Source organism: Papaver somniferum, unplaced genomic scaffold, assembly GCF_003573695.1.
Source record: "Papaver somniferum cultivar HN1 unplaced genomic scaffold, ASM357369v1 unplaced-scaffold_21, whole genome shotgun sequence".
Lineage (NCBI taxonomy): Eukaryota > Viridiplantae > Streptophyta > Magnoliopsida > Ranunculales > Papaveraceae > Papaver > Papaver somniferum.
In genome coordinates, this window is record NW_020631041.1 from 14,560,549 (window position 1) to 14,632,637 (window position 72,089).

At 36.3% G+C, this 72,089-nt stretch overlaps 2 protein-coding genes, 1 long non-coding RNA gene and 1 pseudogene across 8 annotated transcripts; 2 read left to right on the plus strand and 2 right to left on the minus strand.

Moving 5' to 3' along the window:
* Positions 1 to 2,857: 2,857 nt before the first annotated feature.
* LOC113339252 lies at positions 2,858 to 17,344 on the minus strand (annotated as a pseudogene).
* On the plus strand, positions 9,945 to 12,740 carry LOC113339253. Of its 2 annotated transcripts, none has more exons than XR_003355007.1 (5): positions 9,945 to 10,156; positions 10,349 to 10,463; positions 11,340 to 11,745; positions 11,877 to 12,002; positions 12,604 to 12,740. It is a non-coding gene; the product is annotated as an uncharacterized LOC113339253 (long non-coding RNA). The 2 variants fall into 2 exon arrangements; XR_003355008.1 differs by having other exon boundaries at positions 10,349 to 10,396.
* Positions 17,345 to 29,385: 12,041 nt separating the features above from the next.
* On the plus strand, positions 29,386 to 36,266 carry LOC113339985 (protein CTR9 homolog). Its single transcript, XM_026585202.1, has 23 exons — positions 29,386 to 29,647; positions 30,128 to 30,389; positions 30,585 to 30,685; positions 30,844 to 30,897; positions 31,008 to 31,124; positions 31,239 to 31,302; positions 31,433 to 31,647; positions 31,738 to 31,822; positions 32,067 to 32,167; positions 32,264 to 32,356; positions 32,511 to 32,579; positions 32,963 to 33,055; positions 33,151 to 33,405; positions 33,538 to 33,618; positions 33,711 to 33,869; positions 33,973 to 34,068; positions 34,153 to 34,254; positions 34,332 to 34,439; positions 34,528 to 34,752; positions 34,841 to 35,107; positions 35,227 to 35,298; positions 35,380 to 35,676; positions 35,854 to 36,266. The coding sequence occupies exons 1-23, from the start codon at positions 29,507 to 29,509 to the stop codon at positions 35,971 to 35,973; spliced, it is 3,177 nt and encodes a 1,058-aa protein (XP_026440987.1). The 5' UTR covers positions 29,386 to 29,506; the 3' UTR covers positions 35,974 to 36,266.
* Positions 36,267 to 39,187: 2,921 nt separating this feature from the next.
* Positions 39,188 to 49,088, minus strand: LOC113340321. 5 transcript variants are annotated; one of them, XM_026585525.1, is made up of 21 exons: positions 48,500 to 49,088; positions 48,253 to 48,314; positions 45,908 to 48,106; positions 45,111 to 45,473; positions 43,986 to 44,174; positions 43,778 to 43,861; positions 43,570 to 43,629; positions 43,322 to 43,366; positions 42,824 to 43,023; positions 42,194 to 42,625; positions 41,920 to 42,046; positions 41,603 to 41,800; positions 41,387 to 41,476; positions 41,173 to 41,235; positions 40,765 to 40,839; positions 40,605 to 40,655; positions 40,402 to 40,479; positions 40,148 to 40,282; positions 39,868 to 39,975; positions 39,634 to 39,699; positions 39,188 to 39,530 (listed from the first exon to the last, which is right to left on the minus strand). In XM_026585525.1, the coding sequence occupies exons 4-21, from the start codon at positions 45,420 to 45,422 to the stop codon at positions 39,462 to 39,464; spliced, it is 2,382 nt and encodes a 793-aa protein (XP_026441310.1). In that variant the 5' UTR covers positions 45,423 to 45,473; positions 45,908 to 48,106; positions 48,253 to 48,314; positions 48,500 to 49,088; the 3' UTR covers positions 39,188 to 39,461. The 5 variants fall into 5 exon arrangements, with proteins under 5 accessions (XP_026441310.1, XP_026441309.1, XP_026441312.1 ...); XM_026585524.1 differs by having other exon boundaries at positions 45,908 to 47,848; positions 47,928 to 48,106; positions 48,253 to 49,088; XM_026585527.1 differs by lacking the exon at positions 48,253 to 48,314 and having other exon boundaries at positions 48,609 to 49,088.
* Positions 49,089 to 72,089: the final 23,001 nt, after the last annotated feature.

Consider the following 72,089-nt stretch of genomic DNA (forward strand, 5'->3'; position numbering starts at 1 on the left):
ATGGATGAGAGACTATACAAGTGAAGACGGACTCTCAGAAGAAGAAGAAGATGTGTCATTCTTTGCGATGATGGCAACATCAACAGATCCAGTTTACTTTGAAGATGCTGTCAGAAGTGCGTCATGGAGGTCAGCCATGGATGCTGAAATTGCATCAATAGAGAAGAACAACACCTGGGAATTGGTCAATTTGCCTGCTGGTGCAAAGAAGGTAGGGGTGAAATGGGTCTATAAGACAAAACTCAATGAACATGGTGACGTAGAAAAACTCAAAGCGCGACTAGTGGCAAAGGGATACACTCAAGAGTTTGGTGTAGACTACACTGAAGTATTTGCACCAGTGGCTCGCTTGGAGACAGTGTGTTTGGTCATTTCTCTTGCGCTCAGAGAGAATAGGGCATATACCAACTTGATGTGAAGTCGGCCTTCCTGCACGGTGAACTCAGTGAAGAGATGTTTGTTGCTAAACCTCCTGGCTACCAGATAAAAGGTGAAGAAGAAAAAGTTTACAAGTTAAAGAAGGCCTTGTATGGACTTAAACAAGCTCCACGAGCTTGGTACAGTCGCATTGAGTCTTACTTTTACAAAGAAGGGTTTGTAAAGTGCCCATATGAACACACATTTTTCATCAAAGTGGGAGAAGCAGGTAATATTTTGATTGTGTGTGTTTACGTTGATGATCTTATATTCACTGGAAATGATGAAATACTTTTTGATGAGTTTAAGAGGTCTAAGATGCAAGAGTTCGACATGACTGATCTTGGCAAAATCAGTTATTTTCTTGGTATAGAAGTAATGCAGAAAGCTGATGGATATTTCATCTGTCAGAAGAAGTATACATAAGAAATACTTGAGAAATTTGGGATGGCTGGTTGCAACTCAGTCCTTAATCCAATTGTTCCAGGTTCTCAACTTCACAAAGATGAGCAAAGGATAAGGGTTGATAGCTGTCAATACAAACAATTGATTGGGAGTCTCATGTATCTCACAGCCACACGGCCTGATGTTATGTTAGTGGTAAGTCGTTTAAGCAGATTTATGGATTGTCCAACTGAACTTCATTACAATGCAACCAAGAGAGTTCTGCGATATTTGAAAGGGACAATAGATTATGGTGTTCTCTACAGGAAGAGAGAAGATGAGAACTTAGAAAGCTATACAGACAGTGACTATGAAAGTGATGTGGATGATCGCAAGAGCACCTCAGGTTATGCTTTTCTAATGAGTTCTGGAGCTGTGTCTTGGTTATCAAAGAAGCAGGCTATAGTTACATTATCTACAACTGAGGCAGAGTTTGTTGCAGCTGCTGAAACTGCGATACAAGCAGTATGGTTATGGAGAATGTTGGAGTATTTGAACCAGATGCAAAGTAGTAAGCATACAATTATTCTCTGTGATAATAGTTCAACTATTGCCTTGTCAAGAAATCCTGTTCTACATGGTCGGTGTAAGCATATAGATGTCAGGTTTCACTTTCTTCGTGATCTTACAAATGATGGTGTTATCAAACTAGTTCACTGCCCCAGTCAAGACCAAGTTGCAGATATAGTGACGAAGCCACTGAAGTTGAATTCCTTTGTAAGGCTTAGAGGCTTGATGGGAATGTGCTCAGAAGCAATACTAAACTGAACTCCAGGTTTCAGTTTAAGGGAGGAAATGTTAAGTTGTTAGCTGTTAGTCGTGCTTATTAGTCAAGTCAGTTAATCGAGTCTTTAGCAGTGAATAAACGCTATTGTTCAGGGTTTAGTTGTTGATTGATTCTGTCAGTAGTGTTACCAGTAGCTCCACTACTGAGTCGTGTCTGTCTTTGATCCTATTTTCTAGTTCTTGTAAGGCTATTTAAAAGCCAATCTCAGTTCTGCTATGAATAACAAGTAATACAGTTTTTTCAATATTTCTGGTCTCTAGAGTCCCCCTATTCTCTGATGGGTGCCGATAACAAATTGGATGCCCCTTAGTAATTTGGGTGCCCCTTATCCGTTGCTGGTGTCCCTTTAACAATTCTTCTGTGGTGTAAACATAACTTTTCTGGAGTTCCTCCAGCGTATTCCCGGGATGCCTTTAGCACATCTACTGGGTGCCTTTAGCAATTTTCTCCGGAGGTCCAAATGCCACTTTTCGAGCCAATTTTGCCGCAAAAACTTATTTCTCCCGAAACACCTACAAAAACATAGAATAATCAAATAATCACAAAATCGAGCATTAACAATACACATAATTCAGAACGAAATAGACACATAAATGCGTCTATCACAAATGGAAAAGTATCAAGTTCCAATGCTTAATAAAATTTGTCATGTTTCTCTCAAATGGTTATCCGTCATGGTGTCTTTTATGTAGCCCTCTTAGACTCTTAGTATCAAGTTTATATAGCTCTTTAGTTTCTTTTTGAGCGAACAATATACGTACGCGGTATACATGTGTTATAGTCAGTGGCGGAGCCATCCCACGGCAAAGGTGGGCAGTTTCTTACCCTGCTGGGCCGGTTCCCAAGCCTAATTTCCCCCAACTTTCATGAAAAATAAAAGTTCCAAGCCTTTTTATGCCTTATTGCCTACCCTTAAAATTTTTTGCCTCCCCCTAGCAAAATTTCTGACTCCGCCCCTGATTATAGTAGTACTTTTGGCCGCATTTTCACGTATAAATATCTTCCACTTCGAGGATATCCAACAGTTGTGGAAGGCTGGGAGCTCCAACAATGAGGAAAGCCAGCAAGTTCACATGGGAACATGGGAAACAAGCTTGATACGAAAAACAAACCCTACTGCTCTTACTTTATTATTATCAGTATTTCAATATAGCACTCCTCCTATGGTCTTTAGTGAACTAAATGCAGGGGACTGAGAGTTTAATCAGATCAATATAAGGTATTGCAAGTAAAGCAAGTAGCCATTATTGAAACTACACAAATCATAAGTGAAGGTAATAACATAATATTCAAAAGATGTTTCTGGCCAACATATCCAGCCAGTGTTACTGTTGCATCTGCCATCACCCTGGCTAAAGTTCCGGCTTCTGTCGAAAGTAATACACCGTTATATGTTCCTCGAGCTAGCCTTGAGGACATCATTCGCGATAAGAGCGATAAGTTCACACCTGAGTTTCATAAAGTTGTCAGAGATTTAGATGTTGAAAAGCGATAATTACTAACTGCATCCCTGGTGGGTCGGATTGAGTCTTTATAGCTTTTGGCTTTGGACCCAATCTAGGTGGGAAAATACAGAAACATGACTAAGATCAAGACAGATATTACCTTCGAGAACTTCAGCAGAAACGAACGTGATAAGTGCTAAGATGACGTACTGCGGAACGGAATATGTGTGTGTTACATGGAAGCTTAGAAAAATACCAATGCATACCATGATTTCAGATGTCAGCAAAATTTTCCTGCAGATAACCAAGACAAGAAAAATAACGAAGAGCAGGATATGACTTAGAATCCTAAATAAAAGACTTAGAAGAGCAGTTAGTAATCATCTCTTTTCAGCACATATTTTATACTAAAACTTGGATATAAATGTGGTTTAACCGTCGTCCCAAAATGGGATATGATATTATGTATGTTTTATACATCTCATGTTATGTACCTGTCCTCAAACATGTTTCTAATGTAGCTTCCGATGATAATGTTCACTGGAAGAACAGTTAATCCAAGACATGCAAGGAAGACTGCAACCGTGCTAGTAGTCCAATTGAAGTAATTCAGCGAGTAAAATCTCCATTGCGTATTTGAGCATGAAATAGATCAATAGTTGAACCTGAAAAATTATTGAACAACTGGAATTAGATCATCCATATGGAAATACTGATAATGGTATATGTCTATTTGACAAACAATATATCCTTCTATTTATGTCAGCTCAGTTTGTAGATTACTTACGGCATGAATTAATGAAACATTAGAAGTCGTGTGAGTTCAAACGTAACTTGGAATGAAATGCGAACCTTCACAAATGGTGTAAGCAACTTATATGCTGACCCAATTGAAGTAGCAGCAACATGCAATTCTTCACTAGTTTCGTCACTACCATCACCATCTTCGTTTTCATCTTTCTCTTTAGAACTTAAATGCAAAGGTTGCAACAGACCTTTTTCCAATTCACCATTTTCTAGTCTTGTTGTCGTTAAAAATATAAGTAAAATAGGCAATAAACATCATTATTATCGAAGCCTCTAATGATGTTTGTATTTACAAAGGAAGTGATAGAACATAGTAATGTGTCACACAAAATATAAGTAAAGTAGCAAAACACATCATTATTATCGACGCCTCTAATAATTTGTCATAATGACAAGAAAAACAATTATTATACTCACGGTCATCGCAGCCATAGAGAAAATAGAGTTCTTTTCCATCCAGTTTCTTATTGTATTGAATCAGTAGTCTCTAACTATTAGAGGAGGAATAGTTACCAGCATCGTCTTCCTGAGGCACAGCCTTAACTTCGGGCAAGGGAGCAGGCTCCACAAAGGAGATTCAGAGCCATACTATATAGAACAACCATGCCACTGACATAACCCATCCTGGTAAGGTATTTCCATTAAATGTTATCTTGCAAATTTTAAAATTGGTTCGAAGTAACTCCGAAAGAGCAGGACCACAAGCCATTCCAAGCGCGCTGGCACTAACAAACCCGGGAGAGGCATGCATTCTTATTCTATTAGGAACACAATCACTTATCACTACACCATTTTTTCCGGAATAGCAACAGTTTTATGCAATGGCAAAAGGGACATGCAATAGCAGAAAGCCGTTGGGAAACGTGGCGTTGCATACTTTTTGCAACTGCTCTTAGTTAGTTGCGAAATCTTTTTCGCAACGATTCTCGGTTCCAAATGTTTTTCCCGGATTTGCAACGTTTATGGTAGTTGCGAAAAGGTTTAGCAATTACTGACTGCTACTGCTATATTTTTGTCGCAACAGCTATGAACTGTTGCGAAGTTTAGAACCAAAAAAATTTAGAACGACTAAACTTAGCCGGAGAGGTTTTTGTTATTCTGGTTCTAAATTTAGCAACAGTTTTGACCGTTGCTAATTTTTGGCAACATAAAAAAAAAAGTCAAGTTGACTTAGTCAATAGTTCCCTGTAACATTTTCAGGCCAAATCTAGGCCAAACACTACCGAGAGACACATTGAGTGCGCTCTAAACAACAAAGTTTTCCATTTGAACAATTTATTCAGGCGAATAACATACAATCAATACCAAATAAAGTTCAGTTTTAGAAGAGATTTCTTAAGTTTCTGAAGAATGATATGCATAACCAAAAGATAGAAAATTTCAGTATATTTCTCAAGTTCAGTTATTAGTTCACATATGAGTTCAAATTCCAGAGATGATATAAGCTAGCATAGAGGAAAATTAGAACCTCTAAGGCATACACTAACTACTACCTGTCAGCAGGGGGTAAAAATTTCAGTATAATACATACCTGTCAGCAGGGGGTATGAATTTCACCATCTTTCCAGCACGTCCTGTTCTACCAGACCTATGAGAAAGATCTCCTAAGTGCTAGGAGATAGTTAGTGAAAAACATAGTCATTCTACTACCATCCATGAAATAGTTGGCACGATCTAGGACTTGCAGTTCATTCCACGGGTATAATGCACATATTAAAGTTTTTATATCTGACTCATTCACAAAGTTTTTATCTCTGTTGCTTCCTTTTCAGTACCTACACATGGAGGAAAGACTTGTTCAATTAACAAAAAAGATAAAGAAACGGTAAAAAGTGATTCATAAACAAAACCACAGTAAAAAGAGTTTGAGGATAGAACTTCCGCATGACCTGGTACTGATTGGTGTGTCACTGCCTATTCTATTTTCTTCCAGTCCAGATCATAAGGTTTAGGACTTCTCACTGACACCTGTGCCAAGTAAATGGACTTCCTTGCACACATCTCCAAACGATTAGGTGATTCAAAATACTAAATTGTAACTACCTGGTACAGATTGGTTTGTGTTGAACCTCATATTCATTCTCAAGTACTATGGAGGTGTAAAAGCCATATTTGTACTGTAACTTTTCGTACCTAGAAGAGACTTGCAAGGAAATAGGTGCTTATCAAGCGCATCACAGAGCATAAATTCTGAAACAAGCAACCTCTCGTCTCTTTCGCAACATCAACCAAGTAAGTTTGCCAATCTATGATTACAGAGCTGACAACCTGCTTTTTGCCTTCTCCTGAATAATAAGAAAAACCTTCAGGCACAAGGAATATTATAAAAACATCAAAACTTACCTACGGATGGTTAATATTGTAGATGATTGGATAAGTATCAAAATAGACACATTTACATATCCGGATGTCCACGATAGTAAAGCTAGGGTACAGGGGAAGCATGAATTACAGTTGGATACTTGATGTGACGTCATTGGTATCATAGGCTAAATTATTACTATGATACTATGAATTACAGTTGGCTACTTGATGCAAGTTAAATACATATATGATCTAGAGATGCTCAACACAACGTCATTTATTTCCAAACATATTAAACTAGGCGTGACTGCATGATCTCATTGGTGCGAATTGGTTATAAATTCAGCTAAGTTGGATAGTTTCCACTATAGCCTATAAGTAAATATACAAATAAGTTAATCTAGTAAGAGCTAGTTCAGGTAGTTCAGGTTGTTTGACTTCGATAGTGTCGTTTGAGAAACAATATAGATGTAAGAGTATTACCTGGGATTGGTTCCTTGTGACAGGTGCTCACCACCTAACAGAAATTTCCAAGGGATATCCAAGTCCATGGATAAAATTGCACAAGTGGTTGTTGACAACCCTGCTTAACATGTACGCAAACAAGGTAATAAGGGATTCAGTATTTTATGGAAACTATTTCTAACCTTGAATAAAGCTAGAATAGAATGTATCCCAAGACAATAAGCACTATAAAACCACAATGGAAAGAGTTCATGTAATTTAGATGCAAACCATGAAGATTCCATTAATACTGAAATCGACGTTCAATGGCAAATTCAATGAAATGTGAGGGTAAGTTAGATGTCAAGGCTATACTGCTGGCTGAGGAAGTGCTGCAGAATAATGGCTGCAACTTACAATTAAGGAATCCTGGGACTAGTTTGATTTATGAGTTCAAACTTAACCGACAAGTTTGACATGAGTGCAGTTCGGGTTTGTGTTATTTTTAGAGATAATAAAGATGTCAGAACATTACCTGGGACTGAGTCCTCGCGCAGGGCCCTCACAAGTAACTGGAGTTTCCAAGGGCGCTCCATCTATTGATACATATGTTAGTTGTCAAATCTGAATATGTAGGCAGGCAACTACGTCGGGGGCAGGGATTCTGCCAAGTTACAAAAACCATTTTCCAAGGTTAAAAAACAACAAATTCCCATAATTTAATGGAGTAGATTCACCTGTCACACATTGCATTCAATTAATACCCACATGGTTTAAAGTAAATCAAGTACAACACACCCCTGAGCACGGTGCAAGATTTGTGGTGAAACTAATCAAAATGATGAAGTGAGAATAGGAAAAATCGTAACAGATTTATCATAAGGAAAAATTGTGTGTTACTTGGAAAGAATGAATATTATTACCTAGGTGGCTGGTAGTTCAAGAGCAAAAGCACTTCCTCGTGGTCAATAAATCTCTAATTTCACATGATGGGTCTCTGCAACAAATCCATCACTGGTCTAAGTTTGTTAGAAACCAAATGAAAAGAATCACAGATAATATAGAGTTCCAAACATTAAAGCTTAACAATTAAGATGAAGGTTTAGATGACCTGATGTAAGGAGCCAAATATAAATTGAGTACACTGCGTATCCACTATCACCCGTATCCAATCAAGTGAAAATCCAACTCTATTCAGTTAATGACAAAAAAACACACAAAAATAACAAGCCGAAATCAAGTTTGAGTGGATGCAAACTCTAAAATAAAAGAATTCAATCATGAACCCTAGAAATTTTTTGGCACTTTTTTTTGAAAATTATATCTCAAAAGGAAGATCAAGATAAGATTAATACAGACATCAACTTTTATCATGAATCAGAAAAGAGAGACAAGATGAAATCGAAGCTATTAGGTTACAAATTAGAAAACTTTCATTTTCTGAAATTTCAATTCAAGATGAATATGTTAATCTATTGAACTGGAACTGTAAGGAGAGATTATACCCATCTTTCGATTCATTTTTGTTGATTAATCTTCGTTTTATGTTGTTGATGATCTTCATCAAATCTTCTTCTTCGATTCAGAGCATCTTCCAGAACTGATATTGTTGATGGATTTCGTTGAAGAATTGAAGAAGAAGAGGAAGAAAAACCTAATGAAGTTATGCAGTTGTGAGATTGTACGAAGAAGAAAGAAAAAAAATATCATAAGTACGAATAGGGGGAGGAGGAGAAGAAGGAGTTGTTTCTGGAAAAGAAAGAGAAAATGGGATAGAATGATAGAATCTAGGGTTTTAAGGTGTTACCTTGCACACGGGTTGTTTGCACACCTGTAATTCAGGTGTTACTTTGCACATGGTTGAGCAGCACATGTGGTGTGGTCAGCAGTTGCGAATTGCAACAAGGCTTAAAATTTCGCAACTGTCGGTAGCAGTTACGAATTCCGCAGTTGCTAATATTTAAGCCGTTGCAAAACCATTTGCGAATTCGCAACTACGTAAGAGTTTTTGCAAAACTTTGTTGCTAATCGGGAAAAATGGTGTAGTGTATATATATCGCCGGTTAACAGCTCTAGCAGAACCAAATCTGAAATGATGATGATATTCAAAATCAGGATAGGGTGAAAACGAAAAATTGATGACAAATGAAGAATACGGAAGTTGTATTAACTGACAGGAGAAGCTTATAAGACAAACCCTTACCCACACAAAAGTCGGCCAATTAGAAGAACTGTAATGGAATCAAGATCGTATGCCACATCATATTTCCCAGAAACAGAACAATACTGCTGAACACAAGCGTCCAGAAGTATGACCTATTGGACCACGCGCTGAAATAGAGTGACGAAAACACCTGTGCAACAGCCATAGGCCCTTTGACAATACCACAAATTGTTTCCTCAGCTCTAAGGCTTAGAGAGTAATTGTCAGCCGTTGGGACAATAATATATGTATTGACCATGTACAAGAATGTGCTTGCTAAATTCAATATTAGGGACGCAAAATAATATCTCCGTTCGTCAACTGGTTCATCAGTTGGCATTGGTAACTCATCCTGCATAATAAGCGCATGTTACCCTAAGAAGTGGAGAAAATCTGTGGAGTGAGTTAACCTATATACAGCTGCTCTTATAGAATCTATAACAGGATCCTGCAAGTAAAATCATGAAATGTATATCATATCTGCAATTAGTAACTAGTTAGAACAGTAACGTTAGAAGGAAAAAATAAATAGGAAAACCAGAATGAAAATGCAAAACCTGAAACGCGGCAGATGCTTGATCATAAATTGATAAGTAGCTTCCCAGGCGATCCTGAAGATCTGCAAGATTGCGAGTTACAGCTCCAAAGCCTTGTATGTTAATTATTAAAATGAACGAAGAGGATCTCAAGAGTATTCATCTTATTACACTACAAAAATACTGAGTTTTAGCCACGAGCTTCTTGCCACGGTTTCACATTAGTTGTGGCTATTTATTACATATTTTCACGACTCATCCTGGGTGTGGCAGTAGATCATTCATTTGCCACGGCTTGGAGAGTATTTGCTTCGGGATGATACTGGACCCATACTTGTATGCTATGAACGTATTCATAGCATTTTAGTCACGACATTGTAGGCCGTGGTAACTGGTGGGCTTTAGCTACGACATGTGGTGCGTATGTTCGGAAGGAACTGCCCATATTTACCTACCCACTTCTCCCCGTTCTTCTCCTCTCAGCTCCCATGAGCGGAAACCACCAAAAAAAAAACTGAAAGTGTAGCTCTCTCTCCTTCCTGTGGGAAGAACCGAAACTTCAATACTTCATTGTTCCAACCTTACAAGAGAATCATTCCCACCTTGTTATCAATTGCTTGCTTATAAAATCCTAAACCGTGTTAACCAACTTAACCCTAAATACCATTAAAATCAAATCAAATATGAACGAATCTTTCGACTTTCCTCCTTTCTTTCCTCTTCTTCAACGACAACTTGGATAATGAGAATATCGTGTTACAAACCCTAGGTACTAAAATATAATAGGGTAAAAGATATATCCTCCTCGAAAAATATAGATTCTTTCAATTTTTATGTCCGGAAATTTAATTCCTTGTTTATTGTGAGTTTTAAATTTAATTTTGAAATCTAATTTGTATTAGTTTAATTTTTCTAATTTTTGGATATGAAATTTCGTAATTGCTGAAATTGATGATTCTAGGAAGCAGAGAAGGAAAAGGAAAAGGAAAATAAAATAAGAGAGAATAAGGTCAGTGAAAGTGGTGGTGGTGGTTATTCTTCACTTCATCAGAAAAAGATGAATATTCTAAAAATTGGTACTGGTCTGGGTTTTCATTTGTATTATTGTACCATCTACTAAATATATTCATGGCTGGTTCTTCGATTTATGCTTATCGTGTTTGTTGTGTTATTTGATTTCTGTTTCATATTGATAGAACATGGACATAGTTATTATATTGTGCAACTAGACTGCGATCTACTGAGATTAGGTTATACACATATTACTTCTAGGTGATGTATTCTTAAGCATTTAAGCAATGGGTATATACACGAATTTGGTTTTATAATTAATGTTCATATGATTCATTGTTGTATATTCGTGTAAAAGTATAACTGCGACCGGATAATACTCAATTATTCACACTTATTGTATAGATGTTGTTGTCTAAAAAACTAAATTAGTTGTTGGAGAATGAGGCAGCTTTGTGTATATCTGCAGTTTTCTTCCTATTTGTTGCTTTAACAGTTCATTTGTGATTCTTATGCATGTCGGTAAGAATATTGCATTAAGACTTCCTCTTGTATCCTCATCTTTGTGCAAGATTTTGTTCCAATAAATTGAAAGTTGCACTAAAAGAACCATCACTAGCATAGTAACATGTGGAAGCTATAGAGAGAGTGGTGTTGGCATCCAGACAGAGTTATGGAATACCTCAAACTACTAAAACTACTTAAATTGATGATACTACTAAAATTGCTCCAAAGCTGGTGGTAAAAGTATATGAAACTGGCAGACTTTCTTTAGGAGTTATTGTCTGAGTTCCTTATTTGTAAACCCTTCTCTTATTTGCTTAACATCTACACAAACTTTTTGTTTGGGGTATTAGAGATTAGAATGTTACTTATGGATTTAGTTATTCACTTCTCTATTTGATACTTCCTTCTGAATTCTTGTGTTTTGCAAATCACAGTAGAAATGCTCTTCTCTGCTTTCCGAGGAAACGACTGATGATCCAAAATTCGTTTTGATATGTGAAATATGGTCCAGACAAGTACCTTGATGCTCCAATCGCAGAGGTTTTTTTTGATGTTTATCACCACAAAAGCTCTTGTGGGTAACCACTCCAGCTAGTCATTTATCAGCTTGTTGAATTTATACAGATTATATACTTGAGCTTAAACTAAGGAGTTGCTTACACATTCAAGTACAGATTCCAATCTCTTAATTTTTTAGGGTATTTTTTGCTGGCTCAATCTGCTGGGGTTGGAGTCAGCAGACGTTTTTTCGGCAAGCAACTATTGTCTAAAACCTGTTGTAGATTTTATGACATTTAACTTCTCAATGTAGGTCAATATAATTATTGACATGATATTTTGGTTAGTAGTTCCACATTGAATCTTCACTTTGATAATCTTGTGATTTTTTAATGCTTTTTGTTCCACACAAAATTCTTTTTCGTAATCACTTGATTCTACTCTGAAAGCATCTGTTTTCGATTTTTTTATAGGAAGTTGATCACATCATCAATTCTGCTGCAAAATCAAACCACATGTTTGTTGGTCAGATAAGTGTGCCAATTGCTCTCAGAGGACTGAAAGGTGTTGTTGCTGGAGTTGGCGCCCATCACTCACAGGTATAGTGAATTATTCTGGGACTCCACGTACTTATAGAGATCGCATGACACTAAATTTTATGGATCATATGTGCAACCTGCCATCTTTGTCTTGCATTTGAAGTTGGATTTGATCTCCTCAAAGTTATTAGTTATGGCTGCTACGTTAAGAAACTAAAACAATTGATCTGTATTTTGTTAATCTACTAGAAAGATACTCACAGTTGCAAGATGTGAAGTTGATGAAACTGAAGTGGCACATCATATTCAGATTAAAGCCTCCTCACCAAAGTTACTTTGTGGAACTATAAGAATGTTTTGGGCTCCTAGTGATATAGTCTTTACTTTCATAGCTTTCTTACTTCTTAGGCAGCTGTAGCTTTTGTATCACCCCAAGCTATAAGTTTTGGGTACATTTTAGAGTTCTTCTTATCAAGGGGGTGATTTCTTCCCAATGAGGTCGTAGGACAATCACATCTTTATTCTCTTAATAAGCTCGTCTTATAGTTGATCCGAATTTGCTAAGCAAGGCGATGAATGCAGGCATGAACTATTTCAGCTTTGAAATGAATTTCAAACATTTCAGAACTCTTTCTGATGCTTCCAACTTCTCGTGTTGCAGGTTTTGGTCGAATCAGTGACACAGTGAGTGAGTTTGAAAAATTGGTGGATGAGAGACTATATTTCTGTGAACACATCAAAACACCTGAGTAGACCAATATGCAAGTACACGAATGTTACGTCATCCATCTGTTTTACTCATCTCAATTTTATTTTGTAGCATTCAACTTCAACAATCGTTTGTTGGAAACTCAGCACTAGTCTTGAATTTATGTTGTGTTTAGATTTTCTTTGTGCTTGAATGTATTAAAACCTTGTAATTTTGTTTGAATGATCAAACGATGATGTTGGAATGATTGTAGCATAATAAATCTCATTTCCAGGTCAATTTGAAACCATTCAGTACCAAATATTATAACTGAAACACCCATTCATGGCAACATAATGGTAGCAAATAGCTGAACCAATAGCCACATGCTGGTAATATCCGTGGCAAATTACCACAAACATGTGCATCCCAATTCTTAATCTGTCACGACAGACTTCGTGGCAAATGGCCATGTACCATTAGAGAGGGACAAAACCGGGGCTGGCATCGTGGCAAATAGTATTAGTCACTGGATTATTTGTTACGACAACCCTGCCGTGGCAAATTATCTTTTGCCACGGATTTTTGATCAACTGCCACGGTCCGTTGGCGTGACTAAAACTCAGTGTTTTTGTAGTGTTAGGGATAGATTATCAGAGTTATTATTACTGTACCACATGCTTAAACACTTGTTGTAGTTGGGAGTAAGGATGAATTGCACGAGAAGTCAGATAGTAATCAGTGAATCTGTAGCCAAACCTTTTATCAATTTTTTTTAGTATTTTGCGAAGCCCAATTGCATTCATCTCCACAAGCTAGAGAAGCTTTAAAAGATCTCTTCCTACATCTCTATACGCTTCTTGTAGAAGAGCATGTTGTTCCCCAAGTTTGGCTAGTCTGCTTGCGAGTCGCCCTTGTTGTTCCAAAATGAATAGTGTTAGAATACGGGCATCCAACTCAGAACCAATTGGAAATGAGTGGAGAGGCCCTAAGAAATTATAAACCGCGGGATCTTAGATTTCCCAACAATGTGGGACTAATAATCTCAATAAATAGTACAACTTTTTCAATCTGAAAATCAAAAAGAAAATACTCCATTACCATCTTAACTAAATACATCACCGACAAAATGAACTTACAAGAACTCATTAACCTAATTAACGAAAGAATAAAGACCAATTTAGTTCCTCAGTACCTGGTTATCCAGCAATCTTGAAAATTCCCCAAGTACATGTTCATGGTCTTGCGCTCCTACCCCAAGTTCTTGAGTAAATTGCTTTACTTTCTTCTTCGTTAACTTGTAGTCAATGTAATTCTCTATATAGAAACAGAGGTTTTTCGAGCGCTCCCATTAACCGGAGCTTCTGGTTGATCTGGTCCAGCCATTTATTTATTTTAGTAATATTTTACTATTTCGACAAATAAAATTCAATAGAATATTTTTCAAGAGATTTTTTCCTTAAATAAATGAATCTAATGGTGACAAAATAAATCAGATATAATATATTTATTCCAATCACTAAGAAATATTAATAAATTAAAATAAAATTGCACCATGAAAGTGCTTCTAATTTTACCATGAAATGTATTGTTCATCACGATTCTATCATAAAATTAAATTGATCATAAAATAATAAATTACCAATGTCCAATTACAAATTTTATAATTAAATTAATCCTAATTACAGTTCTAAAAGACTGATAATAGGACTAACGCTAACGGAGGATTATAATTACAATTCCAATGGGAAAAAAATTGATCATGGTTAAAATTTAAAACCAGAATACAAAGAGTTATGGATACTTACACATACAGTAGATTGAAAAATGCTGCTTCTGTTTTATCATGAAAAATGATTGTTAATCCTACATGATAATCGAAAAAATAAAATCAATAGTAAAAAAACGTGAATAGATAATATTACACAAATTTTGAGAACCAGAGTTCAAAATATTTTTCTCACTGTTATTTCCTTTCATAAAAAAAATATCGTGCAAGATATGCTCAATATATATTCTGGGTAAATGATTCAAGTAGTTTCGCTATTTAAAGAATAGATATAAAAATAAACATCAAATGTTATTATTCTTAAGATATCCCGGAAGTGAAAAGCAAGATATAATACAGTATTAACATCAATTAGAATTCTGGATATTTGCCTAAAAATATTACGAAAAACCTAAAAATATATTGTACTAAATATAAACAAAATAATCTTTTTAGGTTTTGTTTATATAGATAACATTAATTCCGAAAATTATTTTATCTCCCTCTATATAAGAGAACAAGTCAAGAATCGTTCACACGACGCTGCTTCTATGCTCCGCTCTGGCTTGATTTTGTATTTGATTTTTTTAGGGTTTTGATTTTATTGGTTTTGATTTCTTTTGGGTTTTCTCTGATTCTCTGCTTGATTACTGGTTGTTGTCTTTTGTTTTGCAGATATAGGGAAAAATGTGGTTGAAAGGCATTACTCCTCTATTTTGAATATACAGTTAGAGTAATATTTTTTCTCGCTTTAAACGTAAAATCCTGTATTTTTGCATGATTTATTGATGAATATGGGAATTTTGCATCTCTTTATTTTTGCAGGATTCTTTATTTGTACAGATGCTTCTCTTCTACTCCTAAAATAGCTTGATATTAGATTTTTTTTTTTAGGGTTTCGGTTCTTACGATGCTTCGTATTATATGTGGTTGTCTTTTGTTTTGCAGAAAAGTTTGTTTGATTGGTGTTATTTCTCTTCCGCCAACAGCTCGGGTAATTTTGTACTTGCTAATCTTAGCCGTAAATTATTATTATTTTGTTTATTTTTCGTCTTTGCAGGATTTATTGATGAAACATTCGAACCATGCCATCAAGATCCTCTGTTGATCTATTGGCGCACTTTTTGATCAAATGAATTAGGTTTTCGTAAGCAATAGTAGTCATCTTCCAATGGCTGAAACGAGAGTTGGCGAGCTTTCTTAATAACAATTGTCGGGTTTTCTTCTTCCTAAGAATTTCCCCATCTTCTATACCAACAAACAATCGTGTTATCATGTTGTTGGCGAGCTTTTTTCTTCCACTAGAGTTCCCTGAACAAGTTTGCCATCTATTTTTGGTTAGCGCCATCAATTCAAACTCCTCAACCGCTTGCCTCTGTGCATGAATGTCAAGCAACATAAAAGGTTACTTCTTGAGATTTTTTTTTTTTTTTTTTTGCGTTTTCGATTCCTAGAGCTTTCTTAAATAGATTCAGCAATGAATTCGAACGGCTTTGACATAACAGTAATATATTTTTGTTTCATGTTACAGCTGAATTCACATCACTAAGAAGACTGTCGTAATCTATACGTTTCAACACCAAGGATTCTCTCTACGTCCACTTTCATTTCCATGGTGTCTTAAGAATGCGACTTTTGCATCTCTTATTGTTGTACAAGTGCTTGCATTAATTTTTTATGCCTAATTTTCAATAGGTTTCAAGTTTTTACAATTTTATGTTACACGCATATTCTCTGTTTATCATTATCATCTATAAAGTTTTAACGGGTATTTTTTTGTATGCATAGGGAGCTGGGGGCAACAAGTACGTGCGTCTTTTGCAAAATGCTCCTTTTTTTTTTGGACAATCAACGTATTTCAATTCATTCAAATCGAAATAATGATTACATGTTCGCTTACAAGAATGACAAAAACATCAAATAAGAGATAATCAAAACCCTAATACAAAAAAGGACATCAATTACAAGTAGATCGCCGAAGAAAAAGAGCGATAAACCGCAAAGATATCCAAAAAACCTTATGTATAAGGGAAAGATGATGGTATATCCGGAAATATATTCCGACCATTTAGTCTGATTGTATTCTTCTTCCATAAGAGATGCTCCTAAAACAAAGGAGTACTTTGCCCATAAAATTATCGATCCACACGAACAGGGATGCACGATGTCGTGATAAATCGTCGATGTTTTTGAATCGAAAATATCAAGCCACGAACCAGCCATTAAAATTTGAAGAACTCGCCCCACAACGACGAAGAAAAATTGTCCCAAAATGATGAAAAAATATGTCAAAAGACACCAAAAATGATGTAAAAAAAAATCTTATTCTATTACCTACTATCAATTTTATGTTACACTCATAATTAATTACTTGCCAAAGAATCTCATTACATAATCGAGAAGGAGGAATAAAAGTAGAAAGCAGTTGAACAAGATTCTTTTTTAGAGAGTATGATGCATCGAGATATTAAAGATTCTTATACCAATGAAGCATAGACACATAATGATTTGATGGGGCTAAAAGATGCAAGAATATATCAAATAGAAAAATCGTGAGCTCTAATAATTTAAAGATCATCGAAGACTAGAACGGGCAAATTTTTTAACAATTCTATTTACAAAGAGCTTGAATAATTCTATTTATGAGTTTTGAATGTTACTCCTTATTAAATTATGCTTAGTCTTTTATAACATTTTTTCTTAATAAAAGTAATTATGAAACATTATCCATGATTCCATTAACGAGAAACAGATCCGTGCATCGCATGGGTGCAAGACTAATAGCTATAAAAATCACCCAAAAGATCGAACAACAAGCAGATTAAGCGTATAACCTACTCAATTTAGCATTATGAATCCAACCAAACATGCACACAAGATTAGAAATGCGTACCCTGGCCATTCTTGAATCTGTCTCTCCTTCAACATTTTCCCAAATGCAACCATCTTACAATAAAACTAAATGTACAGCAAATGAATAATCGATCAATAAAAATATTCAAAAGACCGGAATCAGTTTCCTTACAACAAACAAAACAAACCTGAGTCCAATTTTGTGCACACTCCTTCGAAGAGTGTGCACAAAAAAAAATGATTTTATTGGTTGTGCTAAACAGTCCGTTATCTAAATGCTAAAATTTAGTTTTCATTTATTTGAATTGTATTTCAATTTCTAAAATAGGTGACAAAGTATATGCATATCTAATAATACCTGAAATACAGGATCTTAAAACAGGAAATAGTTAAGCGGGGATGAATCTTGATCATTGCCAGAATTCTCCCACGATTCACGATTTGTGATTCTGTAAATGCTCTGTAAATGTGACGCGAAACGTAAATGGCCTCTGCAGTTGGACGTGCCCTTGACAGCAGGTGGCCAATTACTTTCGATAAAGATTTTAGTCACTAGAGTTCCTCGGGTGATAAAAATTTGGTTCTGAATTGGTGGCTGAAGTAGGAGAATTGATCTTAGCCAGTAGCTTCTTCAGCTTTATCATCATCAACAGTAGGAGACCCATCGTATTATAATACTACATCCAAAATTTTAACCATTTATACGCATATGTTTTGCAATAGTAATTTTACACTTAAGTATTAGTAAATATATCTCACAACTGAAATTGCACCTGGAATTGCGCTATGGGAGGGACATCAATCAACACCAAGAACAAAAAAACTACCTTGTGAGATATATTATTTCAAACATGATTAATGTATAGGATGCACTTACTGTTCATCAATGGTAATACTTAATTTGCACCATGATGGATCATCATCACGTTTTTCGTTTTTACAACTGAATAAGAGTTTCCTTATTTTAAAAACATTAGAATTTAGGTAGATTAGATATGATAATATATTTTTTTTTCTTTTTTATATAGGAATTAAAATAAAAATAGACGAAAATTTGTTTTTGGATATTTAGATAACAGGGGTTTTGAACAGCCAATAGAATCATTTTGTTTTGTGCACACTCTTTAAATGAGTGTGCACAAAATTGGACTGATTCAAAACCTTCTAGCTAGGGATTTGCATGTGATTCAGTAACAACTTTAGATGATAGTCAACAAATAGAAGGAGGAGGAAGTACAAGAACAAAAAAACCCCCAAATTGCTGACTAGTGACGAAAAAAACAAGGCAATGAACCAAAATATGAGTCCAAATCTAGTCAAAATTAAGTACTAGATACTGTAATTTATCAGTAGCTTTACACCAGTCATATAGTCATTAAATATTATACTCCCCTCATCCATATTTACTTAGCTATAATATAGGGTTTCATTCTAGTCCCTTAATACTTGTTAAAATTGACATTTTTCATCTTGCAAATATAAGTGTTTTATTTTTATTTTCCCGAATATAGAAATGGTAATTAATATTTGAAGTAAGGGTGTTACGTAGACGGAATTTTTTTGACTTCTCCCTTCCTTGATGTTCGCAAAACTCAATCTGCATTGTATAGGGTATTATTATTCACAGCACTTGTGCATAATAATTAAGAGGTTAGAATTAAGGCTGCACAACCGGTAGGGTGGGTAGGATATGGCATATACCCGCCACCCTACCCGTTTACTGGCGGTTAAGAAAATCTTTACCTGCCATCCTACCCGCCAAATAATGGATAAGGTAGGATATCGTTAAAAAACTGGCGGGTAGGATAGGATTGGCGGGTATGAGTAGGGTATGTGCACCCCTAGGTAGGGTGGGTAGGATATGGCTTATACCCGTCACCCTACCTGTTTACTGGCGGTTAAGAAAATCTTTACCCGCCACCCTACCCGCCAAATAGTGGATAGGGTAGGATACGGTTAAAAATTTGGCGGGTAGGGTATGTGCACCCCTAATTAGAATGAATATTTAGACTCGAGCAAATTAAATTAACAGGGGGATAGTCGTGGGAGAGTTAGAGAGATTTTAATGTATTTGAGTTTTCTCCTGTTAGTCCTGAGGGAGTTTGAGGGAGTCTATCCAAATCCCCGTTAGTCGTGGGGGAGTTTAGAGGAGTCTCCTAAACTCCCTAGAAAACACCTGTTAGTCGCTGGAGAGTTTAAAAAGAGCTCTTGAACTCCCAGTTAGTCATAAAACCCTACAATACTAGGGAGTTGGTTGCTTTGGGGAGTTCGAAGGAGTTTTTAGTGTATTTTGGTCTCACAACAAATCTCTCAAAAGAATAGAGATTTTAGTGTATTTTGGTCTCACAACCAAATTTGGTTCAAAATCTTTCTTTTCAAATCATACGGATTTCTCAAATCTCACCAACAAAAATGTTGTTCCCAACATGATGAAATGATTGTCAGATGATGGCCATTATGATACGGTGAAACATTTCTAGGAAAATATTAGGATAGTGATCTAGAGTCCATGAAAACGTGTGGATATATAGATTTGTTTAGATCTACATATCCCGTAAGATGCACCAGCAAAAAAAAATGTAGAAGTCTTCACAATTAGCGCTTCCCTGAGTTGAATTACATTACCACTTCTGCAACCACCGTCAAAACTATTTTCTCACCACTACCATCACCACCTATAACCAACCACTACTCCCTTAACCACCCCAAATAAGAACCCTAATTTTAGAAATAAATAAGATTCAATAAATGCTATAGCTCGGAGAAAAGATTTTGAACCAAATTTTAATTCCATCACAATACGTGACACATTTGGTCGCTCTCGGTGGATAGTTAGTAAAAACTTCAACAGGAAAATGTGGAAAAATGTTCGTGAACAAAGGGAGTTAGAATTGTATGGAGACCGTTAAATTGAAGGGAAAAAAAATTATCTCGTTCCACAAAATAACATACTATTGATACAGAGATATGATCATTTTCATTTATTTATTTTCTTTTGATTAAAGATCAATGTTATTTGCAAATGAGGGTTTATTGTTTCTTAAAAGAGAATGAGTTAGGAGTGAACTCTCTCAAACTCCCCCAAACTCCCTCTAATAAACTCTCTCAAACTCCCTACACTCCCCCAAACTCCCTGAACTCAAAAACACCAAACTCTCTCAAACTCCCTACACTCTCTCAAAATTCTTGAGATTTAAAATACACTCAACTCCCCAGAAATCACTCGAGGACTAACCCCCTGTAAATTAGGAAATTCCTTTATATACCCGCAAAAATACTAAAGGTGCCCCCAATAATTAGTTAAGTTAGTTATAATTCAGTTAACATGATAACCGTTGAATTATCAAAGATTTTTTATACCCATACCCCCTCTTAAAATTGGGCGTTCCTTAATTAGGGCACTAATTACTGTTGTTAAAAAATCACTTGGACGATGAGTACAGAGATTTATGATTGATAAAAAAAATTGGACTTTGGGAGTAAGACTTTAGTTGAATTTTTGATTGCATGTTGGATTACATTGCCGATTGCCTTATACACTGTTTGAGCAAGCCCGATATGGTGACTGAAGTACAGAGAAACATCAAAAAGCTTGATATGTAAAACAATGAATATGAGGTTGATAAAGGAATAGGTTCAGAGATTGCAGGTGCCAAAATCCCAATACATAAGATTATCACACCGATCAAACAAGATCATCACTCATAAAAAAAAAATGGTAAAGATTGCATCTTTTATCCATCCGATAATAAGAGTCAAAAGTCGTTTCTTCTTGTAAGAATTGTCAAAGAACACTTAGAGCATTAACCTTTACGCATCCGATATATATTTAGGGTTTGGATTAGAACATAGTTTTACAATAACTGATCCAAGCATATCAGGTCGTATTTGCTAATAATGGGTTTCTTAAAATGATTGGATACTTAAAAGATGAAGTAATAAGAAGAAATGGTAAAACATTTTATGGGCCAAAGAACTGTTAGAAGATCAATAATGGAGATCAGAGAAGCTATTATTTCAATGAGTTTATGTCTCTCTTCCCGCATATATAGGGGTACACAAAATTTATAATTTTGATGGGATAGGTAAATAAAATTTGTGGGTATAAAGATAAAGGGCTACCATTAGTAAATTTAGGGGTATATAAAAGAACACCCTTAAATTAATGAAAACGTCCAATTAACATTTTCTTTGAGTGAGCACGGAAATGAATTTCGTAAATTCCTCAAAAACAAGCATCCGAATAGCCCAAATCACATAGCATAATTCGAATAACTGCTATCAGAAAGATTGTGTTAATAATTCTAGATTGACCAAAATCTATTCGCTAGATCCAAAGATTAAAAGTTATAACTTGAAGTCCACCACGATCTTAACGGTTTTCATGTCAGATTATGCTAAAAATTGGTGTACGGATTATTTATTTTTGGAGTTTTCGTCGGTAGGTCTAAAAGTGTTATTATTGTTTTGGATTGTAGAGGGCACCCTCATTAAAATCCGATAGATTTAATATGTGGATTTTTCCAAGGAAATGTTGTCGTTTTCTTGGGTTTACTAAACCAAATACGGGTAGCATCGGGTTACTAAACCAATATATACCTGAACTTATCATCTAGTTATATGTCTTATTTTCATTTAGGGTATATATCCAAACACCAATAGAGATGCTTATGGTCTTTAATAGCGTGGCTCAAAAGTTTGTACGGAGGTTATTATTAGATTATTTGTGAGGCTATTTACATGTGGCGCGAATAGTAGTTCTTTACCGTAAAGTATTTCTTAAGAATACTTTTATATTATAAAAAAAGTTTGAATAGTTACATTTATGCCTTGAAAAGATTCAGAGGCCTAGTCATAAGTTTAAATATGGCATTTTTGAAAAAAAAATTGGATACATATTGTCGTTAGACATGTAACAATGAAGCAGCTGAAAAATAAAATGATTGAAATTGAAATCGCAGCAACCGAATTTGGAAAACCAATTTGACTAGGAAAGAGTCACATGTTTTGTCATACAATGACATTCTTGTGGTCAAGTTAGTGCTAACTAGGTTAAGGGGCACCCATCTGTTAAGGGCACCCGGTTTTAGATATTATGTTTTGCTTTTCTGTTTAGTCAATTACACCCTTGTAATACTCACACGTGGTGTCCCGGTGAATGGGTGAGATAAGCTTGTTGGATTGGTCCTATAGAAGCTATGTTGAATTATTAATCTAAAAACTTCTTTCTCTCCCAGTTTCTTTTCTTCCAAAATATGATCTCTATCCTTAGAGATTTTGAGTTGCTTCTAAGCTAATTTGTAGTGTAGATCACTACAATTGTAGAGCACTCGATCTGAGTGTTCTTGTATGATTATGGTGACCCAGAAGGAATTTGACGCTTTGAATAAGCGTGTGAATGAACTGACTAACAATCAAAGTGAGGGTTTCAAAGATCTCAACAAAAAAAATTAATGAAGCTCAGAACATGATCTCTCCAGCATTGTTAGCAATACTAGGAAGCTTACTTGATTCTAAGATGTCGTCTCTGGAAGAGAAGATTCTCAGTCGACAAAAATCAGGTTAAGGAGTACTCGAAACCCCCTTCAAACATCAAACCCATCCGAAACCTGGAGGACCATCACCAGAAGGCAACCATCATATCTTGTCTAACCAATTTTCAAATACTCACAAACCTAAGTTAGATTTTCCTAAATTTGATGGAAATAACCCTAGATCCTGGATTCATAACTTTAATAAGTTCTTTCAATACTTTTTACAAGCATGACATAGTCTTTCTTGCCGATATAAAATCTCCATTGTCTCGAATGAAATCTTTTTTTTTTAAATCCCACTTTTCTGACTGGTTTGTTGTTCTTTCGGTGGGAATTGCAAAAGGGTTAGCGATTGAGTGGCACAACAACATAGAAATGAACCTTCTATCCCCTAACCTAAATGTGTGCCACTTTGAAACAAAAATTGGACTAGTAGAGGTGCTAATCACTTGTGTTTATGGTGTAGTTGAGTCGGAAGCTAAATTTGAACAATGGTCATATATTGCTAACATCAACAGGTCAGCAAACCTTGGCTCCTAATAGGAGATATAAATGTTATCCTGGATCCAGATGAAAAACAAGGTGGAAATAAAACTAGCTCAAGCATAAAATCTTTCATAGCTCGAACAATAGACTCCATGGGACTTCAAGATGCGGGTTATGAAGGAGCGCCTTTCACATGGTCCAATAATAGAGAGGGAGATGCCAACATATGTGAAAGAATAGACAGAGCTTTGACATCTTTTCAATGTTCACAGAAATTTCCCGACACAAAGGTGAGTCATCTTCCTAGAATCGGTTCAGATCGTACACCTCTCCTTTTTGATTCAAATCCAGAAAAACAAAAATCCAAAAAGCATTTAGATGCATTAGAACCTGACTTTCTCATCCATCACTAGCATCTATGGTTGCACACTCTTGGAATTTCCACTACAACATTACACATGACACAAACATCTATTCGAAGCTTCATCTTTTATCCTCAGATTTATCTCAATGGAACTCATATGTGTTTGGAAACATTCACAAAAATATAAAATCCTTAAATAATAGGATTGACAGCCTACATAAAGATGGAAAATACTCGGAAAATTTAGAAAAAATAAGAAATCTCCAAGCTGAGCTAGGAAAATGGTACAAAATCAGAAATCATTACTACCAGCAAATATCAAGAGATAAATTTTTTTTAAAGAATACGACCAGAACACGGAGTATTTCCATACTACAACTACAAATATGAAAAGAATCAACGCTATAAACTCTCTTAGAGAACCATCAGGCTTGTGGATTTCAGATAGACACCAAATCAATACCCTCTTGATCAACCGCTTCACTCAAATAGGCTCCTCACATAACAACAACTTGGTAGAAGATTTATCAAGCTTTATTGAACCTTGCGTCTCTGAAGAGGAAAATTCTTTCCTAATAATTATCCCATCAAAAGAAGAAATTTGGAAGACAAATTCCAACATGAACTAATGGGGAGCACCAGGTCCATACGGATTTCAACCAAGCTTCTTCAGAGCTAATTGGGATATAACGGATTCGGATATAATTCAAGCAGATTTTACGGAATTGAACTATCCATTCGTAACTCTGATACCTAAAATATCCACTCCACAAACCCCATTAGATTTCAAACTCATCAGCCTGAGTAATATAATATACAAGAACATATCTAAGGTTATAGCAAACCGGCTAAAACCCATCCTAAACAAGATAATTTCCCCAAATCAATCAACTTTTCTGCCAGGGAGACAAATCTCAGACAACATTATCATCGCTCATGAGCTTATTCATTCAATGAAAAAATCAAAAGCCACAAAAGGATATTCGCCTTAAAGTTAGATCTCTCTAAAGATTTCGACAGAGTAGAGTGGAACTTCATCAAATCAGCTCTATCAACACTAGGTTTTGGTGATACGTGGGTAAACCTTATAATACAATACATTTCAACCACCTCTTTTTCTATCCTCCTTAATGGTTCCTCAGGTTCGAAATTCACCACTTCAAGAGGTCTAAGACAGGGTGAGCCACTTTCTCCATACTTATTTTTAATATGCATGGAGATTCTTTCTAGACTCCTAGAAAAAGCAGTTTCTGAAAAGAAAATTTCGGGCCTTAAAATTAATAAAGATGCCCCGAACATCTCTCATCTTTTTTTCGCAGATGACTGCTTTCTATTCACAAAAGCTGATCTAGGTGAGGCAAAATAATTATTAGACATCTTATCAAGATTTGGGGAGATAACGGGACAGATGGTCAACCTACAGAAATCCGGTATCTACTTCAGTCCTAGAATTCATCCAAAACATGGGAAAATCATTGCGAGAATTCTAAAAGTTCTTTTAATGACAAAAAATTACAGATATCTGGGAACTCCTCTCTTCTTTGATAAAAAGTGAAAAGAAATTTTTGAACCTCTATTACAAAAATACTATGCCACTCTTCAAGGCTGGAAATCTAAATTGCTCTCTCAAGCTGGCATAACAGTTCTAATAAAATCCATTCTTCAAGGTTATCCAACTTACCAAATGCAAGTGCTAGCACTTTCTAAAGAAACGCTAGATCAGATGGACAAAATCCAAAGAGATTTCTGGTGGAAAAAAAACAAGCCCAAAAGCAAAGGAGGATATATTAGGGCTTGGGCCAGCATTTGCAAGCCTATATCCCAAGGAGGTCTTGGAATCAAGAATCTGCACCAATTTAACATAGCTCTCCTTACTAAACTAGCTAGCCGTCTCATATCAGAGCAAGATCAACTCTGGGCTCAACTTCTCAAAGCTAAATACTTCCCAAACTCTCATCCTCTGGAATTCTCTAGATCTTCCAAATTATCTTCGATTTGGAATAGTATAAAAAAAGGTTTGTATCTCATTAAAGGCAATTTTATCTGGGAAGTGAAAAATGGAGCTTCCACAAAAATTTGGGAAAACAAATGGATTCCTTTCACAAAGATCATTCAGAAGCCCATTAATATTCAAGAGTCGGTTCCACATAGGGTTAATAAGTTGATCACTCCCGAGGATACATGGGATCAAAAAAAACTTGATACTTATTTTGATCCAGAAATAAAAGCGAAAATCCTGACTATTACTCCAAAAAGACAAGAACAAGACAAGGTCAGATGGTAACATCATCCTTCAGGAACCTTTTTGGCAAAAAATGTTTATAACTTTCTCATAAACCAAGATCAAGAGAGTAATTCATTAACCTCCTTTCCCTAGCAAAAAATATGGAAAATCCAAGTAATCCCAAGAGTAAAATTATTCGTCTGGAAATTAACTCAAAAAACACTTCCAACTAACTCAAGACTTGGGTCACATAATTCAGACATAAACACAGAGTGTCCAATGTGTAATTCCCAAGAGCAAGAATCAGAACAACATCTTTTTCGCTTTTGCCCCGCAAGAGCAATTTGGTTTGGTCTTTCTCTAGAAGCAGTGAACGCTAGAATTACTTCAGATTCCATAGAAAAATGGGTAAAAGAATGGATCACAGACCAAGATTTCAATCAACTATCGGATAAAATAGAATTACTTTGGAAGCACGGATGCTTGGTAGTTTTTGAGAAAATAAACCCGAACCCGATTCACCTTATGGAGCAAATCCAGAAATTTCTAAACCAGAATACTCAGGCAAGGGTCCAAAACTTGATGAAGATAGAAAGAAGAAATAACCCCAAAGAGAAAAGGTCTGATCTATCTTCGGATTGGATAATATTTATTGATGCGACTTTCAAAAAAGAGGATTCGACCATGGAATATGCTTTTTTATTTACTCCGTGGACTGCAAAACATTTATGTATGTTGAAGCTGATTCAGAGTGGGCCTCCTCAGCCTTTCATGCAGAATCAAAAGCTTTACTAAAGGCATCTTCATGGTTAAGTAAAAATATATTATCCACTGTCTTAATAGTAACGGACTGCAAAAATTTGGCTGAGACGATCAACAAGTCTTGCAAAGACTCTCCTTAGACTGCGGATAACACCATACAAGAAGTGACCTCAATTCTGAAGAAACTTCTGCAAGCCCAGGTAAAGTATATAAACAAGAAATATAACTCTATAGCGGACCGCATAGCAAAAGAAGCTCGAGCAAAGCATCTTCAGCACATGTTCTCTCACATTCAGCACATGGTTCTAAAATCTAGTGTTATTTCCAATATTTTTGATAAAAATGAGATTTTAAAAATGTTGTACTATTTTTTTGATTAATATAATTATTGTTTACATCAAAAAAAGAAGAAGTATAATTAGCCTGTTTGACATGAAGTATAATTAGACTAAGTGTTATGGGCTATATTGAAGGTGTTAGATTAGCAGTTAGGTGTTGCAATTCAAAAAAAAACTGTGGCCTAAAAGTTAACACTATTTTTCTCTCCTACCAATTGCTAGCATGTGAACTAGCATCTAGATAGTTTCGCTGAGTGATTCAGCGTTATAAAAATGATCTTTTCGCTGAACCATTCAGCGAAGTGTGTTTCCATTTTTTTAGTTATAGTTTTATACCCCAAGCATAATAAAATTCTGATGGAGAGAGATGGATGTGACGTGCGAGAGAGTGTGATGGAGATAGTGCGATGGAGAGAGAGAAAGCACGTGAGAGAGAGTGTAATGGAGAGAGAGAGGAACATGGAGTAGTGTGATAGGATATGATGGAAGAGAGAAAAGATGGAAATGCAAATAATGAAATTTTGTACGCTGTTTGATTCGGCTCTTGGGTTTTGCGTGTACCTGTTCAGCGCTGGGCGCTGTTTTATTCAGTGAATTGCATGCTAGATTAGCACTACCATAAGACTTAGGAGGTAGTCATGGATGACGTGGACTTTTAATCTAGATGCTAGATTAGTACACCATAAGACTAAGCCTTAGCTTGTTCTAACTTTTATTTTGAGGGTGAAAAATAATAAAACAAATATTCTAATTTGACCGAGACACAGACTCTGAGTAAATTCATATTCCTGATTCAGATCCAAACAATTGAAGGTACTTAGGCCGGTTCCTATGGAAAATGGATAAACCCTCCATATGCCATGCCAGGTGGCCTGGAAAACTGGTCGCGTCACTATGGGAGAAAAGGTAAGCGGTCGAGTCTCCACCGAATGGTTGAGACTACACCACTACCGGTCTAGTCAACACCGCTAGCGGTCGAGTCTACACTGGTAGCGGTGTAGACTCCACCGTTCGGTGGATTTGAAACCTCCAACGACTGTTTCTTCACCTCTATTAAAAGGGAAAAAATACACCAAATTTTTTACACAAAAAAATTCCATCTTTCTATCTTATTATCTTTCAAAATGGCAAAGTTTGAATCCCAACTTGACTTGGCTACCCAACTTGATTTTTCTAGAGTGGTGCTTGAATCCGCCCTTAATAAGATATGTAAAGGTTTTAAAGAAATAGGTAAAAATCAAAGAAGTATACAAGTTTTGGATATTAACCAAATCAAACCTCCAACTAAGAGAAGACCAAGAAAAGTTCAAGGGAAGGAAAATTTGAAGACAAAGAAGAAGATAAACAAAGGAGACTCCGTTCATGAGCGCATTGATTGGAAGTTTGGTCAAATGAAGAAGATAAAGAAGATGAAGAACATTGTCCCAATTTTTACTTTTAAAGTCTTTATTGTAAGTTATGTCATTATCTAGATGAATGAAAGATGCACTAATGTAAATTAAAATTCTAAACTTTTAATGAAAGATGCACTAGTTTTATATTAATATCTTAAAATTAAAATTTGAGACAAATGATAGTTGCATTATACAAACGAAAGATGCATCATATTCGGGATTTACTCTAAACTGATCATATTTAGGCAACACCCTCAAGATAAGATAACAACCCTCAAAGTGAAATTTTTGACCAACTCTGTTGCGCCATTCGAGCCGACACATTTTCTCCACATCATTTGCCTTTTGGCCATTTTGTGGGTTTCAATAGTTCCACAACTTCACATCCTTGCTGATTATTCTGAAGCGATGACAGAATCCATCTGCATTTCGATTATTGAGGTTCAATGTTTCTTCTTGAAATCTCTGAAATATGCAACTCCATACAACCTCTTGATGTTGATTTTGTCCACCATCGGGCATATCTTGCATAACAAAAACATAATTTCTGCAAATGGATTCATCTTCAGATATGCTAAATTTGCGAGTGCGAACTCGAACTGCCATATTAGATTTGTGGAGTGAAAGAATGGAGATTGAAGAAATGGTATGATTTGAAATGAAATTTGATATTGTATTTATAGGCAGATGAAATGATGACCGTTGGATGAGATGATACGAACAGTCTAGTCTACACCGCTGACGGTGGAAAGTACACCTAACGGTGTAAACTACACCGAGCGGTCGAGACTCGACCGCTCGGTAGAAACTTGACCTGGCCTGGCTAAGTGGCAAATATGCCACTTAGCCAGGCCAGTTTGCCCCCTCCATAATGGGTGCTTAAATGGCAAATAATCATATTTGCCACACTCATAGGAAGGGGCCTTAATGGGTGGAAGCATAATTAGCCCGTTTGACATAAAGTCCATATGGTCAGACTAAAGTCATCCATTCAGTCTCTCTTTTTTTCACACTCGCTTTTATAATATTCATTCAACTTCTTCGTCTTCTTCTTCACAGAGAAATCCATTCCTAAATCAAGGATTGGGGGTTTTCTCCTCTGATATAAAACCCTAGATTAAGATTTCTCTGCAAATCAAAATCAAAGGGAATCATGGCATGTGTATACATTCCAGTACAAAACTCAGAAGAAGAAGTTAGGGTTACTTTAGATTCATTACCAAGAGATGCTTCTGATATTCTTGATATCCTTAAAGCTGAACAAGCTCCTCTTGATCTCTGGCTCATTATCGCGGTATTATATCTCCCTTTAATCATCTAAAGATTCAATTTTTATTATTCATGTCAATAGAATTGTTCAGAACCCTAAAAACACAAACTTTTAGCTGAATTTTTCGGTTAAATTTGTGAAATTTGAAATTTAGGGTTTCTTCCAAGAGGTGATGGTAATTTGATTCTGGGTTTTAGTTCTAGATGGAATTTTTTTGATGCCCATGTAGTGAAGCTAAGAAATTTAGTGGACATACTGATTAGGGCAATCTCTGGGGAGAAAAAGAAATCGGATTTTTGTACATTGTTGATTAATCTGATGTAGTTTAACTTCACATGAATGGACTGTATGTATTGAAGGGGGGCTTAGCGGATAACTGTAAATGGAATGATAGTAGCTTAATGTGAATTTAAATGGCCTCCTAAACGTACTCGTTTTGATATATTTACGTGTTTGGTATAGTTTTACTAACATCGCCATTACATTCACTTTTTAATTATGCAGAGGGAATACTTCAAGCAAGGAAAAACCAAACAATTCATGGAAATATTGGAGGAAGGCTCTTCGCCAGAAATTGACGAGTACTATGCTGATATGAAAGCAGAGCGCATTGCAATATTGAATGCATTGGGAGCATATCATAGTTATCAAGGAAAAATCGAGACTAAGCAAAGAGAAAAAGATGAGCATTTTGTTTCGGCAACACAGTTTTATAATAGAGCTTCGAGGATTGACATGCATGAGCCTTCAACTTGGGTTGGTAAAGGTTAGTAAATTTAACGTTGAATACGTGTTAGTTACTTTGTTTTGACAAACCAAGCATTGTGTTTGAGTAAGTAAGAAGAATTGAAACCAAGTGGTTATGTTTTCCACAGTTTAGTAAGTATGTTGTTACTGACAAGATCGGTAAGTTTAAAGCTAATTCCTGAAATTAGCCGCAATACTAACTTCATATGTACAGGTCAGCTTTTACTGGCTAAGGGTGATATAGAACAAGCATCTTCAACATTTAAGATTGCACTGCAGGGACATCCTAAGAATGTGCCTGCCCTTCTTGGTCAGGTATGTCGAATTGACAACCTATTGCTCTTCCTATGCATCTTAAGCTGGAGCTTACAACCTTGCAAGATTCAATATCCAGCATGAGATTTGCCGGTCTTTTTTCTTTAAACTTATTTTTTGATCTTTGCGGTACTTAAAAGAAAATTTTATGTGTGCAGGCATGTGTTGAGTTCAGCCTTAACCGTTACACAGAGTCTTTGGACTTATATAAGGTATGTTTGTTCTACGCATTGTGTAGATGTTGACATTAACATGCTTTTACTCTTTTTTTATTTTTTCATAATGAGAAACTGAACTTCGTCCTATTCTCTACTTGTTTAAGAGGGCATTGCAGGTGCATCCCAATTGTCCTGCGGCTGTAAGGCTTGGAATAGGTCTCTGTCGCTACAAACTTGGACAATTTGAAAAAGCTCGGCAAGCTTTTCAACGTGTTCTTCAGGCAAGCGAGTTTATGTAGTTAAAAACATAGTATATGAGTGTTACATACTTATGTGCTCTGCATGGATGCCGGTTTCTCACCAAGGTCATTATTTTTCAAATTTTGTAATTTTAGTTAGACCCAGAGAACGTTGAGGCTCTTGTGGCACTTGGAATCATGGACCTGCAAGCAAATGACGGTAAATCTTTCAAATAATTGCATATGATACCATGCTGAAAACTCTGTGGTCTTTATTATTTGGAATATTTTAAGCGATTGCTCAGATACTGCTAAGTTTTTTGACTTTGATGCCATATCTGGACTTGTAGGCAGTGGAATTCGCAGAGGAATGGAGAAAATGCAAAGAGCTTTTGAGATATACCCCTATTCTGCAATGGCTTTAAATCATTTGGCAAATCATTTTTTCTTTACCGGTCAACATTTTCTGGTCGAGCAATTGACTGAAACTGCACTTGCTGTAAGCGATCATGGTCTGATGAAGTCACATTCATACTACAATTTGGCAAGATCGTACCATAGCAAGGTCCAAAACAAACATTTCATTATGAGTAAAATTTTGAGTTTTCATATACTAATCGTACACCATTTCCTGAACCAAATTTATTTTCTGCAGGGAGATTTTGAAAAGGCTGGATTCTACTATATGGCATCTGTTAAGGAAAGCAGTAGGCCTCAAGATTTTGTACTGCCTTATTATGGTAAGCAATCATCTACAAAGCGTAAGATGTCTCAAATCTGGGAGGGATGGCAATTAGTGTTCTTCCAGTACACTCTTTCTTCAGTTCAGCTCAATATGAAGTGTGCTGTTGGCACTATTTGTCATTTGGATTTTACTTAACTCAGTTTACTACTCTACTGCAATATTTGAGGATTTTCATTATTTATTTTTTGGTGTACTGAATTATTTCTTGATACAATTTGGTTGGCTGTGCTGTGCAATAGGCTTGGGACAAGTCCAACTAAAGTTGGGAGATTTCAGGAGTTCACTTGCAAACTTTGAAAAGGTTTTGGAGGCCTATCCTGATAGTGTTGAAAGCATGAAAGTGAGTCAGAAAATTGGGAGTTTTAGATTTGTATTTCCAGTATAACTTCTTCAAGTTATGATATAATAACCCCTATGTTATTTTCTGTTTTTCCAGGCTGTTGGGCACATTTATGTTCAGCTTGGCCAGACTGACAAAGCATTGGAAATCCTGCGAAAGGCGACAAAGGCTGATCCACGAGATGCAAAGGTATGTGTTGTTAAATCTATATATTGATTGGTTCTTTAACTACTCTTTCCTTTTCAAATGTAGAGGAAAAAAAGAGAAACAGGAATCTGAAGGGTCAATGTTTTTCTGTAGTATAGCATCACTAATTTGTATTTACCATTAAATTCAACTGCAGGCGTTTCTGGAGCTGGGTGAATTGTTAATTGCAAATAATCCAGGAGCTGCATTAGATTCCTTCAAGACAGTAAGAGACAATTCTTTTGTAGTGTTTACGTTTTCTTCCTTTGGGGTGATGAAAGCATTTCCTTATGGTCACTTTCAAATTAGTTTACTGCATCTCAACCATTGAACATCTTAATTTTTACATGCAAGTAAAGATTTTAATCTGCTCATCAAACTCGTCTTTTTAGCTTCTGTGGAAGTATACTTGGATTTCTACAGATGGACTATTAGGAGATTTAGATTTCAGGACTTCGTATATATTTTGGCTCATAGTTTGATGCGTAAGACCATGTGTGTTTCTCGTTTGAGGTGGTCTCGGCTGAGCATGATTGCTCTTTCTTCATCTTGTATGTTTTTCTTGCTACTGGTAGTTCTATTTTGTGACTACTCTTTATTCTGTGACAGGCACGTGGTCTTCTGAAAAAGGGTGGTGAAGAAGTGCCCATTGAACTGTTCAACAATATTGGAGTACTTCATTTTGAGAAAGGAGAGTTTGAGGTCTGGAAAATTGTGATTATTTCCATGGGATTTTTTTTTATACTTGCAACTCTTAATTGCTGACCTCTTCATTGACTTCATATTTCTTTTTTCAGCTAGCTCAACAGACTTTCAAGGAAGCACTGGGTGATGGAGTTTGGCGTGATTTCTTGGAGGGTAAACTACACAGTTCAGTTGCGATCACTCATCAGTATAATGACATGCAGATATTCCAAAAACTTCAAGAAAATGGTGTTTCTGTGGAATTGCCATGGAAAAAAGTCACAACACTGTTTAATCAGGCTAGACTACTTGAGCAATTGCATGAAACTGAAAAGGCAGCTATTTTGTACCGTCTGATCCTTTATAAGGTATCTCCAGCCACAAGTTTATGTATATTATCAGTTATCATGTGAACTGCTTTAACAGAAGATAGACTTTTTGGATGGTGAAAATCGATCAAATTAAGGTTTCAATTAATATGTGTTCATCTTTTGGCACAGTATCCTGAATATGCGGATGCATCTCTGAGGCTCGCTGCCATTGCTAAAGCAAGAAATAATATTCCACTAAGCATAGCATTGGTAGTTTCTCCCCTCCATGATGTCTGGTTGCACGTTGTTCATTTCTTGACTACCACAGCAACTCATAATTGTGAGATTGTTTCTTTTCATAGATTGGAAATGCTCTTAAGGTGAATGAGAAGTGTCCCAATTCTTTGTCGATGCTTGGGAGCTTAGAGCTTAAAAGTGATGATTGGGTCAAGGCAAAGGATACATTCCGGGCTGCCAAAGAAGCAACTGATGGAAAAGATTCATATGCTACTCTCTCCCTGGTCAGTAAATTCTTAGGACGATATGTATGTTCTGCTCTGTTCTAAGTAACTTTGATCCATCAATTGTTAAATCTTGACGCCTAACTGTTTTTGATATTTGCAGGGGAACTGGAACTACTTTGCTGCTGTGCGTTCTGAGAAAAGAGGTCCTAAATTGGAAGCAACCCATCTGGAGAAGGCTAAAGAACTCTACACTAAAGTATGACTAGTGATTATTATTTTTTCCTCAATCTGGATTCTTAACTGTTAGGTGAACTCATCCATTCTCGGGCTTGCCTCTCAGGTTTTGGTTCAACGTCCTGCGAACTTATATGCTGCAAATGGTACTGGAGTTGTCTTAGCAGAAAAGGGCCAGTTTGATGTTTCAAAAGATATTTTTACCCAGGTCAATCTTTGCTCAATTTCTTCTTTGCGTATTGATTAAATTAGAACTATTGTTGACTTGTTTGTGTTTCAATATAGGTCCAAGAAGCTGCAAGTGGAAGTATATTTGTCCAAATGCCTGACGTCTGGATAAATTTGGCTCATGTTTATTTTGCTCAAGGGCAGTTTGCTCAGGCCGTGAAAATGGCAAGTTATTTTCTTTTCTACTTACTGATGAAGAAGGGTTTATGGTTTCTTCTGTAAGCATTTGCTGATACCGTCTGTCGTCTTGCAGTATCAAAATTGCTTGAGGAAATTTTATTACAATACAGACACTCAAATTCTTCTCTATCTGGCCCGAACTCATTATGAGGCTGAGCATTGGCAAGACTGCAAAAAGACTTTGTTGAGAGCCATCCACTTGGCACCATCGAATTACACACTGCGGTTTGATGCTGGAGTTTCAATGCAGAAGTTTTCTGCATCTACTCTACAGAAGACAAAGAGGACGGCAGATGAGGTTAGTTGACTTCTCAGTACGTTTCCTCTCTGCAGTTGAATGTGCCGTCTATAAATCCAGTTTCATTAAAATTGGAGTCATATTGCAGGTTCGGGCAACAGTAGCAGAGTTGAAGAATGCGGTCCGTGTCTTTAGTCAATTATCTGCAGCATCCAGCCTTCAGTTCCATGGGTTTGATGAGAAGAAAATAGAAACCCATGTTGGATACTGCAAGCATTTACTTGAACCTGCAAAGGTTCATTGTGAAGCAGCTGAACGTGAAGAGCTACAGAACCGGCAAAGACTAGAAGTTGCCCGTCAGGTGTCCTTAGCTGAGGAAGCCCGTCGAAAAGCCGAAGAACAAAGAAAATTACAGGTTTATTGAACAGTCTCAGTTAGCCTTCTATTTTGCTTGGATTTTTATTTATTTTTGTATTACTTCCGGGTTGAAGTTATAAAACTATAAAGTAATTTTTGATTTCATTTTCGCTATAGTTGGAAAAGAGAAAACAAGAAGACGAGTTGAAGCAAGTGAGGCAGCAGGAGGAGCAATTCAGGCGTGTAAAGGTATGACGCGCGTAACTAAAATTTTGTTCTTTTCATTTTTGTTGTTGCAGTTGTTGAAGATTCTCTCCCTTTATTCTGCAGGAGCAATGGAGGAGCAGCGCTCCTAGCAAGCGGAAGGAAAGAGCCAATGCTGATGATGAAGAAGGTGGTGGAGAGAAGAGGAAGAAGAAAAGTGGGAAGAGAAGAAAGCATGAAAAGAAATCACACTATGAGATGGATGATAATGAAGCTGACATGGGGGACGAGCACGAGGAATATGCAAACGTAAACACTCGTGATACCATGAATCGAATGATGGATGATGAGGATGATAACGGGGCAGACGTTGCTCAAGATCTTGCTGCAGCGGGGCTTGAGGACTCTGATGTCGAAGAAGCGGTGAGATTATCCTTCCTTTTTACCCCACAGTATAATAATTTAACAACCTAAAATGTTATGCCAGAGTTTCAATGCCAGTCCTGGCTAGGTACCCTACCATATGCGCCTTCGTTTTTTGTCTTTGTCCTGTATGAGTTTCTATTGTTTTTTGTTTATTTATTTAATTATTTTGTGAAGGCTGCATCGAATGTAAACAAGCGGAGACAAACATGGTCAGAATCTGACGAAGATGAAGACACAACACAGAGGCGGAGAGATAATTCAGCAGATCCCCCGAGTGACGGAGAAGTGAGATAACACATGAGCATAAGAAATGTTTTGGCATCAAAGTTCATGAATAACGATGATTCAGATTGAAACAGAAGAAATATGGGCCCCTTTTACTGTATCTGGGGGTAGCGAGTAATTATTACGGAGGTTGTAATATTACGTTCAGAATGGTGAACCATCCGAAAAATGTCAGAAGAGTGCCCAGAATTTTGTAATATATGCTCACTTTTGTAAAGTTGCCAGCAGAAAATTTTGGACTTGATTTTGCACTGTAAGATGTTCATCAAATCAAATTCACATCAAGGTTTAGAAGCAGAGTATCCAGGCATCACAAATCATAGAATTCATTGCAAACTGTTTACCATATGTACTTCTGCCATTGCTGCTCACTTCTTATTTTCGGTCTGGAAAAAATCATGTATAGTATTTTCGCAGATTCTTGTCATTATCGTTATAACTTTCATGCTCTATTTGGTCCCGGAGGCTGTAGGAGAACACTTTACTTGCTTATAATTTTTAGTTTTCACCAAATTCTTAATGAAACCCTTAAACATGGAGAAAAAAATCAGTTAATTGACTTGGAAAAGAGAAATACGAACTCATTTGGAAGATATATTTGCATCCCAAAGTTTTGAGCAAGATTTACGAGCTATCTTCCTGCAAGTAGCCGAGAGTATACAAAGAGTATACCTCAAGGACCCTTTGTGCATGATCAAATATTTTACTTGTATAATATATGACCTAACATGTGGATTGACCCAGTGACCGTGTCAGACAGACAGAACATCCATCATACAGAAACTAAATCTAGACCTGTTGACTCAGTGACCGTGTCAGACAGACAAAACATCCATCATTTAACTCTGCAATCAACTATGACAACCATTACACACAAGGGTCGATATCAATATCAACTCGGAAAATAAGAGAAGTCATTCTAGTTGTTGTCAGGTACTGTTCCCAAAAGATGATAGTACCCAAGATGGCGTTTGTAAGTTTGGTCAAGTCACTCGTTACAGACTGCTGAATATCTATAAATTTTAGAAATTTAAGTTACAAATTTCTACGAGAGATTCTAAGCATCTCAAATCACAGAATTCACGTATCTAAGTAAGTCAAGATATTCATACTGCTGAACATAAATACTCTCATCTCATTTTTACTTGTAGGCAGAAAATAAAGAAAGATACAGAGGAGAATGATAATAAGCAGACCTAGATAACTAATATTAATGAAACACAATTATTAAACTAATAAACAAGATGGATTATCGGATACCAATCTTGTTGAGTCTTTTGTAAGTTGGTGGCGTTTTTCAAAAACTCTAAATATATATCCGTCTGTTGCGTGAGGAGCAGCAATACTTCACCAATTGCTTCAAAAAAGAATTAGTTTTGGCCGATGTCTCAAAGAAAAAACCCTTGAAAATACATGACTCGAAAAAAGAAACTAGCATCTCGTCTAGTCTAACCAAACTTCGTGAACTCTCTTCCTACAATCCGTGAACTCTCTTCCTACCAGTAGTTGCTCTTATAGGACGATGAGGAATTTATCATGAGCATTTGTGCATGATCAACCTAAGCCCTTATAAGTGACATGCATTTAGAGAACAAGCTTATTATAGGGCGGCATGGTTTATTAGAGGGGCGGCATTCTAATAGGACAAAAAGGGTCATTATATGATCATTAAAGGTGTTCCTTATCAAAAAAACTGGAAATGACAAATTACCCCCATTATTGATAACCTAGTTTAGTGATGATAATCAAGTTTAGTGTTAATGATTAATTTCACTTTATTAACTCAAAATCAAAATAAAATCAGATTTTTAGAGTTAAAAAAAAGTTCGGAGGAGAAGAAAAAGAAAAACTTTTGTGATATTTGTGAAATCCTAGATTTTGATTCACTCAACCAAAATGAGTGATTCCAGTGACCCGATATACTTCTAAATTAGTTCCCATTAGCTTTTTCTCGCTCAAAATTATCTAAAGTACGTAACGAAATCAAAACTTTTAAATTTTCAGAAGAACTTACGGTTGCAATTTTGCTCGTGACCAACCGTAACTCTTAGTTACGGTTCATAAGTTATTGAATACCAACCGTAACTGGTCAAATTTAGGGAACATCCAATCGTAAAACCAGTTACGGTTAGTAATTAAATTTGGACAACAACCGTAACTAAATTACGGTCGGTAACTAATGAATCGAGACCAACCGTAACTACCTTACGGTTGGTGTGTCAACTTAACTTTTGAACCGTAAATCATTATTTGATAAATTCTTAAGACACAGGATTATTTACGGTTGGTATGGTTGTTTGAGTAACAAACCGTAACTCAATTACGGTTGATAAATATGATGCAAATACGAACACTAACTGAACATATTTCTCAAAACTAAGAACTTACGGTTGGTATTTGAGTTAAAACCAACTGTAACATCAACCCAATCTACAGTTACGGTTCGTATTTGAGTTATTACCAACCGTAACTCACATGCAACCAGAAATTTCAATTTGAATTTTCATACAAAACCCTAATTTTTGATACAAAATTAACTTAAATCCAACACGATAAACTAAACCCTAACTGGATTTTTCCAAACATTTTTCAAATCGTCGATTAATCGAAGACGATGAAATTTTCAGTTTTAATGGAGGTTACGGTTGATGGAGGAGAAGAGAAGATGAAGAAGAAGATGAAAAAAAACTGATTTGATTTTTTCTGATTCATTAGGTTTAAAAAAAAATTGATTTGATTTTGGTTGATTTAAGGTGAAAAAGGTAATCTAGTCAATTTACATGCCCTTTAGGACATCCCCTAACCAACTAAAGGGACATTATTATCACAATGCCGCCCCTCTAATAAACCATGCCACCCTATAATAAGCTTGTTAGAGAAACAACTGGAGAATCATGACTGGGTTCAGGTAAGAACTTCATTTTAGATGACTGGGTTCAAGTAAGAAATTCATATTAGATGCCTGGGGGTTGGCATAATGGACATTTGATTCTACAAAGGCGAACAGTGAACACTAACATGCAATGTATGCAACTAGTACGCTAAATAACTCTGCAGCCGAAGGAAAGATTCACTTGTTAGTGCGGTCTAAAGCCAGAGTAACCTAGTTAGACTTGAATTTAGATAACTGTTGCTCCTGAAAATGTACAGCCATTGACCTCATGCAACATTGTGGTCTGATACCAAATATCCTCCGACAATGGCGAAACTAAAGAATGTTAGGTTTCACAAGTAGTTTCCTCTTTGTATTCAAAAAAACCTACCTAGGCAAAGTTGTTTACACAGAGGTATGAAGAAGTACATACATTTGTAACTAAATTATTTTACAATGAGCAGACCCACAACACAAAAACACAACATTTCTATTACACTGGTAAATAAAACCTAACACAGACTATAGCGAAGTATTATAAATTTTACAAAGCTGGATCTTAAAGTATAATTTACTTTTCTTTTTCTACTTTGATACCAGCAAATCTATACCTATGGTGATGACACTAATCCTTTTGATAGAACGAGAGTACAAGATCTGTATGTACAGAGAAGAGCTGTGTGTCCACAAAAAGCTGTCAAGGAAAAAGCGTATGAATATCAATTTCTAGCATTTTAACATTGCTTTCTGAAATACCGTAAACTCGAGAGCAACAAGTCGAGGAAAAAGATGTGTACCTTCATAAATGGCCTATCGCGCCTTGGGAATGATTCGATAAAACTCTCTTTTAAGAGTAAAGATACCTAGAAGGTGACCAAACAATAGACGTTAGTTTCTTATCTTTCGCAGTAGCACTTCACAGTAATTTTCCGGGAAGGAAACATTACTGCATTTCACCTGTTAAGCAGTATTAAGACCAGACTAATCGATGAACTAAGTGAAATTGCTGAAGAATGAGAAAGAATTGGTACCTTATCATCATTGGACTGAACGTTAGTGATTGTATGAGACCGCAAATTTGAGCAAAGAGAATCCATATACGATCTTAGCACTGACAGGAAGCCTTTGGCAGCTACAGTCTACAATTAAGAAGGGAGAAAATAAGAGAAGTCATTCTAGTAGCACTTCCATGAGCACGATTTTTCGAATTATGAAGGAAAAAAGCAACTTGTTTTTGGTTATCAAATGTATTTTCAACTCAACATTGTAAATAACCATACTTGAGTTGTTTATACTATTTTGAGAGGTTACCTGGACTTCGGTGCATTCATACACTGGCCTTCTTTTTGCTAAATAACTTTCCCCGACAAGCTTTGCGTGGTATGGACTTAAAGATGAAATTAACTCTTTTTGCTTGGGCAATTGTGGCATTGTGGGTGATTGTACCTGTTTTCACCCAAGTAAATATATTGTATGAGTTATCTAGGACCAATAGTTTTCAACCTCAACTGTATAAGCAACTACTCAAATCTAGATTGCAAATGTTTGCAAAACAGGTTTCACACCTGGTTCTTGTTAGCATCAACCAGAATGCCATTTGACAACCTCGTCATGACTTCAGAGGTTTTGTTTTTTACACCTACCTACAGAGAAAACCAAATATGATTAGACCTATTACAACAGAATATCAAGACCACAGAAGGAAAAGGAGGCCTGTTGAAAAAAAGAAACACCATCCTTAGGAACAGTCGTGAGTTTGAAAACTCACTATGTACGGGACAGGAGCATCCAAGAAGTCCAGCATGTCATTAGGCAGAACCTGGATATTACATCAATGGTGTAAGAATCGAGATAATCCGACCACAAATTGTTTGCAATACCACACATCAAATGGCTGTTTAAAATAACAAGTAAAAAAGAACACATACCGGCATTAGAAGGCTCTGCCACCGGAAGGGTTGGATTAGTGGAATAATTGACAAAACTAAGGCAGACAAGATTCCCTGTAGCGGAAGACATAGTAGTAAGTTTCATACATAACGTAGTCTATAGCAACAAGAGTGAAAAAGGGATTGAGACAGTAATTCTACTCTGCTAAAGCAGAACATAGAAGTTGTAGAAGAAGGCCTATAAAAAAGAAGATTTTTGTAGACAAATAGTCAAGATTGTAGGGTTCTCGTTATGTTATGACTTACGAGTTGACTGTAGGCCTGAGGCTAGTTCAGTTATTTTTTACTAGCAAATCACATGATATTATAATGAAGTAAAAAAAATAAAATAATAATCATGTCCAACTGATACCCAAAATCATTTTGGCTACAGGAAACAATACATACCAAATTAGAGCAAACAACCACAATTTGCTTCTCCAAGAGCGCCGCAGCAAACATGGTTAACACCTAAAATCGAATACACGATATGTTTTGTTATAAAAATGCTTGCAATGAAAATTAATGACTACACCTACATGCTTGCAAAAAGTAGAAAACTGAAAAACCAATAAGACATGGAAGTTCCATGATGCACATTAACCATTCTGCAGATTCTTACATTATCAAGTCGCAAGGAGCCACATATGCATGCAACTGCCCATATGGATAAGGCGGATGCCTCCTCCTCCGATGAGCGGGCAGTTTGTGCCTGACATCAAGAGAAACAGCTAAGAAAAATTAGCCAAGTCTGTAAAACGGTTAATGAAGATTAAGTGGATGAATTAAGAGTTTATATATGAAATTGCTGAGTGAGGTAATTCCAGATGCATTCTACCTCAGCAACTTCCAAACTAGTATTGCAAGATCTTAAGTCAATGGTTGAGCCAGCAATACTAAAAACTGATCCACCATGCCTGTGGAACTCCAGAGGATGCAGATGGTCCAAGGGTCGAAATAGAAGCGTTGTTCCTCGGGCAGGGCAACGCAGTCGGTGATATTCACATATTATTTGTAATGATCCATGATTGTTTGCCTGAAAATTAGGAAAAAGTATCTGTCAATAGAAGGACTAAGGGGAGGGGTTTAAGTTGAGTACAATTGCAGAGAAGATAAACAAGGGAAGCCATGTCTAAAGAAAGTTAGATTTCCCACCTTGGCCCATTCAAGAACTTCGTTGTAATCACTGGAATCTTCCTGGCCAGAGGAAGAAGCTTCCTCTGTATCCGCTTCATCTGCACAACCCCTAAAAATCCTGTCGTCGCATGGTGAACCCTGAAAACTGGGGGATTCGAAAGTACATATTCAATGAGAATGTCTCAAGTAAATTGAGAGAGATAAGAGGGAAGAATTGCTTCATTTCCCTCTTAGGAGCCCTCTGTTCAGAATGGAATTAGAATATATAATATCGGAGTACAGTAAGGTCCACCTGGAAGAAGATTCAGAGCTTTCATACTGATGATACCGCAACAGAGGAAGAACCGCATCAGGTAACCTCTTTTCAATGGGTAGCTTTCTCGCAGAGAGTTCATCAATGCCAATGTTATGAGCATCGCTAGATTCCCTTTGAGGTGTGAGTTGTTCTATTTCAGAATTGTTTGGAAGAACCACATTATGACCATTCGCTTGCCTTGGTGTATCAAACTCTCCCACTTGGCTCTCATAGTCGCTCCTAGGCGTAGAACCATCTGTGCTTATTTCAGAAGATGTGATGATTATACTCTCTTCACAGTCATGCTGTGACAAAATACTCTCACATTTCTCTTGTGAATCTCCTTCCTTGTTATATACCTCTGGCAAACCCAAATCTAACACGCTAAAGCCTTTTGTTAGCCATTCCAACCTCTCTTGAGTGAACATGCTGTGGAAAAGTGAAGGTAAGTGTCAGCAATAACATTAACCATATTCGTGCAGCATTTTTCTTCTCAGTTTCAAAATCATTTGGCTTATAGCAAATCAAGCTAGACTGCAAGAAAGGATATTACACACTGAACAGTCTGAGTCTTCGAAACAAGCTGCAAGAAACAAGCTCAAGCAACCAATTTAGAGAGAACTATACCTATTCAATATACCAAAATGTAAATCAAAGAAAGGAAGACGCGTGAGGATGCAGTAACATCGCTTTGTGGTCAAAATCTGACGACCAGCCGACGATCTGGTAGGTTGTTTATCTGAGATCATTGAAATCAGTCCTGAAGGTTTTTGTACAATTTCTTCAACGAGCATACAGCATCCATATAAAGTTGAATCATCTGCCACCTGGGATAAATATAAGAAATTTACAAGCAATTGTTACTGAGAAATGTCAACAGGAACCTAATCAATTGGTGACGGTTTTGTCATTAGACGTAAGAACAATGAATATAACCTCCTTAGTGAATTTGCATTTTTCACTATCCAGTAGTAAGTATTATAAGATGGTAAGTATCATGTTCGTGTTCCAGAAGCCAAACAACTCAACCCAACATGCCATTCTAAAAAAGAAAAATGGACTAAAGCATCAAACATACTAGATTTTGGAACAGATAAATAAGTTTCTATTTCATGTATGTATTACCTGTAAACGGAATACGAAGGATAGATCACTTTGTTTGAAATGTTCCTGCAAATTTGAAGAACATATTAGCAGCTATTGAAAAAATGCATTCAAAATAGAAATAGTCTAAGTACAAGTAGAAGGTAGATTCAACATATATCTTAATGTTTTCGAAAAATTAGTAGATGTGGTGCCATAAAGAATTTCAGCAACACACAATCCTCCAAGAGCAAAACATATTGGAGGAAGATGAAGGAAGCTACTTATACCTGTCCAAGGAGAATTTCACTCAACTCACTCATTGAAGGTGTTCTTTCAACAGCATGAACCTGACAACATATTAACACTTTTTTTGTCAACCACACGACAGAATGATATGCAACAAAACTTCTGGGAAAGAAGAATACGAAGCCAATACAAAATAAACGATGATACATTCATTGACAATATAAGCTTCATAATGCGAAGGCCACTGACCTCCAGACCTCCTGGAAAGCAGAAGGATACAAGATCCTTATATTTGAGCGGCAGCTGTTTTTCTGGAGGGTATACAAACAAAATCTGAACAAGAAAGTAAGGTTATGTTTGTATCCAAGTGCTTCTCAAGTTTCAATATTATAAACTGCAAATCGAATCCATTCAATTCTCCAAGAATAACTATCTAGACTGGCAATAGAATCAGCACCTGTGGTTCAAGGTTTGGTTCAACACGCGCTGAATGATTGCAACCCAAAGCACTTCGCAATTTACCCGACCCTTCAGATTTTCTGGCTAATATCATGTTTTGTAGTGTCTGAACATCAGTGTTAGGATGAAGTCCAACAACTACCATACTCTCGAAAAGCTTGGTGGGCTCCTTTATCGACTTATGATCCTACGTAAAATGTAATAAGATAAACAGAACTGTATTGTTAACACAGTCATGTGCTAAATAGAGCATAATTTCTCGTTTTTTATGGATACAGAAAAAAAATTAAATCATAGAAAAAGCTGGGAATATCCTGAAAAGCAAATTCAATAACTAACACAGTCTTAGAAATATATGGGAGAATTGCAGGTCTTATGCAGTCTTTAGCTCCACTGACTCGCGATTCTTTCCTGCCTACTCAGAGGTTACTCAATTCCAATGTTATGTTAATTTATTTGCCAAGTGTATGTCAGTCAAGTGTTCATAGATAACTTGCTCCTATAGCATGAAGGCACTTTCTCATCGTTGGTATTTTCGAGGACAATGTAGAATTGCGCACGAGAATTTCTACAACTTCTGAATTTCATTACGCCATGCAATCACAAAATTTCTTAACAAATGAAAAAATATAAATCCTAGTGTCTTAAACCTTAAAGACTTCATCTATCAATCTCAATCTTATGGGAACGTTCAAGGAGCTCAAAAGTCCTGTAGCTGTGCAACACTAAGACAAACACATATAAAGCTCTATCAGATGACCATCACCATAAATCCAAAATTGATATGCTTTCTTAAGTTGAAACCTATGTCTTATACAAAAAATGTGTTGTATTGAGTGCACTTATGGGTATTACGTGCCAACTAAAAACTGGAAGAATGTAGCCAAAGCCAGAATGACAGAATTGTAATTGTCGTAGGTAGGATAATGTGATATATACATAAGAGTTTAGCCTCTATATACTGCATACTTACCTACTTACAAACAACCAAGCCGAATAAAATACATAAGGAATCTAATCCGATCATTTTCTCTTTACATAATATTCCGAGCGCATATACTTCTAAAAGAGAAATACTACAGGACTAACAAAAAATACTCCTAATACTTGAAAAACAACGTACCAATGACAGCGACTGAAACCTTGCCCATTGTCGTTTCAAGCTAGTTAACACCTCAGGATTGTAAGTAACTCTTTTGACTTCCGCAGGTGGTGACCATCCCTTTAACACTTTCGTAACCTGCCGCTGTAATTTCTGTAGTTGGCTATTACTATCATCTTTAGACGAAAAAACAACGGACGGGCGTGGCGAATGAACAGGGTTATTGGCACCAGTAGCTGCAGCTACAACAGCTCTTGCAACATCTTCTGTTGTCTGCATAAAAAACGCTGCAGTCCAACCTGGGCTACTACCACCTGATTCATTTTTCGACATAATCTATCAAATTATAAATTATGCCTCACCACCACCACCAGAATCCTCCTTCTGTCCAAAAAAATCAAAACCCATCATTCAATCTAACCTAAATCTCAATATTGAACTGTTCCATCAGATTTCATATTAACAAAAAAAACAAATTATTGAAATCTGAGAATTTAACAAAAACCCATTATTCTAAATCAAAAACAAAAACAACCCATGATTCAAAATCATGAAAACAAATCATACAAGCTCTTACAAATCCATCATCCAAAAATAAAATAAAAATAGAAACACAAAAAAGAGAAATCCTAAATTTAGTAAACAAAAAAAGTAACTGATTTTAGATTCAATGAAAAGGTAATCCAATTTACTCAAAGATCAACCGCAAATTGACAAAATTAGTCAAAAAAATTAAAATAAAAACAAATCTGTAAACAGAGAAAAACACACACACTTAAAAAGCAGCTTGAGATGAAGGGAAAAAAAAAAGCACTGACCTTTTCGGAGGAGGAGAAGCTGAATTTGGATGGGGTATATAGAAAAGTGAGCTTGCAAAAAAGGGTCTCTCTTTGTCTGTGATGAATCTGCTTCGTGTTAAAGAGGGAAGAAGATTAGACGGCCATAGCCCATAGGGGGGGAGGGTTGAGTAATCAAGCTTTTTTCTTCTTCTTCTTCTATTTTTTGGTAAAACCCCAAAAGGAAAGAGAGTAAGTGCCCCCCCTCGTGTGTGTCAAAACGTTACAATTTACGCATTGAAAACTTTGTCTGGATGGGAACACCAGATTTGGTTGCTGCTGTGTGTGTGTTGGTGGATGAGAAATTGGTTGACCTTCTTTTACCGCCCTATGATGTTGGGATGTGCTATTTGGTTCATAAAAGGCTGCTGATATTCATGTTTAGTGGGATGCTGTCAATGTTGGAGTGATTGATTGGATGAAATAAGATAAGAAGAAGATAGATAAGGAAGGGAATTGTTACATCAACGGGAAATTAGTTGCTGTTGTTTGGTGAAAGTATGTAGTTTGGGGGACCTTGGGGGTGCCAATGGAATCCTAAATATAATTTGGTGAAAATAATGTAGCAAAAAGTTTATAACCTGTTTGTAAAACTTGTCGGCCCAGCACAATCCACACCACAAAGTTATGTGCTCGTGTTTCGTTTTTTTTTTAACTTAAAAAGGTTAAAATCTTATTGATAAAAAGAAAAAGAAAAAGAAAACAAGATGAAAAACGCCTAAGCGATGTATATCGGGCGACTAAAAAGTCTACCCTAAGACAAGCTGACTAGCAGTAATATAAAGAAAAAACAAACGAAACGACAAGCGTTGAGAAGATATCTTCAAACCAGTTGAAAAGCGCCTAGACGAGTCCCCAAAAGCAAAGTAAAACAAACCAAAGGAAGGCAAAAGTCTAATCCCCAGCCACCCAACAAGAAAAAAAACTGCATTAGCCGATCAAGAAAGCTAAAACAAAACTACTTATGCTTCCTGGCAATAGATCGTTGGCCTTTACCCAGAAGCTCATTGTTTCCTTTATTTAGAGACTGACCATTCCATTTGAGTCTAGAAAGCTCTTTCTCTGTTTTCCTGACAGCTTCGAACTCCAACATATGAGGTTTTATGTCGGGATCTGAATCTATAAGCCCCTCACTATCCTCGTCACTCTCTTCAATATAAGCATCTTCCCGAGGAGAAGGGGCGGGCTCATTGCTGAAACTTCTGAAGGAGTTATTGGTACTCACCTTTACAGAAGAAGCATTGCTCCTAACCACTATACTACCATCTGCATTCTTGGAAAAACTTTCCCTAACAATTGAATCATTTCTAGCGGAGGATTTCATTCTAGCAGCTATGTTCCAGGTCCCCTTACTGTCACTAGCATTTGGATTCTCAGCTTTAACACCTTGTTTTCTTGCAATTTCACTTGAATCTACCTTCCTACTATCTATTGGAAATCGGCTCTGCGACCCGAAGGGAAAATCACTACGCATGAGAAAAGGATTATGCTTTGGTGTTGCATTCTCAATCTTCTTTTGACCCCCACTAGCATTCTTGCCAAGGTTCAGAGCATCCAAATCATTTCTCATATGCTGCCCATCAGAAATCTTAGGTGTTGGAGTTTCTTGTTTAGAATTAATCCTTGTGGCACACTTAATTGGGCTCTTTACACTTGATTTTGCTACACCACCATCCTTCTTATGCCCCTCACTTACATCCTTGACCAGGTTCTTTGCTGCCATATCACTCCTAGCCCAACTGAAACTTGTTGGATTTGCAGAAGGACTTTGTCTTTCAAAAACACCCGTGTCTCCTACTGAAGATGTTTGCTTGAGACTACTTCATCCCTTGTCTGCAGCATCTGAAGACTTTATCGCTGATCCCATAACTCCGTCACTCTGAGCAGTAGTCTCCTCATTAATCCACATAACTGTCCCCATTCCTGTTGAAGTTGTTGTTGAGATATGCTCAGTTGCATTCATGGATAATGAAGGGATGTTAACAATTTCTTCATCAGTTACCTCATCATGTGCTTCTTGAGATGAACCAACATCCCCTCCATTCACTTCCCCTGTCTTATATCTCAATTGAGTATCTTTCGTTGACGTCCGCCTAGACTTCACTTTCGTTGAGCAGTTCTTTACCGAATGTCCAAATACCATACATTTTTCGCATTTCTGAGGATTTCATTGATACTCCACTGGAAGGTCAAAATAAAACTTACCATCAATCAATAAAGGAATGCTAGACGGGTAAGAGAAATCTAACCAAATATTTCAATACACATTTTAGCATACAACAACCTAGATTGCTTGATGGTGCAATCGTCAGATAAAATTGGCTTACCAAGATAGCTAGCAATCAAACTTAACCCATCCTCGTTCCATATATGTAGTGGAACTCCATATCTAAGGACCCAAATTGGAATAGTTTTGATATCAGAAATAGATTTTTCAATCAAATGGGTCCATGGTCTCAAAGTGAAAAGACTCTTGGTGATATAGAATGAACCAGATTCAAGAACTTTCATACGATCTTCTGCATCATAAAACTTAAAAATGAAAGCACAATCACCATGAAACTTGATACTCACCTATGCTTTTAGTTTCCACATCTTGCTCATAGCCAATTTTACACCAGAAAAGGATAAACGTTTCCAGACAAAAAAAAAAACACTACTAGGTCTTCACAATTCTTCATACCTGGAGGGAGATTCTCTGAATGAGAAGAGACCACCAAATTTTCCATCAACCTCAACTGGTGCGGTAAATTTCATATTTGGTTTAGGAATTATTGGTCTTGGATTGGGAAAAAGGTTTCTCTAATTGTTAGGGTTTTTATTTCCCCCCTTTCACCAATCCCAGGTAAAGCAGGATCGCTGATGTTACCCCCCGAAACTGCCATTGCTCCCTCCCTTACAATTAAAGATCCATTAACAGTGGCTGAGGATTCGATTTCAATGGTGGAAAATACACCATCTCTGTACCCATCTAAAACACAACTCTCAAACAAACAATCACCCACACAATAATCTCAATCACGTAGCTGAGAGGAAGGAGGATCATGAACAAAAATAATCATGGATTTTGGTTGAGAATTTGGGCAGAAAACTTTGTTTTAAAATCTAGGTTTGGGTTTTTCGAAATCGCCTAAACCCTCATTTTTCGAGGGGAGAGAAAAAAACTTTCTGATATTCAAGTTGGTGTCGTGTTTCGTTGTGTCGGAGATTAAGACGTGTCGTGCTAGACGACGTGGTGTGTTGCGCTGTACCAGGAAAGTAAATGTGTTGTGCCGTGTTGCGTTGTCTTGTGTTGGGCACATTTATATTATATTTTTCCAAGTGAATATTTTTCAAATATTTGGGTTTTATACATGTTGTTATAAAAATAAGTCAACATAACCATGATAAAAGTGCAAGAATTGGCTAGAATAAAGACTCTTTCGTGAAATATACATAAAATTTGATGTATTATGCCATGTTGTGTAGTGTTTTATCCATATGATGACGTGCTTTCTTAACGTGTTGTGCAATGCTCTATTGTGTCGTTTGCTCATACATGTCGTGTACTATGCTAAGCCATTGTGCCGATTAGTCTAGCCCAACACGACCCACCAAACTAACGTGATGTGTCGTGGGCTAGGTCACGTGCTAGGCTGGGATGGGCTCAAGCTTTAGCCTGCTGGGATGGGATGGGCTCGTGCTGGCACGTCCTGATTTACACCTTAACATAAAAAAATTGATGACATCACCTATAAAACACAGTCTTTGTACGCCTTTATTTTGTTTTCAACAGTCCTTGAGTTCATCTCTTTCCAAAGCGATAAGACAATGACTTAGGGAAGAGATGTTCATATTTTGTTATTTCTTTCACTCAGACCCAAAGGTTTCCAAGCATTAAGGTTCTGAAACAAGGCGTACTCATGCATACACCAGGAAATTTTGAAAGCTTTAATAAAATATGACCAAACCTCGGTCAATCTTTAGCGTGCTGGCACGACCTGATTTACACCTCTGCATAAAAATATTGATGATATCACCCATAAAACACAATCTTTGTAAGCTTTCATTTTTTTCCCCAAAAGTCCTTGAGTTCATCGCTTTCCAAAGCGACAAGATAGTGGCTTAGGGAAGAAATGTTCATATTTTGTTATTTATTTCACTCAGACCCAAAGGTTTCCAAGCATTGAGGTTCTGAAGCAAGGAGTACTCATGCATACACTAAGAAATTTTTAAATCTTTAATAAAATAGGACCAAACCTCAGTCAAATAAGTGCAAACGTAGAAAATATATGATATGCATCTTGATCTGCACTTTTACAAAGATTACAGGTTATAACCTGGACATTGATGTTTTTATGTTGGAGGTTGAACAATGCAAATTTTGTCAAAAGAGGATTGACACCTTAATAGGGTGCATTACTTTTTTCATAGCATTGTTCAACCTTCATAGCATCTTTTAGTAGGGTGCATTACTCTTTTGTTATGTAAGATGATTGATATAAGATTTATATCAACCTATAAGCTGATTGATATAAGCTCCATAGCATCTTTTTATTTTGTTATGTCTCACTTGGTTGAGTCATTTTTTTTCTTCAGATAAGCAACATAATCTAACTTGGACGTATTTTAGTCGGGTATAATTTTGCACCCAACTCTTTGGGCACATATTTGACTAGATTTAAAATTTTTCTATGACCATGCTATTTGATAATTTTTGAGTTACATGAGTCAGTTGTGTTAGAGCATTGCTTAGTCAAACTCATTAGTTTTGGTATATCAAGCTTGTTGTCAATTTTAGTCGAGCAAAACTATGTCTTGAATTATAGTCTACTAAAGTTACTCTCGGACTAGGAACAAAGCATGGTAGTTAAGTATCAGAATTCACTAATCGACCCTGAAGATTGAAGACTGAAGACGTACAGCGTCAACAAAAACTTTATCAACATAGTATGTGAATACTGACCATCCTATTCACTCATATTATCTAGTAGTCTATCTATTGAGACAATTCGTATTACTTTAGTATAATGATGAACATTTGCAAAGAAGAATGCAAGCTAAGGAATAAGTCAAGTTAGTTCTTAAAGTTCAAAAAATGTTTTACCAGTTCAAGAAATTGAACTTACGAATATAAAGACTTGATTTTTTTATCTCAATTTACTCGCGTACACGAGCTGAATTGCTCAGTTCGCTAACTAGTCGCTTTTGAGATATTATTGGGTACTATTTAATTTAAAAGTACATGAACTAATTTGTACAGTTCGGAAACTAGGTATGTTCTGCTAAAACTTTGTTTTGTTAAAACTTTGAAAGACTTCACTAAGGGATTCTCGGTGCCAGGATCAAACAATCTTTTTCTTGATAGTTATTGTTATCCGGACCTCGTTCTTATGCACGATCTTCTAAGTTTTTGAAACTTTAGATCAGGAACTTGATACATAGAAATTACAAAGTACTCTTTGTCTCAGACTATGTGATTCCACATGATAAACAAGATAGATATCTAAATCACTTCTAGTTTGTTTTGGTTAGATTTTTCTTGTGACATATAATTGAATAAGCATCTCTATAACCTTTGAAGAGAATAAGTTCAACCTAATCTTGAGTTTGCTTGATATTTTATTTTCTTGAGATTAAGCATCTCTGTAAACTTTCTTGGATCGTGTTGCGTAGGGTCTTACTAGATCCAAGATACGTGAAGGAGTACAACTGAAACTGAATTACTCGTAGGGTCGATTAGGTCACAATTGTATTTCATTCTGAAGTGTGATAGTTGGTTAGTGTCGGTAGCGGCTTAATACAATATGGTGTACAAGTTATAGACTAGGTCCCGGGGTTTTTCTCGTTAACAAAAATTCTGGTGTCTTGTGTTATTTCTTCTTCGCATTATATTGTTTATCTTTATAATAGAAATATCACAAGTAGTGCGTTATATAACCTAAATAGTTTTTAAGCCAAAAATACTGTACCGAATGTACAAAATTTATTCTTGAGAATTCATATCTTGAAAGAAGGATTATAGGATTTGTTCTTGTTGGAATTATGTTGGGTAACAATTCAGGTAAACGCTAGGTTATTGTTTGGATATTGATTTCTGAGATCGCCCAAACTAAACTTATTTTCATATCAGGTATTGGATCTTTACTGTTGATTTGTATTATTGAATGTGACAAATTTGTCCGTACAAATTTCCGAATCAGATTTTTGTGATATAATTAATACGTCCCTTTTAGAGAGTTAGAGAAGACAAAAAACGCAATGCATGATTATAAGAAGGCAATGGCACTCTTGGATGCAAGCAACTCCTTAAATACAAACTCTCTGTAAATAGCCAATTCAGTAATATTCTTGGATAGCGCTAATCGAGAAATAGGTAGTAATTTGGAATCCCTAGCTAATGGAACATTATCTTTCAAAACAAGATTTAAATATCGACAGAAGCGTGATGAATCAACCAACAATTGAGATGTAGGTCTCAAATGTCAATGACAATGTTTATCCCTATTGTTGTACTTTTGCTAATAAAGAGTGGTGATGCTCACTTGCGTGTCGCTTCATTAGTTTGTTGTGTTGGCCTTTCCTTGGTTGGTTTTAGTCCTGTCTTAACACTTAATCAGTTAGTTACATTGGTCTGTCCTAGGTAGGTTTTAGTCCTGAGCAAGTGTAACAGAAATTGGTTTAACTTGTTCCTATGCCTGTACAAAACCAGTAAACCATTATTCTCTTGCTGCAAGCAAACAAGTATAGTTTTATGACGGCATCTTCAATGTGTCCCTCCCTCGTCTCAGCTATTACTATATATATATCCAGAGTGCTTACAATTGCCATCACCAATTCAAAGCACCATTTGCAAGGCCCGAACTAGCAAGCATTTGGGAGTAGCTAGTTAGTCAGGTTTATGCAGTGAAGATCTGTACACCGTAGCTTCAGAAAGAAATTTCCTTCTCATAACGTAATTTGTGATGGTGTGTAAATTGCAATAGACAAACAAGCAGCCAATCTGAAACTTTTCTCACACCCCCCACTTTGTCTTCTCATTTTCTCTAGTATTTTATTTTTATTTTCACAACTTTAGTTTAGGGTTGTGCCACTTTGCTTCATCTTGCCACTTTGGACTTTGTTTATAGAGCCAAGCGTGGCCAATCATATTCAGACACTTAATTGCAGGGTTGCACGAGAACACGTGACCAAGTGAATGCAAAATAATGATAAAGTCTTACCTTCCAAAATAATTCAACAAATCCAACGCATATAGAAGGAGGATTTAAACAATTGTGTTGATTTAAGATTAGTCACCTCCTAAATTTTGATGTCGGCAATCTTGCGAACAAATCAAATCTAATTTTCCATGTATAATCGGATGAGAATCCAAGTTAAAAATTTGATACTACCCTTGCATATTTGTTTCTCTTAGAAGTCAATGTAGGAGTGTAAAATTTTCTTCGAAAACGGGCTTGCAAGGCTTTAGAAAAATAAAGTGTCCACGATAAATCAAAAAATATTTTGTCTTATATATAAATGTTAATATCCTACGCAATAAACAAAAAATCAAATAAATATCTAAATACATGTGTTTGTAATAGGTTCTTGTATGGTCGACATATACACACATTACACACGAGAGAAACATAATAAACAACGAGTAGGCCAAAACCAAAGACAACATATAATAGTCGGTAGACCAAAACAAAAACACACTGCTCCACACCGCGATGATACGGCATGGAGAAAGCATATAAGTGACTGCTCATCTAGCAAGATAAAGAAGGGATAAGCAGAAGAAAGTAGAAACCCATCACATAGTCTGAGTCCAACTCCAGCATGGGAAAGGAAATTTAATTACACGGTGGTTTTTTTGTTTTTTTTTGAAGCATGTTACATGATGATTTTGGTAGTTCACCGAACATTTTACCGTAAAGTAAAATTAGTCAATCCGAACTAGTAATTAATTAATTAGCTGATCAAAAAATGCATCAAAAAAGTTCATGTTGAAGAGTAAAAGTTTAAAGGTGTGCAAAAAAATGAGTTGCATCATGACCTCCATTAACCAATTTCTTAATCATCAAGTGGCAAAAGTGCTGGTCCTATCAGGTTCTTCTTTGGATTAATTTTCTTTAGATGTTTAAGCAATAATTAATGAATGTAGTAAGTACGAGCGTGAGAAGAAGAACGACTAAAAAGGCGAGACTGAATCAATCACAATCTGGAAAAATATAATTTGTTTATATTCTGCAATAAACTAATGGGGATTATATTAATTAGTGTGGGATTGATTCCACCCCTAATCACTAGGCTAGATATATCAGTGGTTGGTATTAGAATGGATATCATTTTCAAATGAAGAAGAGAAAAAGAAATGGTCCAAAGGGATAGCTAGCTAGTGATCTCCATTGGTGGTCCATCATTTCAACTAGTCATTAGACTCATTACACTTAGAATTCGAGCACTAAGTTGTCCAATCAAAAGAACTATAAGGTAGTACGGTAATATATAAGATGTATTGCGGAAACGAATATGGATAAGTAGACATACATAATTACCTATATATCCACTTAGACCAAACACTATGGTGCCTCTTTTCCCTACCCTATCCCTCATATGTAGGGAAAAATCCAAATTCTTAATCATTATGGTCTTTCATATCCCTACATGTGTAGGGATATCCCTTTCTTTCTTTACAAGGAGGATCACATCTGATCCGGATAGTAGGAAAGGGAAATCACACGGCTACTCAGTTTCCGTATGAATTTGCACTTTATGGTTACTCAGTAGCCGTAGCATTTTACACGGTTACTGAGTTTCCGTATCTGCTTTTTAAAGTTCTACCTTAAAACTTTCCCTTTTCACTTTTTTTACCTATTATATCTACTTTTTATCTATTATATATTGTTTTTTAGTCTAAAATATCCTTTTTTACCCAGACAAATATATTCATATTGAAAAAAAACTGGGAAAAAGAATTACGGCAACTGAGTAGCCGTATGGAATTATTCATACGACTACTGAGTTTCCGTATCGTGTAGGGAAGGGAAGAAATGGCACCATAGTGAGGTTGCCTTCCTTGTGATATCCCTTCCCTTTATTTGAGGGATAGGGAAGGGATGCCCTGCACCATAGTGCTTGGCCTTAGACTTCCTAAATTTGTCTTTTGTTTGTCCTTCTTCATTTTTAATGGTTTTTCTTTTTTGGGATTCTCTTAATTATAGCCCACACTTTATTAATTATAGTCCAAAAAGTTTAAGCTAAAATCCAAACTAAAATTACTAAACATGTCTTAATCTTTTACTAATAATGTTACTTCTTCCGCAAAATCAAAATATAAACCCTAACTTTTTCTTATTTTAAATCCAAACTAAATTATACTTTTTATTTCTAATTGTTCTCTCATTATTTTAACAAATCACTACACAAAATCAGGAAATTTGTAACGTCGAAAAAACGTTACTATCTATATATTGTAACGTCAGAAAAACGTTGGAAAAATATCGTTATTATTAGTGTTACAATAATTTATCGACAGTTGATTTCGTTACAATAAAAATTTATGAAATAACGGTTTCATTCGTTGGAATAAATACACCAACAGTTATCTAGTCAGCACAAGATTTATCTGATGTCATTTTATTGTAACGGATAGTCGTTATTGTGCAGATCATAACGGTTGGTCTGTAATAGTTCGGTGTAACAAATACTGTAACGACGACTTTGTGTGTAACGGTTGCCCTATTTCCACCTGTCCTTCCTTATAACAGATACATCAACGATTTTAATCTTTGTTTGGTTGATTGTAACATATTGGGTTTAACAGTTATTGTAACGATTCGCAACCGTGATAGCTCAGTGTAACGGAAGTCGTACGACACGTGTCAATCTATTCTAACGTTTAAAGTAACGGCTTCAAACGTTGATGATTGATTGTAACATTTTGGATATAACAGCTTGTTGTAACGAATCGATTCGTAACAGCTGACTGTAACGTTTGTCGTCTGCCACGTGTATATCGCTTGCAACATATAGACTAATGCCTTTAGACGTTGATAATTCATTGTATCAGTATTGAATTTTCCAGGTGTGCTAATTACTAACAGATACTATAACGTTGATTCGACGTTGGTAAAAAAAAATAGTTTTCAAGAAAAAAATAACATTTTTTATTGTTATAATAAGCTCCCGTAATTGGACCCTGCAATGCAATGCAATCCATTTCTGAAGCTGCAATACAATTAGTTTCTGAAGCTGCATTGCAATTCATTTCTGAACCTGTAATACTGAATCTGAAACCCATAATTCATTTCTCATTCCACATTACATACACTAGCAGCATAAGGAATTCATTCATTCACAAATCCATACAACAACAAATTGAACCAAGGTTTGTCTCCTAATTCATTCACATATGCGAGTATATACAATTATCATACTTATATTGAAAGAACTGCTTAAGCCTAAATAAATACATGGATCCCTATATGGTTATAATCAAATTACCAAAGTTGTGTTTTTCAGCGGTTTCTAAATATAAAAGTGTTGTTCTACATTATACCTTGGCTAAAAAAGTTGTTATCAGCCAAAAGGAGTCTTCCTTTGACATCAGAGTACCCTTAACCAGCTCATGGCATCACCTATTTCCATCGACTCCAGCATCCTGACAAAACAACAAAAATGAAACAGAAACTCAAATTAGAAACAACTCTCATAGGATAGAAAGATTCATTCAGTAATTTCGGCAATTCACTTACATGTTCATTGTCATTTTGCAATATATGCATTCTCATTATAGACCAACCAATTGAACCAAGATTTGTCTCATCATTCATTCAGATACCTAAGTATATGAGAGTGAAACAACTGTTTGAGGAAAAAAAAACATACATGGTTCCCTATGTTATAAGAAAATGATATGGTTGTGTGTTTCGGCAGTTTCTAATATAAGCAAGTTTATAATGCATACATTCTCACTATTTTTATATGAACATGGCAACCTAAGCATCAAAAGTTTATATTTGACAGACTTGTCACTGGGAATTTATATACATGGTTTCATATGTTAAATTAAGATGACAACAAACAATGCACTGATATAGCAAGACTCACTAATTAATAGAAGTAGAGAAAAGAATGTCTCGCTTTGTACAAGTTCTTTCCCTCGTTTGGTACAACTTTACAAGGCCAACACTGTCTCTCTTTTTTAACCAGCTTCATGATTGACCCCCACACAGTGGGACTGATCCGCTTCAGGTGCTCGCATCGATGAATTCTCGAAAAACAAAGATAATGGTACCATCAGTCAACCAAATTTTCAGTAAGTAATGCAAGAAACTCTAATGTGTCGAGAGTTTACCCACCAACTGTAATTATGGTGGTAAGTTGTACCTTTTTGGCAGGAATCATGTGAAACACATACTCAAAGGGATCACAATAGGTAAAGCAAAAAAACGTGAGATTACAATGACTTGTCAACTCTCTGCAGTAGGTATTCTCCATCTTCAGGTGTTAGCATCAGTGAAACCTCACAAAACAAAAAGAGAATTGTAGCATGTAAGTGTATCAGCCGGAGGTAGCGAGTTAACAAGAAAACTAATAGTTATAATAGTTCAGTCGCCAGTAAAATTAGAGAGGAGAATGTTTGGCTCGTCAGGTTAGCTGCATTAATCTCCTTCAATTACAGCAAACCTAACAACCATAACATCTCCACTCCAAAAACTCGATGGTAGTAAGTAGTTCTTTTTGGCAGAAATCACGTAACACACATACTTGAAAAGAATGAATAAATGTAGCTTGAATAGATCATAATAGGTAACGAAACAAACCTGATATTAAAATAACTTGTCAACTTTCTCCATAGTAGGTAATCTCCAGCTCCGGGTGTTAGAATCCATAAAAACTTTCAAAACAAATAATTATCGGTCAGATGCATGGCAACGGAATAAAGAAAATGGCATATTTGAAGAGATCATAATAGGTATAGGTAACAAACCTGAGCTTAAAAAGGCGACCTGCAGTATCCCATGCTCAGGGGATTTGCATATATGAAAGAAACACAACTGATAAACTTATGTATCAGCATTCTCGTCCACATCAAAGTTCCTGAAAACAGACAACAAAATGATATGAAGTATCATAAGAGGATTCAAGGTTGCCCCTCTTCCCTCCTCCTTTACCCGGGCTAGGAACCGACATTTAAAATGGCGGAGTTAAAAAGTGGGGGGGGGGGGGACAAATAAAAGACAACCATATATAGATACACACAAAGGAGTACAACCCGATACACTCGAAAAAGTGTATTTTAAAGAAATGTTTAAAGTGACAGAAAACTTAAAGGAACTTTTCTAGGGTACACTCTAGCTAGAGAGTGAAAAAGACTCCACGAAATATAAGCAGCAGTATGTATGTGTTAGTTTAAGGAAAGCTGCACAAAAAACTATGTTTCAAACTGCTTAGTCTATATCTTGCAAGACCAACCAGTTTGCAGGCAAGACTAAGAAACTTTTAGAGTTACACTCTAACTAAAGAGTGACTAAATCAAAAGAACACAACATAATATAAGCAGCAACATATGTATAAAAAGTAATTAAAGCTGCATCAAAAGATAAGTTCCAAACTTCTTAATCTACCGGTTGCAAGACCAACCGGTTTGCAGGCCAGATTAAAAATCCACCTACAACATAATCAACCAATGTGAAGCATTTTTTTGGGCCTTGAGGAGCATCGGGTACAGGATAGTGCACACCAAGAACAACCTCAATGCATACCTTCCTCTCGTTATTATTAACACTCACCCCGTGACAGATTTGTCCACCCAAGCCGCTAACCACATAACCTGTTGCGACTGTCTCCCTTTTTCTGTTAACAAGACGAACTTGGGGCTCTCCTTCAGCAGGTATAGTATTAGCAGCAGCGCCAGGTTGAACGACGGGAGAATGGATATCAGGGACTTGTTCTCTGCTTTGATAATTGGCATTGTTCTATTGGCTTGCCATGAAACTGAAAAAAACCTATAATCAAAACCAACCCATTCAATTCAATAGTTGATTAAAAAAATATAATCTCTAACTATAAAAATTAAGGACGTAAATGAATTACAGATTGAAGCTCACCTTTGAGAAAACACTTAACTCCTCTTGGATCATGTCCATCCTGCCTTCATTACCAGCTGGAGTAAATGAATTAGCTTTTGCACTCGCGGCTATTGAAGAACCAAATTTTCCTTGTATTGCTTGCTTCTTGGTAATAGTCGATGAAAAGCCTCGGCAATAACTTCGATTAGATTCATCACCAAAAACTTGAGTAATTGGATCATTGGTAATATCTGCAACAGTCTCAAAACCAGCTTCGGATTCAGCCTTTCTCTTTTCTACGGCAGCCTTAACTTTTTCCTGAATCCAAAAGAACCAAACTGTAAACAATTAAATTTATTTGAACTCTGGACAACATATGATGGTCCAATACTCACATATGCTTCAACTGCACTTGGATGTACAACTCCATTTTTCCCTACATGAGCCAGCATCCAGCTCTCACCACGGCACTCGATAACCCTACCTTCTTTTTTGGCACGTACAATCAATATGGTCAGTAAGGGTTGTCCAAATAAAATAGTTTGAGAATTTAATGTTAAGACCACTATGTTAGAAAGTACTTACAAATCTGTAGGATTTGTTGGCATGGGAGAGTCTACCTAAACAATGTTGAATCCTTATCTTCCGCTGGTACTCAGCATATCTAGCATACTTTGGTTGCATGTCAGGCTGGTACTCATTATGCACAAATCGTTTCCAAACGTCATCATTAATACCATAAGGGCATGCTGCATCCATCTCTTCCGGAGTCTCATGCTTTTTCAGAATGTTAAGGCGTAACTCCCATTTGAATGAATGAAACTTCTGGGAAAATATTTTTTGTACAAATGGCATGACAAGAGACTCATCATATGCGAAACAAAATTTGTCCTGAAACGACGAATTATTTTTGTCAGCCATAAACAATAACTAGGTAGTTGGTCTATAAACACTGATATGTATAAGTGGAGCAAACCATAAAATCAAATGTATAGGAGATAATAAGTTACCATGAGCGTGTTCCAGACTTGGTCCTTGAAGGCTGCAGAAATGAGCCTCCAGTCTTTGTAGTCAATTGGACAGTGAAATCGAATGAGTTCCCCTACACGAGTTGCAAACTTTGATGCATATTCGCCAAATGGTCTTCCACATTCATCTATTTCCACCAAGAGTCTGTGTGGAAGTTGTGTCTCCTCCAAGTCAGAATCAGATGGAGTTTCATCATGAGATAGAGAAGCTTCATGAGATAGAGAACCATTTTCATAACCACCATGAGATGCAGAACTACGAACATCAGATGCAGAACCAGTTTCATTGGTAGACACAACATGAACTGAAGAGTGAGAATCCTGACTTGACAAAATCTTCATACCAACCAAACCAAACAACAAACAACATATTAGTCATTTGAACTAAAATGAGAGATAACCTAACAGTGAACGAAAATACAAAACCCCAAATTCTGGTTGAAATCTATGGAAGGAGATTACAACCAACAAAGGTATAATTTTAAATTAATAAGAACAACCTATGAAGAAAAACTTCATAACCATGTAGAAACCTTGAGATTGTTTGTAATCTATGGAAAGAGATAACAACCAAATACCAAGAATTGCAAAGAAGTAAATAACAACATACAAGTATAAAACCCTAATTTGAAATATATATTCGAAAGTAAAAGCTACATAGATTACCCCTGGAGAATGAACGAGGTACAAAAATGTATGCGAGGTAAGAGGTACGGAGGTAGAAAGGGGTATAAGTGATAATCGCGAAGCAGGAGGGTGAGAATAAATAGAAAGAAATTAAGATCTTTATCTCCTTCTGTTTATAGAGAAGGATTAGATTTGAAATCATTCTGAAAATTTGAGAAGGGGGGAAATGAAATTTGAGAGGGAACAAGAAAGGGTTTCTCAAATTTGAGAGGGAATTAGAAAAGGTTTCTGAAATTTGAGAGGGAATTGAAATCTAAAAAATGTATCAGAGTGGGGATTTGAGAGAGAACGAAATTTGAGACCAAAATTGAAACCTAATTTTTTCGGACAAGAGAGAAGAGTACAATAATAGAGGAGAGATTTGCTTTTCTCTCAAAATATCTAGGTCAAAGGCGTTCGGATCGAGGTAAAGTTGGTCAAAATTGTGGTCAAGTTAATCAAATTTGTGGTCAAGTTGGTTAAATTTGTGGTCAAGTTGGTCACATTTGTGATCAAGTTGGTCAAAATTGTGGTCAAACACATATTCGGAAACAAAACAAGGCATACTAAGTTTGCAAGATTACCATATACAGACCCAGTGTTCTCGTCCAGGTGAGGTTTGAGAAGTCAAATATCATATTTGATGGATCCTGAGTGGATTATGCAACCTATTATTGAACTCAGCTTGCAAGATTACCATATACAGACCCAGTGTTCTCGTCCAGATCAGGTATGAGAAGTCAAATATTAGATTCGATGGATCCTGAGTGGATTCTGCAACCTATTATTGAACTCAGCTTGCAAGATTACCATAGAATACCCAATGTTCTCATCCAGGTGAGGTTTGAGGTGTCAAGTATATCAGATTCGATGAAACTGCAACCTATTATTGAACTTAGGTTACAAAATTACCATATACAGACCTAGTTTTCTTGTCCAGGTCAGGCTTGACAAGTCAAATATCAGATTCAATGAAACTGCAACCTATTATGGAGCTCAGCTTGCAAGATTACCATATACAGACCCCGTGTTCTCGTCTAGGTCAGGTTTGAGGTGTCAAGTATATCAGATCGGATGAAACTGCAACCTATTATTCACTAGTGGAAATCAGCAGTTTCGCGACCGACAAAGCAAGTCATTTAACTCGTATCTATGACTTGCTTTGTCGGTCGAAGAAAGGTTCGTTGTTTGAGCGTCTTTTTCAACTATGACGTGTCTTTGGGGGTCATTGAAAATCTGGTGTGACAGGAAAAGACACACAGAAACTTGCAAGTATACAAGGCCAAGTTTATAGAATAGAAGGAAAGTAGGGGAAAGTCCACGGGGAGTGGGAGCAAACTAGAGAGTTTCCTAAGCTAGCAATGGAGACAAAGCACAAGACACTAAGGCGGAAAGCAAGGAACCAAGGCTGAGAGCCAAGGGCAGGGGGATTTTGTGCACTATTTTCAGTGCACAGCAACTTCAAAAAGCAAGAAAAACAGACAAGTAAAACAGCAAGGGAAGTAAACTGAAATTATAAGTGATTGCAAAGGATTTGTGGCTAAGCCAAAGCTTAGAATCCACCTTGTGTCCTAATCAAATAACATGTTTCTAGGTTGAGTTAAGTCCTATGCATACATCTAGAAATGGAAGAATACTAAATTGCTCAATAGTTTGCCCCTAGCATTGGCTGTCTTTTGACAGAACAGCCAATCACAGGCACTATGAGCATTGGTATCTCCCATTTGCTCAAGCAAAACAGGGCAAGGAGGTAACTATCCTAGCTTCTAGTCACTTGACAGTGCACAAGGCTTCAGCTGAGCCTTGTCCTGATGCTGTTTAGCTCATGCTAACCATGGATAAAGCAATAACATTCATCATATGTGATAATTTAGACACAATTAGCAACATTTAAGATAACTCACAACATATGCAACTTTCAACTGTTAACTGATAAGCAACCTGAAATTGAAATTCACTAACTAAAAATTGTCTCAATTCTCTACTGGCTAGTCCAGAGAGATACACAGTTCGTTTCACACACACCCCATAATACAAATTTATACCCCCCAATTATCAGTTTAGGGTTCACAGCCCCTTTTCCCCAAAAACAGAAAATTAGGTAAATTTGGTTTACCTAATTTTGATGAGATACTCACTCCATATCGTCGACCCACTCTTCTTCTGCTTCTCCTGGGTCATCTCCTGCTCCAATTGCTGCTCTAACATCAACTTATATCTTCAATTTCTCACCTAGGGTTTCAGTGATGAGAGATGAGAAATTGAGGAGATTAGTTGATGAAAAAGAGGTAAAACGTGATAGTGATGATGGGTTTTTGGTTATAGGTAGAGTAGAGTGATTTGGTGGCATAAGGAGTGGTGGTGGTGATGGAGTTGGTGGTGAAGGTGATGGTGGTTGCAGAGTATGGTGGTTGCAGAGGGTGAGGGAGAAATAAGTCGATGGAAAGAAGGAGGGGACTGTTTGGCGATGGGTATAGGGTTAGGTTGCTCGGGTGTGAGGCGGGTGCAGAGAGGTTTGATGATCTGCGACAAGGAGCGATGGATGGGAAGATGGTAGGTGGATCTGACGGCGATGCGGAGGCAGGCGATGAGCGACCGACGGATGAAGAGATACAACGAAACGAACGGTACTTGATGGAGTTAGGTACTGTAGTGTAAGGCGGAGATATCAAACTTCGATGCACAGCAAGGGAGCGACCGTCGGATGCTTCTGAGAACTGATCTGACGGCTGAAGACGCAAGCGGGTATGGATTTGGGTTTTAGGCTTTTGGGTATAGAATATGGGTTTGGGAAATGAGTTTGGGCTTGGAAAACCTTGAGCCCACTTCTTCTTTAAGAACAACTTTCTTCTTCAAGCCCATTTCTATCCTTTTTTTGGTCTTCCGCACATCACTCTTCGCGGCTTCCTTGCGTAATTACTCCTGGCTTTTCACTACTTTTCTGCTCTTTTTGCTCCGCAACTCATCCAATCTTTATTTATTACCTAAAAATATACAATTAAGTAAGAAAAATATTTATTCTTGAAAATAATGAAAATACAGAATATGGGATAAAATGTAGAATTAATGCACAAAAGATGAGTTAAATGCCAACAAAAAGGGATAAATATATACAATATTTGGCACTCATCAAAGTCTTATATCAACGACCGATTTTAACGGCGAATACGTTATGACTGACTTCAATCAGTCATAGATATAAATCTTAATAAAAAAAATTTAAATAAGATTTGCTGTCTGGCCTGACTGAACCTGACTAAATCTGAAATCAAACACAAGTGAAACTCAAATAAGAATCAAATGAAAACCAAATTCAAATGAGAATCAAATGAAACTCAAATTAGAATTCAAATGAGAATCAAATGAAACTCAAATTAGAATTCAAATGAAAACCAAATTCAAATCAAATAAAAATGAGAATCAAATTAAACTTGCACACAAATAATCAATCAATTTAACATTCATTGATTCAGTGGTTTCAAATTACAAAGGATTAAAATCTGTAGTTTTGACCAGTGTAATCCGTAGTTCTAGGATTTGATTACAAAACGATGAACTAAAAAACTTTTGATAAATAACAAAATGATTTTCTCCACTCCCTTGTGATGGAAACCATATCAAATGCATACACTTCATTATTCTGGAATCCTGCATCATCAACTCAGGTTTCAGGAACATTGAGTACAACCTAGGAAGCAACAACTTCTGAAAAGCAGTTTTCAAGAGAACAGTTTTCAGTTCATTGTTGTTCACAGTTGTGAAATTATTTGTATGACATGCTATAATGAGTCTGACGACCAAGTATTTAAGAGATACACTTCTAGAGCTATGCGTTTTTATGTAAAAACTATCTAATATTCAGTCGTAGTGAAAAATGCAATGAACTCCTAAGATTGTAAAATTATGGCAGTAAGTTACTAGTCTAATCCGGTAACAATCAAACAATCAATATTTGAAGATATTTTGGTTTATTAATATTTAATACACATAAGTAAAAAGAAAACAACAGTAAGTAAAAATAAACTGACCTGAACATTTGGGAATATCCCATACCACACGAAAATGGATGATAGAGTCCAGTAAGGTTCTCCCAACGAATGATTATTTCCATGGTTAACATTCATTGTTACCATCGATGCGCTAATGGTAACATCTTTATTAAAGAACATTCAGAAACTGTAATTCCAAACATATAGTTTTGTTAGTCGACACCAACTGGACAAACCAACGATATCTTAACAGAAAAAACTCTTGGGATAGTACTCTAAAAGGTGGATCGTAACAACTATGTTCTTATTCGGCAATCTCATAGGAAAGAAAAAACAGTAAGCCAACAAAAATTATGAGTTGTCGTTCCTTGTCGTGCTTAGTTAGACTACTGGGCCCTGTGGTTTCTACCAATATAATGAAGCGTTCAAAGGAAACTCAAAAGATAGACCAGGTGTTTCAGGTTTCCACAAGTGCAAGCTAGTGTGTTCTTCTTGTTGTTAGTATCTTTCCTACCTTTTATAAAATGAGGAACTTAACAATAATGGAAGGGACAATCTTCTTCTTTGCTATCATCTGCTATCACTTTTAACATGGTGGTTGGTCATATAAAATCAACTCAACATAAATAATTTTCTTTCATCTTGTGCTGATCCATTTCCAGATGCCAGCTTGTAAGACCAATAAAAAATATAAGCATAAGACTGTTTAAGCTAAATATCAACATAGCCATCTACTTTCCTTAAGAAACACAAATGTGAATTGCTTTTAAAACTTGTCAAACAATAAAATTTTATCAAAGGCAAGTCCATCAAAATATAAGATTGACCCTTCCTGCTATACATGTACATGTTACTTCTGTTTTCGCATACTTCCATTACAATACCAAATATTAAAAACTCATAACATCAGCAAAGTTTTCATTTTTTATTCTTAAGCTATGTTTTAGGTATAAATACTAAATAATTACCTAGGAACCTCGAGTGTTTCTATAAAGTATAAACAATTTCCATTCAGATGGGTTCTTGTGATTTACCTGTGTCCGAACGGCGCTGGTCCATCTTCTATGTTTTTCGAGCTCCAACTCATCAATGACATACAAAGAAGGAAATATACATTCAGAAATAGAAGAACTATGTAGTGGAAAATATTCATCTTAAGAAATTACTGATCGTGTAGTCAAAGATAGCATATGGTAAAAATAATAACCAAATGAAGAATTGTTGGTACCCAGTGCCTCAAATGGACAAAGATTCATTTCAGATGCATCAGTGTATAGTAGGTTGTTCATCATTCATTAAGAGGTTGTTGCATAACAAACACACAAAATTAGAATTAGAAAATTTAGCTAATCCAAGATTGGTAGTTATCTCTTGAAGGAGTAAACAAGTAAAGTTAAAGTGTAACTCAGAAAATTCCACTGAAAACTTGAGCGAAGGATCAAGTAGAGATACATATTTGTGGGACTAAAAGACCACTATCTTAAGCTTTGTGGAGGACTTTCCATGTCACGAATCCAGGCATGATCACGTGAGGCATCCAGGTACACAAGAATAATTGTACCAAACCATAAATAAAATTAGTCAGTTAATCAACAAGGTTCCAGGTTTTATTCCTTATTAGGAACACATGATGTAGTTATATAATAAATTAAGAAGTGTGTATCCAAAATAAAATAAAATTAAGAAGTGGTTCACAAAATATTATTTCACAGAGATGAGATGAATGAACATAACGTTAGGTCACTAACGTGAGTAAATATACCGCTGGAAAAATGACAACCGGAAGACGAGCCTAGATTTTCCACACTTGGTAGTAATGCAAAATCACCACTTGCATCAGCGTCAAAAGCCAAGTTGGGATAACGCTCAATCAGCGCCAAGTGTTATATATCTACAAAAACTAAAAAGGAGAATGATCATATAAATTTAATAAGTACTATAAGAATTTAGATTCCCTTATTACCAATCAAAATCATAATCTTTTTAGTATAAAAAAAGATTCGAATCAATATAGAATTAAACTCTTACATGATTTGAAAAAAATGAATTAATCTGCAAACAGATTATGTGACTGAGGTTATTCATCATATTTATTAATTAATCAGGGTGATTAAGATATTATCTGTGAGACACTCAAAAATATGAAATGATTTCAAATACAACCCAAGGATCTAATGGTCTTAATGATGCATGTAATAAAATGAGATAACAACATACCATGAAGATGGAAAAATGGTAAGAGTCTAAGCACGTAACATAGTCAATTGAACATCATAGACCCCTGCCGGATGAGATAATGAATTTCTTGGATCCAGCACACCCAAAACAAGCGTTTCTCTCCATTTGGTGGTAGTTGTACCCACACCAACTTGGCACAGGTGCTCTTCCAGCTGCAAATAGAAAGTATTGTATGGGGCCACCTGTACAAGAAATACCAATAACTCTTCTGATCATTTTCTAGAATGAGTAGGATGAAAATGAATCCATAATGTGTATCAGCAACATTTCTATATACTAGAAGATTACAGAATTATAAGAAGGTTTAGATCAAGAGACTTTACCCGCAACTTATGATTATCCCCAAGAATTACTGGCCACTAGTTTACTCCTACATACAAAACACACTCATGACAAATGGAAACGTCTATTCGTTTAGTTGCAGTGACTTCTTTCTTTGACAGTTATCTCTTAATGGAGTAACCAACTTTAATTAAACTGTAAACCATAAAAAAACAAGGGTTTTTGTTGGTTACAGTAGCCTGAGTAACTCAATAAACTAGAATCGGGTCAAAAGTCTTGCACCATTCACTACATTATATTTTTATACAGGACAAACATCTATTACCATTCACCACAAAAATGAAAAATAATAACTCAACCATCATCTAAAGAAAAAATCCATATCAAAGAGAGCAAAAATCAATTATAGCCAAAAACTACACTTCATTGAAACCCACTTTTACAGATGAAATTTCTTTAAACAGACTTGGTTACAAAAAAAAACACAAAATACTTATGCATCAAACACAACTGATATATTGAAAACATGATGATAAGCAAGTAAAAAATTACAATGCAGATAAGTAATCGGACAATCCTTTCCATAAAGTGGGATTGTTACAATTTGAATTATGTCTATCCTACACCATTTTATACAAAAAAAAAATAGTTAGAGAATTACAGAGCCGAACACAATAAAAACACCCCTTATAAATTTCAATCTTTATCAGTCTCTTTTTGTAAAATCAATAAAACCCTAGATTTAAATGAAAAGGAAGTTCACCCTGTAAGAAACAACTTCAATATCAAACCCAAATCTGCAAATCACAACACCCCCAATTATTCGTGATGTTTAATTGAAGACTGGGATTAAAAATTTCACAAGAGATTTAAGATGACATGATGCTGAGAATTACTGATAATTCCTAACAGAAGAATAACATCTAACTAAAACATCTTCGCTGATTTCTAGTGGTTTATGTTACTATGGAATGATAGTGGTCAAGTATGAAACTGAAAAAAATCAATTTTATACCTTTGGATCTTCGAGAGAATAAGTTAAGGATTTCTGATTTTAATGATAAAAAATTAGAAATAGGGCTCATAGACGTGAATCAATTAACCGGCCACACCACAATCAATAAATCTGAATCAATCAAAATCAATAAAACAAAAACCCTAACCAAAAAACCCCCTCAGATCAACCCTAATCTACTAATTGTACCAATATTGATAACCAAAAATCATGAAAAAACCCAAAAAACATGAAAAAATGGCCAAAAATTAAAAAAAAAAAAAGTGTAAATAGAGATTTAGGTAGAAGGACAAGAAATATCCTCACCAGGATCGCACTGCGCGAAAAGTTCTACTACATCAACAATAAAACAAACACAGAAACAAATTAGAAGAAAAACCCTAAGAATAAAAATAAATCAAAATTACATAAGAAATTGAAGATGAGTAGAAGAAACTTAATACTAACAAAATATTGTTTTGTCATGGTCGGAAATTTCTTCTTCGATTAATAACTTAATCCCTTTGTTCTTGAAGAGAAACGACTAGGGATTTTTAGCTTCTGTATAACAAAAAGGAAAGAGAAGAGGTAAGATGGAAAAGGAGAAATGTGAGACGCGGCGTATAAAGAGGATACGGTAAAGTTGATAAAAACAAGAGATAAGGTATCTTCATCCAGCCGTTCACTATAGTTGCTCAATCGTGACGGCGCAGATAATTGGCTCCAAAAATCCTGACTACAAGAACAACCATGATGACCGGTCGAGGCATGGGCCACAGATTTGAAGGATAAAATGGTAATTATCCAACGACCTTTTTTTGCACTATGTACTGTACTCCGCATTTTTATTAGTTCTGGTACTGTCTTGACCAGTCCACGGTCCTTTGACCGCCATTGAGGGTCGAGGTTGTAGGTCAATGAAACCTCATTTTCCAGTAGTGATTGAACTCAGGTTGCAAGATTACAATATACAGACCCAGTGTTCTCGTCAAGGTCATGTTTGAGAAGTCAAATATCAGATTCGATGAAACATCAACATATATTATGGAACTCAGCTTTCAAGATTACCATATACAGACCCAATGTTCTCGTCCAGGACAGGTTTGGGAAGTCAAATATCATATTCGTTGAAACTGCAACCTATTATCGAACTCGTCTTGCAAGATTACCATATACATACCTAGTGTTCTAGTCCAGGTCAGGTTTGAGAAGTCAAATATCAGATTCGATGAAACTGCAACCTATTATGGAACTCAGCTTGCAAGATAACCACATACAGACCCAGTGTTCTCATCAAGGTGAGGTTTGAGAAGTCAAATATCAGATTCGTTGAAACTGCAACCTATTATTAAACTCAGGTTGCAAGATTACCATATACAGGCCCAGTGTTCTCGTCAAGGTCATGTTTGAGAAGTCAAATATCATATTAGATGAAAATGCAACCTATTATTGAACTCAGCTTGCAAGATTACCATATAGAGACCCAGTGTTCTCGTCCAGGTTAGGTTTAAGAAGTCAAATATCAGATTCGATGAAACTGCAACCTATTATGGAACTCAGCTTGCAAGATTACCATATACAAACCCAGTGTTCTCGTCCAGGTGAGGTTTGAGGTGTCAAGTATATCATATCGGATGAAACTGTAAACCTATTATTGAACTCAGGTTGCAAGATTACCATATACAAACCCAGTGTTATCGTCAAGGTCATGTTTGAGAAGTCAAATATCAGATTCGATGAAACTGCAACCTATATTATGGAACTCAGCTTGCAAGATTACCAAATACAGACCCAATGTTCTTGTCCTGGTCAGGTTTGAGAAATCAAACATCATATTCGTTGAAACTGCAACCTATTATCGAACACAGCTTGCAAGATTACCATATAAAGACCTAGTTTTCTCGTCCAGGTCAGGTTTAAGAAGTTAAATATCAGATTCGATGAAACTGGAACCTATTATGGAACTCAGCTTGCTAGATTACCATATACAAACATAGTGTTATCGTCCAGGTGAGGTTTGAGGTGTCATGTATATCAGATCGGATGAAACTGTAACCTATTATTGAACTCAGGTTGCAAGATTACCATATACAAACCCAGTATTCTCGTCAAGGTCATGTTTGAGAAGTCAAATATATGATTTGATGAAACTGCAACCTATATTATGGAACTCAGCTTGCAAGATTACCATATACAGACCCAGTGTTCTCGTCCAGGTCAGGTTTGAGAAGTCAAATATTATATTCGTTGAAACTGCAACCTTTTATTGAACTAAGCTTGCAAGATTACCATATACAGACCTAGTGTTCTCGTCCAAGTAAGGTTTAAGAAGTCAAATATCAGATTCGATGAAACTGCAACCTATTATGGAATTCTGCTTGCAAGATTACCATATACAAACCCAGTGTTCTCGTTCAGGTGAGCTTTGAGGTGTCAAGTATATCAGATCGGATGAAAGTGTAACCTATTTTTGAACTCAGGTTGCAAGGTTACCATATACAAACACAGTGTTATCGTCAAGGTCATGTTTGAGAAGTAAAATATCATATTCGATGAAACTGCAACCTATATTATGGAACTCAGCTTGCAAGATTACCATATACAGACCCAGTGTTCTCGTCCAGGTCAGGTTTGAGAAGTCAAATATTTGATTCGTTGAAACTGCAACCTATTATGAAACTCAGCTTGCAAGATTACCATATAGAGACCCAGTGTTCTCGTCCAGGTTAGGTTTAAGAAGTCAATTATTAGATTCGATGACACTGCAACCTATTATGAACCTCAGATTGCAAGATTACCATATACAGACCCAGTGTTCTCGTCCAGGTCAGGTTTGATGTGTCAAGTATATCAGATCGGATGAAACTGCAACCTATTATTGAACTCAGGTTGCTAGATTACCATTTGCAGACCCAGTGTTCTCGTCAAGGTAATATTTGAGAAGTAAAATATCAGATTCGATGAAACTGCAACCTATATTATGGAACTCAGCTTGCAAGATTACCATATACAGACCCAATGTTATTTTCCAGGTCAGGTTTGAGAAGTCAAATATCAGATACGTTGAAACTGCAACCTATTATTGAACTCAGCTTGCAAGATTACCATATACAGACCCAGTTTTCTGGTCTAGGTCCGAGTTGAGAAGTCAAATATCAGATTCGATGAAACTACAACCTATTATGGAGCTCATCTTGCAAGATTACCATATACAGATCCGGTGTTCTCGTCCAGGTGAGGTTTGAGGTGTCAAGTATATCAGATAGGATGAAACTGCAACCTATTATTGAACTCAGGTTGCAAGATTACCATATACAGACCCAATGTTCTCGTCAAGGTCATGTTTGAGAAGTCAAATATCAGATTCGATGAAACTGCAACCTATATTATGGAACTCAGCTTGCAAGATTACCATATACAGACCCAGTGTTCTCGTCTAGGTCAGGTTTGAGAAGTCAAATATCAGATTCGTTGAAACTGCAACCTATTATTGAACTCAGCTTGCAAGATTACCATATACAGACCTAGTGTTCTCGTCCAGGTCAGGTTTGAGAAGTCCAATATCAGATTCGATACAACTGCAACCTATTATTGACCTCAGCTTGCAAGATTACCATATACGAACCCAGTGTTCTCGTCCAGGTGAGGTTTGAGGTGTCAAATATATCAGATCGAATGAAACTGCAACCTATTATTGAACTCAAGTTGCAAGATTACGATATACAAACCGAGTGTTATCGTCAAGGTCATGTTTGAGAAGTCAAATATCAGATACGTTGAAACTGCAACCTATTATTGAACTCAGCTTGCAAGATTACCATATACAAACCCAGTTTTCTGGTCTAGGTCCGAGTTGAGAAGTCAAATATCAGATTCGATGAAACTACAACCTATTATGGACCTCATCTTGCAAGATTACCATATACA

Bases quoted from the DNA above. Each gene is read 5' to 3' on its own strand.
- LOC113339985 (XM_026585202.1), top strand. From the start codon at position 29,507: ATGGCATGTGTATACATTCCAGTACAAAACTCAGAAGAAGAAGTTAGG. The intron at 31,125-31,238 runs GCAAGCGAGTTT...TTGTAATTTTAG, and splicing joins CTTTTCAACGTGTTCTTCAG to TTAGACCCAGAGAACGTTGA. The intron at 31,823-32,066 runs GTAAGCAATCAT...GCTGTGCAATAG, and splicing joins TTTTGTACTGCCTTATTATG to GCTTGGGACAAGTCCAACTA.
- LOC113340321 (XM_026585527.1), bottom strand. From the start codon at position 45,422: ATGTCGAAAAATGAATCAGGTGGTAGTAGCCCAGGTTGGACTGCAGCG. The intron at 40,283-40,401 runs GTGTGAAACCTG...GGGTGAAAACAG, and splicing joins TTGATGCTAACAAGAACCAG to GTACAATCACCCACAATGCC. The intron at 39,531-39,633 runs GTACACATCTTT...TTTCCTTGACAG, and splicing joins GCGATAGGCCATTTATGAAG to CTTTTTGTGGACACACAGCT.